At 35.4% G+C, this 72,089-nt stretch overlaps 3 protein-coding genes, 1 long non-coding RNA gene and 1 pseudogene across 4 annotated transcripts; 3 read left to right on the plus strand and 2 right to left on the minus strand.

Moving 5' to 3' along the window:
- Positions 1–19,865: 19,865 nt before the first annotated feature.
- On the minus strand, positions 19,866–20,295 carry LOC121768925. Its single transcript, XR_006043445.1, has 2 exons — positions 20,146–20,295; positions 19,866–20,031 (listed from the first exon to the last, which is right to left on the minus strand). It is a non-coding gene; the product is annotated as an uncharacterized LOC121768925 (long non-coding RNA).
- A 2,727-nt stretch (positions 20,296–23,022) lies between these two features.
- On the plus strand, positions 23,023–23,806 carry LOC121768917 (norbelladine synthase-like). Its single transcript, XM_042165529.1, has 2 exons — positions 23,023–23,259; positions 23,333–23,806. Exons 1-2 carry the CDS (start codon positions 23,076–23,078, stop codon positions 23,629–23,631), a joined length of 483 nt encoding a protein of 160 aa, XP_042021463.1. The 5' UTR covers positions 23,023–23,075; the 3' UTR covers positions 23,632–23,806.
- An 8,360-nt stretch (positions 23,807–32,166) lies between these two features.
- On the plus strand, positions 32,167–34,547 carry LOC121768918 ((+)-pulegone reductase-like). Its single transcript, XM_042165530.1, has 5 exons — positions 32,167–32,422; positions 32,823–33,000; positions 33,288–33,454; positions 33,589–33,671; positions 34,015–34,547. Exons 1-5 carry the CDS (start codon positions 32,198–32,200, stop codon positions 34,394–34,396), a joined length of 1,035 nt encoding a protein of 344 aa, XP_042021464.1. The 5' UTR covers positions 32,167–32,197; the 3' UTR covers positions 34,397–34,547.
- Positions 34,548–36,762: 2,215 nt separating this feature from the next.
- On the minus strand, positions 36,763–43,292 carry LOC121768914 (annotated as a pseudogene).
- Positions 43,293–47,244: 3,952 nt separating this feature from the next.
- Positions 47,245–47,748, plus strand: LOC121767014. Its single transcript, XM_042163231.1, has 2 exons — positions 47,245–47,422; positions 47,495–47,748. The coding sequence occupies exons 1-2, from the start codon at positions 47,245–47,247 to the stop codon at positions 47,746–47,748; spliced, it is 432 nt and encodes a 143-aa protein (XP_042019165.1).
- Positions 47,749–72,089: the final 24,341 nt, after the last annotated feature.

The raw sequence follows: 72,089 nt of genomic DNA on the forward strand, positions 1-72,089 counted from the left end.
GACATTGTCGCTACCTCCATTCTATCCATTGTCTTCCATCCAACTGCCCACGCCCAAGGGGCTTTGGCTCATTGTGCAGTTTTTGTTCCTTGCTCTTTTGAAGTTTCAATGGATATAAACATTGATTCATGCTACCAAGCATGAGCCTCTTCAGTCAGTTTTCACTGCAGCCTTGAGGCAAGACTGTTTCGACAGCAGGAGTAATGATACTGATATGAATCTTACTAATTTATGAGTTATTTAGATGCCATTAATTTTTATGCTAAGTTTATCACTTAGACATTTTTTTGTTTTCGCGTCTTTGTTTGACTAGGAGCCTAGTATTTATCTTTTAGAGATTTATTCAATTGCAATCTTTTATAGTCTTATAAGGCTTTGTTCCCTAGTTTTGCATTATTCAGAAATAAGGTTTGGTTCAGCTATTTTTTTGTGGCCTTTTCGAGGAGTATATATCTTTTATTATATTATTTGTTTATATTTCGTTCAACCTCTTCTTCATTGTTATCATATCAATTTTGCGATGTTCTATTAGAAATGGGCCACTCACCCCTTAAAAGGCCTTATAAGGGAGAGGGTTATCCATACTTATATACAGGAGCTAGGATCGTTACCAAGTCGATAAGGGACAAGATATTAGGAATTTTAACAGTTACTTTTTTGTGTTATAACTTGATATCTAGACAACAACTAAGAGGTCAACCATTATGCAACATGAATGCAGCATTAACTTCTTCAATCTGTGTATTCACAAGTTTCCCTTTCTACTTTCTTTTCCTTATTCAAGCCTTTAAAATAAATAACCTGAAATCTGTAGTGTAAATTATTTTGAAGTAAGCACAACCAATCCCTAAACCCTGAACTATTGAAAATTCGCATCCTTTCCACAGTAACCGGTTTATAAAACACAATTGAACTACATGCTCCCAGATTCCATCTAGTTCCAATTTTCTCTGCCTGGATGAGATATGGTGTGTGCATTTTCTGTTTATCCTGCTTCCTTTTTCCAGATGGTTCTGTTGTCAAATTATGTGTAAAATTGCCATATGTCTATTTTGGATTGCATTGTCGTTTACCTGTAGAGTTAATATTAACTATTCTTGGTAGGGTATGTTCTTTGTTGTGAATTTTGCTTAAGATTCTACACATTATTTAATGCATAATGGTTGGAATGATGGTTGACATTTGCATGGTCTGTTACAGAGTTGCTTCATCTAATAAACTCCTTTAGCTTTGGTGACCCATGTGAATCCTAAAAAGACACTTGCTAGCTGGAAATTCTTATGCCTCTGTTACTGCCTGATTCCTTTGACAGGTTGTAAATGACATTTTTGATTTGGCATCCTCTGGACGTGTAGCTTCTTGTGATGGAATAGTACATATATGGAATGGACAGACTGGAAGACTGATTTCCATGTTCTCTGAACGGTCTTTGGCATCCTCGACACAATTGGCAGAAAGATATGAAGATAACATGCTTCATTTTAATCCATTACCAAGTGGAATGCTAAGTAATGCTTTTCACGGGAATTCTTACACTACTATGGACTTTCTGGGGTTCAGTGATATACTTATTGTGGGTACTGGAAATTGATCTCTAAGGTACTTGAATAATTTGACCACAAATTCACGTTGTATCCACCACATTCTTATCTAATTGACTATTTTGGGCACATATTCATTGATGTCAATCAAGGTCAGAAACTTCATCTATGGAGGAGTGAATTTGTTGATTCTGGTTTTCCTCCCCTTATATCATCCATTTGCTCGTCTAGCTCTAATAGAATGTCTCTCGAGGAAAGTATGGCATTTCCGTCGTGGATTGCGGCTGCGTCCAGCACTGGGCAATGTAGGTTGTTTGACTTGAGAAGTGGAAAGATTATTTCTTCATGGCAGGCTCATGATGGATATGTGACAGAGGTATGGACTGGTATGAGTATCCAAATGCTTAAAAGATAATAGTGTTTTGACATGAGATTTTGAATTGTTGCAGTTGGCTGCAACTGCAGATTATCAGCTTGTTTCTAGTTCTCGAATATGGGATTTGAGAAGGTAATCCTTGAGCTTAAGTAATTGTGTTGCTTACAGTAAGATGTTGTTTGCTTAGGGGTATAGCTAATGTATGTTGATAGGAATTGGAGCCCGGAACAGAGAGTATTCAGAGAGCGACGGGGTTTCTGGTTTCTCTGTGTGGGGGGAAAACATAATCTCAATATGTAGAAATAAAATTGGCCTTTCTTCTTTACAAAGCCCGGCCGATGAAGTAAATCTCTCTCTCCCTCTCTCTCTGTGTGTCTCTGGTGATGGATTTGATTTGATTAGTATGTAATGCAACAGGATGGGCAGTATCGTGCGAGCCTTCAGCATGTGTACATGGCAGATGAGGAAGCAAAGAATGCATCGGTGCTGTCCGCAATTACTATTCTACCCTTTTCGCTCCTTTTTCTTCTAGGAACAGAAGACGGCTATTTGAAAATTTGTTGTTAGTACCATTTTCATATACGAAACACCCTGGCCTCGTATTTATTAGGAATTTCTGAGCCCACAAGCCTACTTTTATCGTGTACAAAATTGTAAAATAACAACTAAGAAAACTACATTTATTGTTATTCACTACTTGAGTTAAAGACAATTATTTTGAATGTTTTTGGGAATTTTGTTACGACTTTACAACGTGATTTCCATATCTTAGCTCGTAACACACAAATCCACCAATACTTCAGCGAATTCACATGCAATAAGCAACACAATAATGATCGAATAAGAGAAATGTATTGATCGAAGTTCAGTCGGAACGATTACAACAATAATGTGTAAGAAAGTAAGATAAACGCTCTAGATCCACGATCTAAGCACAACAACACTCATCATTCAACAACACATGAAATGGCTGTGACTTCTCTCTTTTATACTTTGCTCATCATGCATCTCGCGCGTCTTTTCCACGTCTTCTCCACGTCACCTCTACTTATCACGTGTTCACACCCTTTCCACGTCACTCCCACCACGTCACTCACACCCTTTACTTAAGATGTCGCATGCACCAATTATTGATCTAGCATGGCTTATTAACTCTTCACTACTTAAGTTGTTGCCTGCATGTATGGTAGCATATAGTATAGTCATGCATGCAACAAATTTCACTTAATTATATTGCGCTTTTATGTTTATGATTCTTACCTTCGACCAAAAATGAAGGAGAAACAAGAGAATTATTGCGCTTTTATGTTTATGATTCTTACCTTCGACCATCGTCGTTGGGGTTTTGCAAAAACTGAATTAGTTTATATTTCTTCCGTTTCAAGAAATATGACCTCTTTATTGAGCAGTACAGGTTTATGCAGCTTTATTTTGTTTATTAATTGGGGAGAGAGTAAAATACTCCCTCCGTTCCTCTGTAGTAGAGACATTTATTTTCGGCACGGGATTTAAGAAAAGTTGTGTTAGGTGAGGTAAGTAAATGAATAATAAAGTAGAAAAGGAAAGGGGTAGAGAGATGAAGAGAGAATAGAGTAAGAGAGAGTAAAGTAAGAGAGAAGAAAAGTTGTCGCTTTTTTGCCAAAAAAGGAAACGACTCAGCTACAATTTGACAACCCAAAAAGGAATACGACTCAGCTATAGAGGGACGGAGGGAGTACAATAGTAAATAAAGTAAAGATAAAAATGTTTCTATTTTTAGTAAGAGTAATCTTAATTGGGACAAAAAAAGTAAGTCACCTTCGAAATAGATTAGTAACTAGATTAATTTGTAGCTTCTCAAAAAAGAAGTGACTTGGACAAAAAGAAACGAAGTGGTTGGGTAGTTAAATGTTGGGAATTTTTGCGATTATTTTTTAACTGGGGTTGCTAAACAGAAAAGCTTATTACACGAAATTCGAAAACTTCTGGATAGGTATCCTACATCTGTACCGAATTCTTTCTGGTTAAAGAATCTCTTTCTAGTTGCTCTGGAACAATTAGGAACAAACTTCTTCATCATTAATATGTTTGCTCGCGGCGTCCGCGTTCGAAGGCTCCCCTCTCTTTCAAGATGATTCGCGGCATGTGAAGCTTTGGTAAGGTTGTTCGCTTTGCATCGAATTAAACAATATTATGCCTTGAAGAGGACTCGAACCTCCACGCTCTTTAGCACGAGATTTTGAGTCTCCTCCAATAAAATAAGAACAACCCCCATATTCAAACCCCTTTTCTTACCATTAATTAGCAAGGACTTGTGAAAATTGTAACAGGTGTCCCTGAGGCTATTCATGTAATAGGATCGCCACAAATATAACTATTGCACAGAAGTACATGTGTAGGACAATCCAACTTAACTCATTTTTATGGGCGGTGGAAATAATACTCTATAATGAAAGTAAGAACATGAGTTGTGTATTTTCTCATGGGCTTTGGCCACAACAGACGACACGCATGACAGCGAACACGACGACATGGCCCTTTCAATCTCACTCTCTCTAATTAATTAATGTGTCACACGGGGGCTATAAACTTATTTATAAGACGACATGGCCCTTTCAATCTCTCTCTATATCATTAATTAATGTCTTAAACGATGGGGCTATAAGCTTAGAAATGTAATCAAATACAAACTTTAAATATTGTAAAAACCCTAAATGGTGATCTGGACCGTTAGAAAATGTCAATAGATGAAAAAATAGTAGCAACAGAAAATGTCAACATAGTCTCAACGGTTGATGCTGTGTTGATATTGTGTTGACATTTTCTATTACTACTATTTTGTCATCAGTTGATATTTTTTAACGATCCAGAGACTGAGTAACCTACCCCGTAACCCTTAACCCTTTCAACCGAACAATTCGCTGAATTCATGAGACTGAGTATGTCTCAGAAAAATCCAAACCAGCAGCCTTCATCAGTTGAATCACTAGGCGAGGTGCGCCTGGCAGAAAAACTCAACGGGGATAACTATCCCTTATGGGCGAAACTGATGAGAAGGGGGATCCGTGGGAATTGTCTGGCATCTGACATAACTGGAGTTACAGATCCTCCCCCACCAACAGAACCAAACTACAACCGATGGCAACAGCGTGATGATTGCTGCTTCAACTGGATCATAAACAACATCGACGCCAGCCTCGTCAATGAGGTCTCCCAATACGAAACGGCCTACGACTTGTGGGATAGTATGGCCACAACGTATGGAAGCGGCGCCGACCAATTCTAGTTTCAGACCTGCACAGACAAGCATACAACATCAAACAAGAAGACTTATCACTGGAGAGTCTATTCCAAAAACTTAAAGATCTCTGGATTTCAATCGACACCAGGGATCCAAACCCGATGGACACTCCGTCCAGCAAAAATACAACCAGAACACATAGAGGCACAGATTGTACCAGTTCGTATGGGCATTAGATGACCACAAATACGACAAAATCAAGAGAGAGATCCTAAATATGGATCCAATTCCGACAGCAAGGAAGGCATACGGACTAGTCAGACGAGAGTCTGTCAACGAGAATTTACTCAACCCAGAAACCAAGGAATCTGGAATCGGAGTAGGCCTCACCGTATTCGACAGAAATCGAGCACCCACATCCTAACACCACCAACCACCGAGAAATCCTAGCTACCGAAAGGAAAAGACAAGAGCAAATTAGTATGCAGCCACTGTGGAGCTCATTCTACATGACAAGGAATGCGGCCGCAAACCAGGTCACTAGACCGGCCAACCCGTACGCTGACACACGGTCTAACATTGGTGTACACTAATCCAAGTAGGGTTTGCTGCCCTACGAGGATCCGAATTCGATTTAATAATAGTGGCAAGGCCACAACGGATAGGCACGACAAAACAAATCACGGCATGATAAACACAGATTTCATTCTCAACGATAAAGATTTAGGACGTTGTCCTTATTTTAAAAGAAAGCCCACCTCGACTGCTTAGAACTCAAGTACTTTCTTCCCTTTGCTATCACGCTTTGAGCGCGAGTTATCACCTTTAAATAATACTCCCTCCGTCCCGGGCTACTCGCTCATTTCCTTTTCGGCTCGGAGATTAAGGAATGAGTGTATAGGAAAGTAAAAAATGACGGCTGTAGGTGAAATTTTTTACTAAAAATGGAAAGAGTGCAAGTAACTTGGGACGCCCAAAAAGGAAATAAGTGCGAGTAGTGCGGGACGGAGGGAGTATGTATCACAAATCAGTCTCGATTAACGACTCAAAATCATGCATGTCCCCAAACGTTTCCCTTTTCCCATTGATTTGTTTTATATTAATAATCACAATCAAGACATGCTCTTCATATCAATTTATTCATACTACAACACCAGATCTATCATCAAAACATGGTCACTCATGAGTGTTCTTCACACAACACATATCACACGCACACACACGCACACACGCGCGGCACACACACACGCACAACACTTCTAATTCACCAATTGTTTCCCCTTTTCGCTCGATCTATATGCATGAGGGTTCAAGAACACCAATTAATCGGTTAGACGAAAAAAGATAGATCAAAAATACATTTTCTTGATAGAAACGAACGGTAGAACAATGTATTAGCCTTGATTCTTCAACAATTCTTGAGTTTCAACTTCAATTCTTTGCAAAGAATGAAGAATTCTTGGAGAAAAGTAGAAGAAAAATTGAGAGTGAGAGGGAGACTGGAGAGTGGAGTGAGGGAGAGAAGTAGGCGTGTATTTAGTGGGGGTTAGGGTTAGGTTTTCTCTCTTATTTATAGAGTGCAAGAATATATTCCCATAATTAATTAAATAAAGATTTGGGAAGATATGGGAGAGAGAAAGTGACGTTAATTCTGGTAGAGAAATAAGGGATTTCGAATTCTACGTTGTTTAATCAGCATATGAATTAACTTGGAATTTACTTGGAATATCACAAAGTAGAATAAAATATCACGGAGCAGAATAAAAATAAAAATTTCCACTATTAAAATAGGGAAGTAGGCGATTTTTATTCCTCTCCCACAAGGAATTAAATTAAAATCCTAATTTAAATAGGATATGGCAAGATCTCCTTAGATATGGTAAGATTTGCTAGGATATTTATATTTATTCATGCAAGGGAATAAATAAGGGATCAAATAATATTATAAAATAATTCCTTCTCCCATAAATAGGAGATTTTCGAAATCTCCATAGTATAAGCATAGGGGTCAAAAGTTTCATGGAGGAAATGGAGAATAATCGGACTTTGGATTTAATTTGGATGAATATCCCAAGCAAATAATTAAATCCAAGAAAATAGAATTCCTTTCCCATAAATCATAGTGGTCGAAAATTTCAAGAAAAATATGTATGATATTTATTGATGAACGAATTTAATCTCACTCGCCCTTAGGAAATAATTCACCACAATATATTTCACCCCGCATCATAATTCACACGGTCACGTCACATATTCAACGATATTGACCATACAACGGCCACGTCATTTCTTCAATAGTATTGACTATTCAACTGCCACGTCATATACTCAACGGATTTGACTATTCAAACCAAATCTCAACTCCAAATCGCAATTAGGTCACAAAGAATTCATGCAATTAATTCACTCATCATTTAATTCACATACTTCACGGCATTAAAAGCATTTAATGAAAAAATTTTATGGTTCGAAAATTAGGGTTCAGAGAGTGGGACGTTGCAAGATCTCACTTGCATATGTTCCGACGACGTTCGGATGATGAAATTTGATGATTTTTGTTTCAGTTTTCGTATATGTTGATAAGCATATTTTTTATCAACAAATACATAAAAAAATCTCAATATAATGCATATAAAATATCAATATATTGCATGTAAAATTTCAATATAATACATGTGAAATCTCAATAAAAATGTGTTGATATTTTGTCTACTATTTATTGAGAATCGTAAGATTTAATCTCATCCACTAATTTTAAAATCTAAGGGTGGAGATTTGGTCTTGATTTTGGATTATGATGCTATAAGCAATAGAAGAGGACCCCATCCCTATAATAAATATATGTATGTATGTGAATGTAAATACAAAATACGTGGTGTTACAACAATTGATCTATGTCAGTAGGTGAAATAATTCTGCGACACGTTCTACCATCACACTAATAAAAATATGAAACATCTATGTCAAAAATAATTCTGTTGGTGGATAACTTCGACCTGAGCTCGATTAGGATGGTTCTGTCTGGGGCGGTGCCGCTGGGGAAGAAGCAGGAAGTCGCAGACGGTTTTGGACAGGTGAAAAGTGAAAAATAACTTATATTCCTCACTTCATTTTTCATGTCCTTTAAATGATCATTTAATACCGGAAACACTAAATTCAATTTACTAAGTAAGATTAGTAATTACGGAGTATAAAGTACCTAGTGGAAATAGTAACTTAGAATTTGATTAAGGGAATAAAAGACATGAAACAAACATGGAATGGATAGATAAAATGAGTAGTATATGGAATGCATTTAATTGATCTTGAAATTTATCTGTGATTATTAATATTTTTAAATTTGTATTAAGTTGACGAACATAAAACTGTGAATAGTAATAGAATATTTGGTGATTTTTTTTATTGGAGGATTTAATTAGGAGTAATTACTGCAATCTATATATATATATTGTTAGGGTTTGTATGCTAGAAATTACCTTTCGAGTGATTGAATACTGTAAAACTCTAATTATTCTTTTCCAAGTAATGCAACAGATTATTTTTGTCAAAATGTTGTTATGTTTTACATTTAATGGATGTTTATTGCATATTTAAATGTATAAGCGAACATAAAAGTCTAAGTCTTTGTTTTAGTAGACCGGTTGTGGGCTGCGCTCAATTTAAGGTACGCGGTCAGTTCTGAACAAAGAAAAATAATAATTTCACAACCTAGATAGGGCTAGACTACCTATCGTGAAAGGTTGCAATGTGAGTCCGATTATTTCTAAGCCTTATTTAAATAAGATGACGTTGGTGTGGTATAGCACTGAATGGATCTAACAGCAAGACGAGTCTTTATGCTATCTACTGAAAGACGAGGTCTTGATAAATAATTTCTTAATCATGTACGTTGGCATTGAGCATACGATATTGAGTATCTACTACTTTGACTTACCAAAGGTGCGGGTTTTTCGTCACCCAACGATCCAGGTATATTGGGTAGTGGTGATCATTATCTAGCGGTGCTAGGATTGCTATTATGTTGAATCATGCGCGAGGAGAGTCTCGTTTGATAACATCCACAAGAGGAGCTCGAAACGAAGTTTTATTATTCGGAACCTAGCTAGTTGGAGTTTAATTACTCTATGAATAATAAATAAGAGTTTCTTGCTAAGTCCACTCTTGGAGATTAAAAATATGTTCATTAATTAATCCCATAGCAGACATTAATTAATTAATGGATGTTTCTATTTTAAGCGCGGGAAATGAATTAAACAAATTAAAGGAAACCCGGAATACTTGTAATTTTGGATTTGGAAAGGCAGTGCAATATAACTTCTGTAGTGGCTGCTCGTAATATTCCAATATAAGCTTGTTTTAAATTGTGGGTTCAATTTAATTAGTAAAAAGCTAATTGGATGAGGCCATGTCCAAATTCTTCCTTAGATCCCTGACTGGGCCCAATATGCGACTTAATATAAATAGGAGAATAAAGGAGACAGAAGACAACTTTTTCATTATTGTTTTTAGTCAAATTTTCGTCCCCCCTTATCCTAGAGGCAGTCGAAATTTTGCTCTCCTTCCATGAGCAGAATTCTGTCTGTCTTCTTTATTTAAGTCCTAGTATTCTGGTGAGATTTGCCCACACAAATATCAGTTTACAGTCCGGGACACCAGTCAGAAAATCCGAGGTCCAGTACTCAAGATCTTTACGTGGAGAAGACGCAAGCCATCTTCGACTCTCAAGAGAATCAACGAGGTAATTTGGCTAACTTCGTAGTAAGCATGTTTTAGGAATTATTTGTGCTAAAGCATGTTTAAATTCAAGTTATGAGCATGATACATGTGATAATTACGCGAATAGAATTTATCTAAATAATCTGCTAAATAGATCAGTTTATGTGATCCGTTACAAGCGCAACGCTTCCGCTGCCAACCCCTTCAATTGGTATCAGAGCCAGTCTTTGGCTCTGATTATTTGGATTTAAATTTCGCGAAATTCATGTATGCATGTATTAATTGATTGCGAAGCATGTTCTTGGTGACCGAGACCGCAAACCCTAGGCGACTCTCGCCCGAAGCTTCGACGAGGCGCTGGCGCGGTGCGGCGGTTCGACCGAGAACTTGCCGAGACACCGAGACGCCGAGCCCCAACCCTAGGCTGAAGGTCCGGCGCCACCCGACGGAAAGCCTGGCCGAGAGCGTCGCGCTTGTGCGCAAGACGCTGGCTCGGGCAGAGGGAGGAGCTGGAGCGAGATGGACCGAGACGGGCGGTCAGAGCTGGCCGAGAGCAGGTGCGTCACCGCGCGCGCTGCTGGCCGAGAGCTCGCGCCGCCCGACGGATCATCAGACCGAGACGGGCGCTCGCTGCAGGCCGAGAGGAGCCGCGCCACCGCGCACGCTCCTGGCCGAGATGCCTGCGACACCCGACGAGCCGTTGATCGAGACGCTGGCAGGCCACCTGCGCGCCGGTGGCTGTGACGCCGCGTGTGTCGTGGTCCGATGAAGAACTCGTCGGATCTTCGTCGTTCATCGCTCATGCACATCTTGATCGATGAGATAACGATGAAAGATTATTTTAATGATTATTTAATTCATTAATTAAAAGATATCATTAAAATATTACTTATTTAATGGAAATAAAATCTTTTTGGAAGATTTACCTAGATTTTAGGAATATTTTTATTATTATCTATATCTATGGAAATAAATAATATTATTTTATTCCTAGATGATATGGATGAGAATAATTTAATAGTTTCTTAATATTTTCCTAATATTTATATATCTAGAATCCTAATTAGGATAGATATGTATGAATACATTAAATAATATAATTTCTCTTCCTAATCTTGAACATGGAAATAATTTGTATTTAATATTTCATGTCTAATTAAGAATTAAATACTTTGTTTATTTTAGATATATCTTATAGAAGACATGAACAAGAATTAAATTCTAGAATAATTATTTTCCTAAGATGAGATAATAAAATACATTATAAGATTTAATTATCCAGTCAATTAAATACTAATAGAATTTAATTAAGCCTTTTTCCTCCTTAAGGCTAAGGATAATTGAATAAAAACCATAACCCAAAATATCTATGCTATAATTACGAACTCAACGTTTGTATATGGTCTCCATCAATTGGTCTGCAATTTATGAAGCTTTTTTCTAATATTATCGTCACCTGCTCTATGGGGACAATAATCCTAAGAAAATAGCGAGTTCGTAAGGGCGGACTTCTCAAATATAAATAGTATGAACTAGAATGTGGTTTCCAATATTATCGCCACCTTCTTTGTGAGGACAATAATCCTAAGAAACTACGAGATTCAGAAGTTCACACAGAATTTATGAGATAGCTTGATCTTGTTAGCAGCACATAAGCATTGTTATGTGAGTGTGTTGTAGGAATGAGATTCTGTAATGCTAAATTCGGTGGTCTTGTTTAGGCAACATTAGGCGGCCATGCTACTCTGTGTCTCTGGACTATGCGTCGATGATTGTGATCAGTAAAATTGTAAGATTTTAATGCGTATTGACCTCCTCTGGAGGGTACAAAATTTTAATTTTGCAGTTGTAAGATTTTGAAAAGTTTTATGGTTAATCTAATCAAACTTCTTACATAAGTTTATGACAAATAAGTTAAAACTCTGTTTTGCAATGCAAATCAAATCGTCAAAATGTCATTCTATCCTCTTTCTGCAATTCTTAAAGAAAGTAAACTCGAGGGCCAAAATTACATAGAATGGAAACAAAATTTGGACATCGTTCTTACAGCTGAAGAGTACAACTTTGTGCTCACAACCCCGCGACATCCAGTGCCGGCGGCTAACGCTGCGGTAGGAGTTAGAGATGCACACAAACGGTGGCATAAGGCGAATGAGATGACTAAGTGCTACATGTTCGCTTCTATGTCTTCAGTACTCAAGCATCCGCATAATGCCATAGAAACTGCCGCCGAGATCATGCAGAAACTCAAGAATCTTTTTGGTACTCAGAATCGAACGGCCAAGTCTCAAGCCTTTCGGAGTATCATGTCGAAGACAATGAAGGAAGGCTCCTCTGTGAGGGACCATGTCCTTGAGATGATGGGCAACCTCAACCAAATTGAGGTTTTGGGAGGGACGATCGATCTCTAGTCCCAGGTAACAATTATCCTTCAAAGTCTTCCCCCTAGCTTCCAGCAGTTCAAGCTCAATTTCGAGATGAACAAAAGGAATTACACCTTGGCACAACTGTTGACTGAACTTCAGTCGGCAGAGGACCTTATGGTTCAGGCTAAGGCTGCCATGATGACTTCGGCGCCTCGTTCCTCTGGCTTCAAGCCTAGCAAAGGAAAGGCAGGCACCGAACTCAGAATCGGGCAAAGTGGCTAAGGGAAAGAAGAAGAAGAGGGCTAACAAGAAGCCCACGGGGAAGTGTTTCAAGTGTGGAGAGAAGGGGCATTGGAAGCCAGACTGTCCTAAAAAGGGCAAGGCTACAGGTATGCACCAAGCTCTAGTAGTCGAGTCATGCTTGGCTTCGACATCTACATGCACTTGGGTTACTGACACAGGAGCAACTGATCATATTTGTTTTGATCCTGACTTAATGCAGGTGACAAGACGGCTACATGATCGTGAGATCGAAGTCCAGCTGGGCGACGCTACAAAAGTGGCGGCCGTTGCAGTGGGAGACATTTATTTGCATTTTAGTAGTGATAGATTTTTGATTTTGAAGAATGTTTTGTTGATACCTACTTTTAGAAGAAATTTAATTTCAGTTTCTAAATTAGTTTTTGATGGATATTCGATTTCTTTTAATGACAATTGCGTTATTAAGAAAGATGGTTCTTATATCTGTCTTGGTATCATGGAAAACGATCTGTACACAATCACATCTACACAATATAATAATCGCAAATTAGAACTCAATACAACATCGAAAATTTCAAAGAAACGAAAAGAACCTTCAAGTTCAATGAACGAAACATACTTATGGCACTTTAGACTTGGTCATGCCAATGAAAGGATGATCCATTCTCTTGTTCAACAAGATCTTATTAAAGGTCTAGAGGAGGAACCCTTTCATAAGTGTGAGTCATGCTTAGAAGGCAAGATGACCAAGAGGCCTTTTCAGGCTAAGGGCAATAGGGCCAAGGAAGTACTTGAGCTCGTTCATTCCGATGTATGTGGACCAATGTCTACTGAAGCAAGAGGTGGTTTTCGATACTTCATCACATTCATTGAAGACTTCTCAAAAATTGGATACGTCTAATTGATGACCCACAAGTCAGAGTCTTTTGACAAGTTCAAGGACTTTAAGGCTCAAGTGGAGAAGTATCATGGTAAGAGTATCAAATGCCTGCGATCTGATCGTGGAGGCGAATACCTCAGTGCTGAGTTTTTGGACTACTTATCGGAGTCTGGAATTCAATCCCAATTGACTGTGCCGGGCACGTCCCAGCAGAACGGTGTGGCTGAAAGAAGGAACATGACCTTGTTGAACATGGTCCGATCGATGATGAGTTATGCACTGCTACCTACTTCATTTTGGGGACATGCCTTGCTTTCTACAAGCCATATATTGGACAACTTACCGTCAAAATCCGTACCTACTACTCCTTATGAGTTGTGGACTGGGCGCAAGCCCAATCTAGCACATCTCAAGATTTGGGGTTGCCCGGCTCATGTATTGGAAAAGGATCCAACTAAGCTAGGATCAAGGACAGAGGTATGTTTGTTTATAAGATACCCCAAAGGAATGAAAGGTTATGAATTCTTTAGTCTCCGAGATAAGAAAGTTATTGTGAGTACTCACGCAACATTCTTAGAGGAAGACTATGTAATGAATCATAAATCCAGCAGTGAAGTGGCTCTTGAAGAGCTAACTTCTGTCACAAATTCCATTAACCAAGAACAAGTACCAAGTGTACAAACAATTCCCGAAACTTCAACTTCTACTCCAAGTATTGTAGTGCCGCGTCGCAGTGGGAGGGTCTCTAATGAGCCCGATAGATACATTGGTTTGGGGGAATCTATGGATCACTCCTCGGACAGCAATGTATTAGATCCCTGGAACTTTGCAGAGGCACTGGTGGATATCGATCATTGCGAATGGGTGAAAGCAATGGATTCGGAACTACAATCTATGATAGACAAAGTCGTCTACGATTTATCCGTCCTACCCGAAGGCTGTACTGCCATTGGGAGTAAATGGATATATAAACGTAAATGTGGAACCGATGGACGAGTTAAAGTCTTTAAGGCAAGACTAGTGGCTAAGGGGTATACCCAAAAGGAAGGTGTCGATTACGACGAGACCTTCTCCCATGTGTCCATGCTCAAATCGATCCGTATACTATTGTCTATAGCAGCTTATATAGATTGGGATGTATGGCAGATGGACGTTAAGACTGCGTTCTTGAACGGTAGTCTTGAGGAGACCATCTACATGGAACAACCCGAAGGATATGCAACAAAGGGCAAGGAACACATGGTTTGGAAGCTTAAGAAGGCTATTTATGGCCTTGAGCAAGCATCTAGATCGTGGAACCAGTGTTTCGATCAAACTGTTCGAAAGTTTGGATTCGAAAAGTGCCCAAATGAAAGCTTCGTTTATAAGAAGATTGAAAAGGGGAATGTGGTGTTCTTAGTTTTATATGTAGATGACATTCTTCTTATTAGAAACAATAAAAAGATGTTGTCATCAGTACGAACTTGGTTATCAAAGCAGTTCGAGATGAAGGATATGGAAGACGCGGGACACATCCTCGGGATCAAGGTTCTTCGGAATCGAGAAAAGAAGATGTTGTGCTTATCTCAAGAACCTTACATCAACACAATACTTAGTTGTTTTAGCATGCAGGACGCCAAGAAAGGTTTCTTACCTTTGAGACATGGCATCCATTTATCTCAAGAGATGTGCCCTAAAACGCCGTTTGAGATAGAAACAATGAGAAGGATTCCATATGCTTCGGCGGTTGGAAGTCTCATGTATGCTATGCTTTGTACAAGACCCAATATTTGCTTTGCCGTTGGCATGGTAGCAAGATATCAGTCCAATCCGGGCTAAGGACATTGGACTGCCGTAAAGAACATACTCAAGTACCTTAAACGGACTAAAGACTATGATCTAGTTTACAATGCAGTCGAGCTCTGTCCTTTGGGATATACTGACTCAGATTTTCAAGCTGATCAGGACTCGAGAAAATCTACTTCAGGATTTGTGTTCACCTTAGGAGATGGAGCCGTAATTTGGAAGAGTGTGAAGCAGAAATGCATCGCGGACTCAACCATAGAAGCCGAGTATGTGGCCGCTTCGGAGGCTGCAAAAGAGGCAGTATGGTTCAAGAACTTCCTTGTGGATTTAGGTGTGGTTTCGAATCTGCCCAAGAGCATCACTATTTATTGTGACAACTCTGGTGCTGTGGAAAACTCGAAAGAACCAAGAGCTCACAAAGCGAGCAAACACATGTTCTTGCATCCATTGGAGTTGGAATTTTCAAGAGTTCCCGACGAATCGCATCAATCCTTGCTTCTACCGTTTGATTTTTGATTCAAGAAGGTATAACTAAAATCTTTTCCTCATCTTCTCCATTGAAACCTTGTTCTTGATTCTCTCATGTATATAGTGAGTGTAGGAATCTTAGATCGCATAATTAATCTGTGGGAATTTGTGTTTGTATGAGAAAGTTTCGTTTTCTATTTAACCGACCAAATGGCCTCCTTTTGATGTGAATATGAAGTGTCTTCTGAGTTGTGTGAAAATTTCAGCCTCATTGGACATCGGATGAATTTTTGGTGAATTTTTCAATCGAACTGCACAGTGCTGCCAGAATTTTTGTGTTCCGACCAGAGAGTTGCATTATTGTTCTGACAGACCAAATGACGTGATTTAGTGTGAAATTTTAACTGGATGAACTTGAATGTGTCTACTATGTTGTGACCAAATTTTAGCTTCATATGAGGTCGGATGGATATTTGGTGATTTTTACAAACCAACCGCGCAGTTCTGCCAGATTTGTTGTTATGTGGAAATATCACTTGTTGCCAAGTTTGAGTGAATTATATGATGCATGTATGATTTAGGAATGTATCCTATGACGTGATTATGTGTGACACGTTGAGAAATATTATGGCATGTTTTCCTTATGTTGATGAATGTTGGGATGGGTAATTTAAGAGAATGATAAAAGGAACGATAGGACATGCATGATAATGTGAATTGATGGAAGGCTGATTTGTATTGTGGGTTGGCAAGGGTTTTTGTGTGTACGTGAGCACAAGGAACGAGGGTTGCCTTAAGTGGATATTGAATTGTTTAAGCAAACGAGGTGGGCTTTCTTTTTCAAATCTCTTTATTTTCCGAAAATATGTTGTGGTGTTATAAGGGTGGTTTAACTGTTATGTCATGCCATGATGTTTTGTTTATGAGATTGTTGCCTGATGCCTAGTTCGTCTGAGCTTACTCCGTTAGGCTATATGACTGTGTTGTGAAACGAATTCGGGTCTGAGTAGGGCCACAAACCCTATCAGGCGGTGTACACTGGTGGGATCGTGAGCCGTCCTTGCTAGTCGGCCGGTCTCATGGGCGAATAGTGTGGCCACACTTTCGTCGATCTGTGATATGATGATTGTGATTGATGGATCGATGAGAAAATGGGGAGAATAATTGTCTATCCAGACTTTGAAATATTTTTGTGTTCTCATGATATTTCTTAACTACACATAAAACTTGAGATCACTGGTATGGATGACATAAGTGTATAAAATGTTTTCGACATGAGCCCATTGAGTACAACAAGTACTCAGCCCTGCATATGTTTTCCCTATGTGCAGGTTGAGCGGGATGTTGCGGTGGATGTTGAGTCGGCCTAGGAAATGTTGGATGCGTTGTGTCTTCATACATCGGCGTCATCCTTGACTATCTTTGAAACCTTATTTCCGCTGCTATATTTTTGAACTATGCCTCAAGACCTTACTTTATTTCGTACTGTTTTGAGTATGTCAATTTCTGTTAGACTTTAATCCGTTGTTTACTTCATTACTCTAAAATGGTTTTTCGTAAACTAAAACAAATGTTTTCTTTTAGAAGTTAATTGGATTTTTGATGTTTATTTTCCCCGCTGCATCTTTGAAAAAATCGTTTGCTAAGTCTTTGCTAATTAATAATGAATTTTCGACATTAAGTTTCTTTAAACTAAAAACTTGCTGTTTAACAGTTGATGAGCTAAATTTTTTTTTCTTTTAAGCTAATTGAGTCTTTCTTATGAACTGTTATCCTTAAATGTTGCCCTTAATGTTTGTCCCTTGGTCACGATCGTCTCGTTTGTAGTACCCCTAGCATGGGCGGTCGTGACATATATATATATATATATATATATATACATATATATATATATATATATATATATATATAGAATTGTGATCATATCATAACCCCCAATTTATGTGATAACCCTATAACCAAATCTGGACCACACATATTTTCTAATCTTGTGGCTGAGATTCAAACTTAGATTTACTTCACCTCCGCCATTTTCATTACTCACCAACGAATTTTCCTGATTATTGTATTTTTGTTTCTCTTCCCCGTCGATCGCTGCCGCACAATCACCCTGAGCCTTGTTCACCTCCGCATCATTCTCCGATATCTTCTTCTCCACCACCTTCTTCAGCTCCGCCGTCACGTCGGCAATATAAAAGTACTTTTGCATCTGAAGAATCGGAATCCAATTCAACCTCCGGTGGTGAATCCGATTCGTACGCCGCCCTGTCCTCCAGCTGCGTCAGGTGGCCGCAGAGAGGAGTGGGGATTCCGGCGGTCAGCTCTGCCCGTGTCAGACAATTTGGCGTACATAGATAGCGGCGAGTTCGATACGGTGAAATCTGAAATGAAGCCGAGTTTGACGGCGTTGCAGTGGAGATGGCGGCCGAGGATGCGGGGGGATTGGGAATCGGCGCATGCTTTGGTGATGGAGGGGACGAGGAAGGCTGTGTCTGTGGTTAATTGGGAATGTTTCTGTAAATTATAAGTACGTAATCATTAACAAGCAATATTAATAAAATAAAAATAGTAGTTGGAGAAAAATTAGTCCTTATTTTTCATGACTTTCGAGGCCAGATTCAATTGTACCAATGATTAATTAGTAGTTTATGTAATAATTTTGCAATAATAGTAATAGTAGTACATAAAATGATAGTTTTGGCGGATAGAATGATAGTTTTGGCGGATAGAATGATACTTTGAGTTGATACAATGATACTTTTACTGATTTGTAGGTATGTACATAAAATGATAGTTTTGGCGGATAGAATGATAGTTTTGCCGGATAGAATGATACTCTGAATTGATAAAATGATACTTTTGGCTTATATATGTTAGGTTTACTGCATACAATGATAGTTTTGCCAGATAGAATGATACTCTAAGTTGATAAAATGATACTTTTGACTGATAAAAATGATAAAATGATACTTCTGACCTATAAAATGATACTCTCAAGCATGTCTGTACATTTGCTAATACGTAGTATTTTTTTAGTTTAGTTTGTTAAATTAGTTCAGCTAGATTCGATCTGCAACATTATGTATTTAATTGTGATTGACTGAGGCAGATCTGTGATGATGCAGGTTAATGATATATTGAGGTTGATCAAGACAGAGTTGAACGGTGGAAGATCTTCGAAACAAAAATCTCAAATTGCTGATATTTCAAGCATTTCATCGAACAGTTTTCGAACTTCAGCAATTAAACAATATTAAATTTTTACCATCGATCTTTGTTCCCAAACTTTAATCTTACAAACTACAGATGGAAATAGATGACTGGCTTCCAATCACATCTTCTTAATCACATCTCGGCGGCAGATATTCCATTCCATTTCTCTTGATTTGTAGGTATGTACATAAAATGATATTCCATCAGACTTAAATAATTGAAAAACCTCGACAGCAGATGGCAACGACCACCAAATATTACTCCTAAACTCATCTCATTTGTATTTCACCACCAAGATTTTCTTTATCTGGAAACTGAAAGCTATTAGCATCTGCTCCACTGATCTTGTATACATCCTTCGATATCATTAGTGGTTCAGTTTCTTCATCAGAATCACTATGGGCAATTACTTCCTGATTTATTCCTATTTACATTTTAATAATCCCACTTTGCTCAATCAAAATTCTGCGTTTTGAAAATGATAGTTTCAGAAGGTAAAATGATAGTTGCATTATATACAATGATGCTATCAGGGGATAAAATGCTTGTTTCAGAAAGTAAAATGATAAGCATTAACTATTTCACATGCCATTTTAATTATTCAAAATATTGATTAAATATGATACTGAAAATGGTGAGTTGTGTGGACTCACTAATTCAAACCTCCATAATTTCGCGTGCCAAAGTTTAATTGCATAGCAAAATATATGTAAACAAACTAACGAAATAGTAGTATATGTGTAATGCCGTATTATGCTTATTTATATTCATAGTAGTATTATGCTTCATTTTATCATTTGAAACTATCATTTTATCATTTCAAACTATCATTTTATCCACTGAAACTATCATTTTATCATTTTATGCAAAAGTATCATTTTATCATTTGAAACTATCATTTTATCATTTGAAACTATCATTTTATCTCCTGAAACTATCATTTTATTCCCTGAAACTATCATTTTATCAAGTGCAATTATCATTTTACCTTCTGAAACTATTATTTTATCCCATGAAACTATCATTTTATCCCCTAAAATAAAAAGAAAAAACGTATACTTCCATTACAAGAGCACAAATGAAGATGTACATATCAATGATTCAAGAAACAGACGACACTGACCACAGTTATCGATCCAACATGTCATAACTTTTACTCACAGTAGATAACTTTTGCTTCAGAGTAGATAGCACCCCCGCATCATCTGCCAATAAGTAAAATAGAACCATTCAGTGCTCATCTTGTTTCATTTCTGGCTATGAATATCCATTATAAACTCAACCCAAAATAAACGTTGCACAAAATGAAAATGAGGTACCTGCAATTCTGGCCAATTGATACTCACGGGGACGGTGCTCTCTGTTTCAACGGCCCCTTTTGCCGCTGCCATCCCAACTGCTACGCTCTGCATTATATCTAAACCAAAGCAAACCGAAGCTAACGTAGCACCAATTATCATTTTATCCCCTGAAACTATCATTTTATCAAGTGCAACTATCATTTTACCTTCTGAAACTATCAATTTATCCTCTGAAACTATCATTTTATCCTCTGAAACCATCATTTTATCAAGTGCAACTATCATTTTATCCCCTGAAACTTTCATTTTATCCCCTAAAATAAAAAGAAAAATACTTCTTGATGGTGCTGAGGCCCCTGGTACCCATAACCAATGAATCAAGCTTCATACCTTTTGAAACTATCATTTTATCCCATAAAACTATCATTTTATCCCCTGAAACCATCATTTTATCAAGTGCAACTATCATTTTACCTTCTGAAACTATCATTTTATCCCCTGAAACCATCATTTTATCAAGTGCAACTATCATTTTCCTTCTGAAACTATCATTTTATCCCCTGAAACCATCATTTTATCAAATGCAACTATCATTTTATGTCCATATATTACAATCATGATCTTTATAATTACAATTTATCAACCTGAAATATATATCAATGGCGTTCATGATGTCTGCTCACATGTACTAATAAGATATCTCACCTAATCTATAATATCTTAAAGGTGACTAACTTCCAAAACTATGATAATAATGCATAAATAAAGAATTAAGTATTTGTTTCAGAGGCGTTCTTGATTACGACCATGACGATAAGAATTTATTAAACTGAATAATTAGGTGATCAGAATAATTAATAAGATAAATGATCAAATTGATATAATGGGGGAAGTTGACCTTGTAGTAGTAGAATAGCGCCTCACCTTTTATTTGAAGTTGAACACGCCATCGGATAAGATAGATACCGAAACCACATGTTTTAAAAATGTGTGGTGGAGATTTAGTTATAGGGTTATCACATAAATATGGGTTATCATTATAATGCACCCCTATATATATATATATATATATATATATATATGTATGAGAATGTAAATACAAAATATGGGGTGTTACAGCAATTGATCTATGTCAGTAGGTGAAATAATTCTGCGACACGTTCTACCATTACACTAATAAAAATGTGAAACATCTATGTCAATAATAATTCTGTTGGTGGATAACTTCGACCTGAGCTCGATTAGGATGGTTCTGTCAGGGGCGGTGCCGCTGGGGAACGAGCAGGAAGTCGCAGACGGTTTTGGACAGGTGAAAAGTGAAAAATAACTTATATTCCTTACTTCATTTTTCATGTCCTTTAAATGATCATTTAATAGCGGAAACACTAAATTCAATTTAATTAGTCCCTATATTTGTGTAGAGATTATAAGGATTATACTACTAATTGATTTACTTTATTTTACTCTAAATTCAGTGTTAGGAAAATTAGTTGGGTAGGTGGAGGAATGTGAAGTTAAGTCTGGTTTACTTGTCATTACTCCCTATTGATGTATTGCATATATAACTAATGGATTTAAATCCTTATTATGGTACCACTTGCATCTAATACTTTGTCAATTTTGATTTATAATATAACTAAATGCACGGTTCCTAGAGAGAGATATTGCACCAAATTTTCAACAAATTCAACATTTATTTATTGAACAATAGAATGGCATAATTAATTTGATTTCATTTTTTTAACCCTTTTTTTTATAGTGATGCTCCCGTCTTTGTCGGGTAATTTCAATAAATTGTTTAATTAATTATAGAATGACTGCCAATCTCTGCAGTTGCTACCACGTAACATGCATGTTAAAAATTTGTACATGAAGTTATGTACTTAGCCATGTATGATAACAATAATATTATCATAATTTATATCTTTTTTTATTCTAGGTGGGATAGATAGACCACGAGGAATTCATGTTATTGGAAAAAAATAATAAATTCATGGGCTGACTAATAAACATAAATTTCCTAGCCTGTTTGTCCATACTATATTTTTTCGTAAGTAATATTTAGTTATATTATAATCCAAAATTGTCAAAGTATTAGATGCAAGTGGTACCATGATAAAGATTCGAATCGATTAGATATATATGCATCACATCAATGAGGAGTAATGACAAATTAATCCGACCTAACTTCACATTCCTTCACGTACCCAACTAATTTTCCTAACACTGAATTTAGAGTAAAACAAAGTAAATCAATTAGTAGTATAATTCTTATAATCTCAACATAAATATAGGGAGTAATTAAATTGAATTTAGTGTTTCTGGGAAGTTAGGTATATCAGTTATTTTTCACTTTTCACCTGTCCAAAAACCGCATGCGACACGCGGCTGAGCAGAGCCGCTTCCAGCTCCTTCCCCAGCGGCGCCGCCCCTAGCATAACCATCCTGATCGACCTTAAGTCGAAGTTATCCACCAGCGGAATTATTAGTAACATAGATGTTTCATATTTTTATTAGTGTGATGGTTGAATTTGTCGCAGAATTATTTCACCTATGAAACATAAATCAATTATGTCTTCAACTAGTCTTTTCAAGTGATGTTTCAAAACTAATAAAGATGATTTTTATATTTCTACGGCCGAGGGCTATATTAGTAAATTCTATGTAATTTAAGATTGAAATAGTGTTGCACATATTATTATCACTGAATTTTTCATGATAATAAAACAGTCATTTTCAGCCATAATTCAACGGGTCATTTCCCATTAAACGAGTCACACAGAAAATTTAACCAACAAATCAAACACTATATTGGGTCGTCAAATGCTCTATGAATGCCCCTATTTACCAATTCAACCACACCCTTATTTTATAAATAATAACCCTCTCAATCTCAACTCCTCTTTGTAGTGCATAGACATCACATCTGCCGCAACCGGAAATCGAAGATGTACGGAACAATGTCCGCTGAGATGACGGTTGATGTACCGGCATCCGAAGCATGGAAGCTCTACGGCACTCTACAGCTCCCCAAAGTGGCGGAGAAAGCCAACTCCGACTTTATCAGCCGGGTCGACGTCGTCCAAGGGGACGGCGGCGCCGGAACCATTCTCGAGGTCGTTTTCCGTCCAGGTACCATCCACATTCAGTTCAATCAACTTCCGCTAGATTTATGTAATTATTAATTAATTGATTAATTGAGCAGGGATGGGAGGGGGGATGAAGTCGTTCAAGGAGAAATTCGTGGTGGTGGATAACGAGAAGCGTGTGAAGGAGGCAGAGGTTGTGGAAGGTGGATTTCTGGATCTAGGGTTCACGCTGTATCGTATGAGATTCAATGTGATGGAGGTGGAGGGAAACGAGAAGCAGTGTATAACTCGATCTACGATCGAGTACGAGCTCAAAGAAGAAGCTGCAGCTAATGTTGAAATCGCTTCCATTAAACCATACATTGGCCTCATGCTGCTCTGTGCTAAGTATTTGGTCCGCAACAATGACAATTGATCAACTATAGCCGCAACAACGACAATTGATCTACTATTAACTTGGGACTGCGTGTTTTACTTTCATGTTAGCTAAATTAAATTTCTATCCTCCTACTATATATCTCTGTATTTCATTTTCTCTTTTTCCATGCTTTTAATAACAACAATCAATATGAATCTACATATTTTATCAACTCATAACTATGAAATCTTGAAAAAGCTGCCACAAGAAAATCCTACTCCCTACGTTAGCTATTAAAAGTCACACTTTATCCACCACGAATTTTTAAAAATGTTAATAGAAAGTGAATTGAAAATATTAACGAAATGGGAGTCATACTCTTTGATATCCTCGGTTTTTGCACTATTTTAGGGCCTTTATTTGGTCCATTTTGAGTATCAATGTTGCATTACATGTCCAATAATTACATATTTTATCTATTTTGGTATTTTGACGTGTTTTGTGAAAAATGTGCAAATTTGAGCCTAAAAAGATAGCTAAAACTCGAAGATGAAAATCTGGAGCATTCGACCAGCCCAGCGGACCGCTGGCGGCCAACGATTGTTGAACAAATAGCAGTCCGCTTCGAAAAAGTTGTGCTGAAAAGACTAGTTCAAGACATAATTGTAACACCCCAAATCAGGGTTTAGTCGGAAAATTCCTTTCTACACAAATTTGTCAATTTAGGCTGAAATTTTTATAATCTGTGCACAACACTGAATGTTATTTTATATAGAATTGGGGTTACACAAGTATCACGTCACTAAGATTGAGCAAGAAAATAGAATTAAATCGGAAATTATATAGAGTATACAATAGAAGGGAGAAATGGTCATTTTGCATAAAAGATGCTATGTATATTTTTATCTCCAAAACTCTTCGAGAGGCACGATTTTTTTAGGTTTGTAATTTTTTTTTACTACAATGAAGACAATTATACATGGAATCATTTAGAAAGAATATGAATGATCAAAATAGTGTCATTTGTCATTTACTATTCATAATTAATTAAATAATGTGGCTCTTGCTATAAAATCAAATATAGCTACTAGCCTACTATTCACCCCACTTTGGAGAATCAACCGATTAGTAATCAAAGGAGGAAGAAGAAGTTGCAATCTATGAAAATTTCATTTAATTTTTGTTGACGCTTTGAACCAGTTGAACCAACGTATGGTTATCAAGGTAGGGCTCTCTTTTATCCTATTTTTCGTTTATTTGAAACTTATTATAGGTTATGAGGTAAAAAATTTCTGACCTCGTTGGTTGTCAAATAAGGTGTGTGTTACGTTTTGAGTTTATCTATCAATCCTTGTCCGTAGACGTCGGAAACATAAGTTTTTCCATTGAACTAAATTGAGTTGAACCTATGTATGATTTTGGGTATGAACTGACTATCTTAGTGCTTTAATCCATGAATCTTAATTGGTCAAATTGTTGTTGAAAATGAATAATATATCTTATTTAGTGACTAAAATAAATTTATTAGAATTTATAATGGTCATTTGATATATTTTGGAAAATTGATTGGAATATTGAAGTGAAAGATGTTTTTTGAGTAAGGAATTGAATATGGTAATGACTAATAACTAAGTGTGATTATGTAAGTGGATTAACCATAGAAATGAGACTAGAATTGATGATTGAAGCATATTCTAACGATTGCAAATAATTGAGATTAAAGAAATTTAGTTGATAAGGTTAATGAGTTTTATTTATAAGATTTGGTAAAAGAAATATGATTTAGAATGACTATGGATGTTAAACTAAATTTTAGGATTTACTAAGTAAGATTAGTAATTACGGAGTATAAAGTAACTAGTGGAAATAGTAACTTAGAATTTGATTAAGGGAATAAAAGACATGAAACACACATGGAATGGATAGATAAAATGCGTAGTATATGGAATGCATTTAATTGATCTTGAAATTTATCTGTGATTATTAATATTTTTAAATTAGTATTAAGGTGACGAAAATAAAACTGTGAATAGTAATAGAATATTTGGTGATTTTTTTTATTGGAGGATTTAAATAGGAGTAATTACTGCAATCTATATATATATATACATATATATAATGGGGTGTGCTAGGGTCCTTACAGCATCTTAGTGCAAAACACAACACAAATCACAACCCTTGGATCATTAGATTGGATGATTGTGATTAGTTACATTATCATATTAAAAATCTACATTATTAGCCGAGGTATATTAGACTAGAAATTTACATTATTAGACTAAAACTGTACATTTTTAAACAAAATGCTACATTATTAGCCGAGGTACATTATTAGGCTAAAAATCTACATTATTAGATGACACGTGGCATTAATCTAACCGTTAGATCACAAAACCAATGGATTGCATGTGTTTTGTGTTTCACTTATACTTAGCATTTGGATATGAATACATCCCTATAATATATATATATATATATATAGGGTTTTGATCTATGCAAAACCATATTTAAATACAGAAACGCAGAATAATATCATGCGTAGGGCATTTTTAGGTCATGGTTAGTGTATTTTTAGGTCATACTAACCAAGTATGACCTAAAATGATCTTAACATGACATTAAACTCAAATCTTATAATATGACCTAAAAATGCTTAATTATGACCTTCCGTGTTTTTGGTTAATTATTGACCATTAGATCATCTAATCGTAGGGCTAAGATTTGGGCTGCATTTCTGGATTTAAACACATACTTATTTTGATCATCTCCCTAAATATATATATATATATATATATATATATATATATATATATATATATATGTAAATGTAAATACAAAATATGGGGTGTTACAACAATTGATCTATGTCAGTAGGTGAAATAATTCTGCGACACGTTCTACCATCACACTAATAAAAATGTGAAACATCTATGTCAATAATAATTCCGTTGGTGGATAACTTCGACCTGAGCTCGATTAGGATGGTTCTGTCAGGGGCGGTGCTGCTGGGGAACGAGCTGGAAGTCGCAGACGGTTTTGGACAGGTGAAAAGTGAAAAATAACTTATATTCCTTACTTCATTTTTCATGTCCTTTAAATGATCATTTAATACCGGAAACACTAAATTCAATTTAATTAGTCCCTATATTTGTGTAGAGATTATAAGAATTATACTACTAATTGATTAACTTTATTTTACTCTAAATTCAGTGTTAGGAAAATTGGTTGGGTAGGTGGAGGAATGTGAAGTTAAGTCGGATTAACTTGTCATTACTCCCTATTGATGTATTGCATATATAACTAATCGATTTGAATCCTTATTATGGTACCACTTGCATCTAATACTTTGTCAATTTTGATTTATAATATAACTAAATGCACGGTTCCTAGAGAGAGATATTGCACCGAATTTTCAACAAATTCAACATTTATTTATTGAACAATAGAATGGCATACTTAATTTGATTTCATTTTATTTAACCCTTTTTTTTATAGTGATGCTCCCGTCTTTGTCGGGTAATTTCAATAAATTGTTTAATTAATTATAGAATGACTGCCAATCTCTGCAGTTGCTACCACGTAACATGCATGTTAAAAATTTGTACACGAAGTTATGTACTTAGCCATGTATGATAATAATAATATTATTATCATAATTTATATCTTTTTTTATTCTAGGTGGGTAGATAGACCACGAGGAATTCAAAGATATTAGACAAAAATAATAAATTCATGGGCCGACTAATGAACATAAACTTCCTAGGCCGTTTGTCCATTATTATAGGTGGGTTAGATAGACCACAGGGAATTCATGTTATTGGAAAAAAATAATAAATTCATGGGCTGAATAATAAAAATAAATTTCCTAGCCTGTTTGTCCATACTATATTTTTTCGTAAGTAATATTTAGTTATATTATAATCCAAAATTGTCAAAGTATTAGATGCAAGTGGTACCATGATAAAGATTCGAATCGATTAGATATATATGCATCACATCAATGAGGAGTAATGACAAATTAATTCGACCTAACTTCACATTCCTCCACCTACCCAACTAATTTTCCTAACACTGAATTTAGAGTAAAACAAAGTAAATCAATTAGTAGTATAATTCTTATAATCTCAACACAAATATAGGGAGTAATTAAATTGAATTTAGTGTTTCTGGTATTAAATGATCATTTGAAGGACATGAAAAATGAAGTTAGGTATATCAGTTATTTTTCACTTTTCACCTGTCCAAAAACCGCATGCGACACGCGGCTGAGCAGAGCCGCTTCCAGCTCCTTCCCCAGCGGCGCCGCCCCTAGCATAACCATCCTGATCGACCTTAGGTCGAAGTTATCCACCAGCGGAATTATTAGTAACATAGATGTTTCATATTTTTATTAGTGTGATGGTTGAATTTGTCGCAGAATTATTTCACCTATGAAACATAAATCAATTATGTCTTCAACTAGTATTTTCAAGTGATGTTTCAAAACTAATAAAGATGATTTTTATATTTCTACGGCCGAGGGCTATATTTTGTTTATTTATGTGGCTAGCCAGGGCCATATGGGCTATATGTATATATATATATCTTTGGATTAGACCGGCCCGACCCGACCCAATATCTTGTTGGCCCATAATCTATATGATCAGATCAGTTAATTATATATGTAAAAGAAATTAATTAATTTTGTCACTTTATATATATACCTCTTTATGGCTTCATTCAGGTACGATTCTTCATTGTAGTTGAATGCATCATCAAACCCCAATATGTTCTTCAAAAGGTCAACCTTGAACAAAGTAATATATATAAATAAATTAACTCTAAAAAATATAAAGTAATTACAGCCCCAAAAAGAAAATTGCTGCTTCAGTATGAAGATAATTGCTGAGGTTATTTTTATTAATATTTTTTATTAAAGATAATGCTTATTGAATATTTTAAACCTTGAATTAGAGTTGACTTTTGACTGTATGGTTATTTATGTTAATTATTACTATTATGTTCCATATTCATTTAATCACCAACAAATTATGCAAATTCAAATTGAAAAAAGAAGTTGGTGAATGGATTTTTATAAATTAATTTAAAAGAGTAATTAAAAGACATTATGTTGTGATCCTGCGCTTCCAACGACATAACACCTAAATAGCTTAGCAAATTGGCCAACAAGCTAACCTACAACTCCTGATGCAGCCGATATAAAGACGAGTTCACCCTTTTTTGGAGAGCAAATCTCGTAAAATCCAACATATGCAGTGATACCGGCCATACCTTCACAAAATGATCGTCAAAAAATACAGTGATAGACGCAGAAAATTTCATTTAAAGATTATTACTTAAGTCTAATACTTTTGTTAGCGATGCGTGTATGATGTGGTTATGTGTTATTATTGTTAACATTTTAAAACACGTATTTCACAATTGATTTATTCTGATTTTGCTTCCGATTAAGATTTTGAGTTTAAAATGGTTTGATATAATTCTATAACCATAATTCAACCAATGAATTATTTAACTATAAAATTTAACATTATTTTGGTTGATGTCACATTTAATAGTTAAAATGCAAAATCAAATCGAATCAGTAATTTGGTTGCAAAATCAGAACAAATTAATAGTTTGATCGTTTACATGTGAATTTAATAGTTTGGTTGCAAAATAGAACAAAATAATAGTTTGATAATTTACATATGAATTGTAAAGTCTGTATGCAAAAACTATATTTTGATGAAAATTTATAAATTTATAGGCAAATTATCCTACAATAATATGCACTGACACGATACATACGGCGGCTAATTTGACAAACAAATTTACCAAGAATTCCAGTGTAATAGGAGAGAGGCACATCCATAGAAGGGATTTTTAATAAATGTGATGTATTATAAATTCAACCCTACTTATATTTTTCTTTTGTTTCTTGAACTTTGTTTATAGTTTGCCGTTTTTATATATTAAATTAAGTGAAAGATATGAATTAAAATCCCACTAGTCACGAATAAATATATTATTTTCATACGGTTAATTTTTACCGTGAATTATCTAAGTTTATACATTCAAAATATTATTCTCGATTCTCACATAAAATGTGATTTTCACATTAATCCATGAACACAGATAAAGTGATGTAATTATGTTATGACTACGAAAAAAAATACACTAGAACATTTAGTGTCTTAATACCTTCATAAATAACTTTATAGCGCCTAAATTAACACTTTATTAAGCCATAACGTGTAGTTTCTTCATAGCCTCCAATAAATATAGTATAAATTCTCAATTGATCCTTGATTAACACTCTCCTTTTCATTAGCCGTTGCATATCTGCTATTCTTTCTACATCGTTGGGTCGAAGACTTGAAGCACAACCAAATTAATCCGACCTAACTTCACATTCCTCCACCTACCCAACTAATTTTCCTAACACTAATTTTGTTAATAATTTATGTTAATAATCCCTCGACCCCAATCGCCGTTCATTCCTAGATCTGGTTATATGTCTTGGCCATATTAAAATACTAATTTTGTTAATAATTAATGGTTAATTAATCTCATTTTGACTTTATGAATGAGTTAAATATGGATTGACTTGATTAACATGTTAAATATGAATTGAACTATATAGGTTAGGACCAGAAGCGAGGACACTTAATTGATTATTATTGTATAGGACAAAATATGTTTTTTTAATATACGAGCCTAATTTTGGACTTTAAAATACAAGTACTCTACTAATTATTAATGTATAAGATAAAATATGTTTTTTAATATACGAGCCTAATTTTAGACTTTAAAATAAAAGTACTCTACCTAATTGACAAAATCTATTAATATATAGGACAAAATATGTTTTTTTAATATACGAGCCTAATTTTGGACTTTAAAATACAAGTACTCTACTAATTATTAATGTATAGGATAAAAATGTTTTTTTAATATAAGAGCCTAATTTTAGACTTTAAAATAAAAGTACTCTACCTAATTGACAAAATCTATTAATGTATAGGACAAAATATGTTTTTTTAATATACGAGCCTACTAATTATTAATGTATAGGATAAAAATATTTTTTTAATATTGGAGCCTAATTTTAGACTTTAAAATACAAGTACTCTATCTAATTGACAAAATTTATTAATGTATAGGACAAAATATGTTTTTTTAATATACAATGCCTAATTTTAGACTTTAAAATACAAGTACTCTACCTAATTGACAAAATCTTTAAACACTGGATCAAAATATCTTTTTAAATAAATATGCGAGACAAAATTTAAACTTTAGTCAAACTAAATAAATAATAAGTCTAATATTGTGTCGCATTTTTACGAAAAATTGAAAGTATTGAAAACAACTTTACAAATGTTGTGCGTGAATTAGTCAAATGTAGTGAACTTAATACCTAATGACCTATAAATACAATAAATTTTGCCAGCCATAACCTAAAGTCATAAAATAAAATACAAACTGAGACTCGTTCAGTTTCCCTTATATGGCCTGGTGGGCCCACGTAATTGGATCTTTTTTCAAGTGTTCAGTGTTGGAGAATTGCGGCTGGTTAGGGGCTTTAGGTGTTAATATTTGTTTTTTAATTAAATGGTTGCTGAAGAAAATACCTCCGCCTATTATAGAGTAGAAGGAATTTTTTTTTTAGTCCACGAACTTTGTCAATGTATCATTTTAGATCCGTGAACTTTAAAAATATCATTTGAAGTCTGTCAACTATGAGTTAATATCAATCGAAATATTTTTTTACTATTTTCAAGTTTTTTTAATGAAAATACCCTCAATACCGGGTACATATTTTTAATAAACTTATCACATACCCATATTTTTTTATACATATTTTTACTACTCCCTCCGTCCCTGAAATTTTGTCACATTTCATTTTCTGCACTCATTTTGAACAAATGATACTTCCTCCTTCCGCAAAATGTTGTCCATGTTTGATTCAGCACGTGTTTTGAGAAATGTAAAGAAAAGTGAGTGAAATAAGTTAGTGGAATGTAGGTCCCATATTTATATATTGAATTTATAAAAGAATGTGAGTGTAATGAGTTAGTGGAATATGAGAACCATTTACCAAAAAAGTAAAATAATAGCAAAGTGGACAACATTTCACGGACGAACCAAAATGGAAAAACTGGAAAACGTTTCATGGACGGAGGGAGTAATAAATAATTAATGAATAAATAAGATAGATAATAATGTAGATAAGACTCTCTTCTACGTTATTCTCTCTCTTACTTTATCATATGTCCACTTTAGCTATTTATTATCATTTACAAAAACCATATGAGTATGTGATAAGTTAATTAAAAATATGATTGAGGGTATTTTCATCCAAAAAACTTGAAAATAGTAAAAAAGTACTTCGATTGATATTAACTCACGATTGACGGACCTCAAGTTATATTTTTAAAGTTCACGGATCTAAAATAATATAAAAAAAAAGAAATCCCTCCATAGAAAATTAGAGCTCCCTATGATTCTCACCTAGCGGAGGCCACGCTACTACACACAACCCAAAACTTCTACTCCATTAGCCAAGAGCTTTTCTAGGGATTTTCAGATATAAAACAATGAAGCTGAACACCAGAATTCTACCAGAATCAACGGCAAAATGGGTGAGAAAATTAGCAACAAGCAAGTGATACTCAGCAACTATGTCAAAACATCTTTGAAAGAATCCGATATGTCGCTGAGAACTTCCAAAATTCAGCTCAAAATTCCCAGCGGTTGCGACGGCGCCGTTTTGGTGAAGAATCTCTACTTATCCATCGATCCTTTTATTCTTGCCCTCATGAAGAATCAGGAGCTCGAATTACCTTCTTTCACGCTGGATTCTGTAAGTATAGTTTTTTTAAGTGAAATTTTTCTTGTTGAAATTAATTTTTCTTCTGGTTGGAATAGAATTTGTTATACATGTCTTGATTTAAATTGGGGCCCTTAATTTTTTATTTTATTAAAAAAATAGACTTATAATACAATATTGTGTAGATGATCTCATTGGAATATAACAGTAGTATTTTTTTCGTTTGATGAATAGTTTGAGATTTCGGGGAGAAAAATATAAACTGTATCTTTCTATTGATAAAATGTTTGTTATGTCTTTTTGATGTTTCTGCAGAGGTCTTGTTTGATGAATAGTTTGAGATTTTGGGGAAAGAAATAAAAAATGTTATCTTTCCATTGATGCAATGTTGGTTGCATCTTTTTTGTGTTTGTTGACCTTTTTCTGGTGACAGCCTATTTATGGATTTGGAGTGTCGAAAGTACTGGATTCGTCTCATCCAAATTTCAAGACGGGCGAGCTAGTTTGGGGGTTTACTGGCTGGGAGGAGTATAGCCTTATTAAAGATCCAGACCAATTGTTTAAGGTTCAAGATAAAGATTTGCCTCTCTCTTATTATATAGGGATTCTTGGTGAGTTTCTTGAGCCCCTTGTGATTATCGACTTCAAATTTCACGCTTGATTCCTGCTTCCTAGTGCTATTTGTCTGATCTAGAACTAGTTGTTTGTGATTCTGCAGAATTATGTATGCAGTTAAACTGTTAACGAAAACGAGTTATTGATGAACTATATACGCTTGAATTAATAGATTGGGAAATGCTGGATTTGTAGCGTTTATCTTGATAGTTTCTGAAAAACAACAGTAGGAGATGTACTAACTTGAGACTGAAAATCAACGTGTTTCGCGTTATCATTTTAGGCATGCCTGGCATGACAGCTTATGTTGGTTTTTTCAAGTTTTGCTCTCCCAAAAAGGGGGAAACTGTGTATGTCTCTGCTGCATCCGGAGCTGTTGGTCAGCTCGTTGGTCAGTTTGCAAAGATCGCAGGGTGTTACGTTGTTGGGAGTGCGGGGAGCAAAGAAAAGGTCAGAATCTAATGGCTTATCGAAAACTTATTAGATTGTTGGCTAGATTGGTTGTCGATTTATGTGATATTTTTCTTCTGTGGCAAGTTTATGTTTCACATTTGATGAACAAGTGGGGTTTTGCATTGATGAAGGTCGATCTCTTGAAGAACAAATTCGGGTTTGACGAAGCATTCAACTACAAAGAAGAGCAAGACTATAATGCAGCGTTGAAGAGGTTCTATCATTGCTATAAAAATGTGTATACTTATTTAACATTGAAGAATAGTTAGTAATTTAACACACAATACACATATTTATGTTCTTATATAACAAAAGAATCCTTTTGTATTCAACACAAATTTCATAAAAACTAGCAAAAAACCTCGAAGTTTGGTAAATCAGCTAGAAAACCACCAAGTATGGATCAGTTCACAATCATCCCACGACTGTGGATAGCAAATCCAAATATATAATTTTTTGGGTTAGTTTTTTGAAAGAATTTGACCAAATTTTATAGTTTTTCCGGCAATTTATCGTTATGTAGATAATACTCACAAATTTGTGTTGTTGTTAATTAGGTACTTCCCCGATGGCATCGACATCTACTTTGACAACGTGGGAGGGAAGATGCTCGAAGCGGTGCTAAACAACATGAGACTCAACGGCCGTGTTGCGCTTTGTGGGATGATCTCCCAATACAACAGCCTTGAGCAGCCCGAAGGCATCCACAACTTGATTAACGCATTAGTAAAACGGGTCCGTATGGAAGGATTTTTCACTAGCGACCACTACCATCTCTACCCCAAGTTCCTGGAGATGGTTGTGCCTCTAATCAAGGAAGAGAAGATCACATACGTCGAAGACATAGCCGAAGGCATTGAAAGCGCGCCTGGGGCTCTCTTTGGCTTATACTCCGGTCGCAACGTAGGGAAGCTGTTGGTGGTGGTTGCTCGTGAGTAATTCTGTTTTTACCATCGGAAACAAGGAAGGACTTAAATAAGGTTATAATCATGAATTATAAATATATGATCATGAATTTGATGTATTGTTATTAATTTAAACAGGTAGCACCTCCAATCCTCCATTTCTTATTTATCTCTTCCCTTCACTATTCATGGCTCTCATTATTTCATTTTCTATTTAATATATTTATTATAAAACTTAGTCAAAATACGAGATTTCTGAATTTTAACTTCCATAGGCGTCTCTGGTAGGGATGTCAATCGGGTCGGCCCAGCGGGTTTCAGGCCAACCTTGCCCGAGTTATGGGTCACTCAGGTGCGGGCTAATCAAGTAGTGGTTTTTTTTAGGTTATAGAAGTTAAACCCTAACCCTAAAAACTCGGGTTTCGGGCTAGCCCAACGGGTTAATCGGTTTGCTATCGATAAATTTAACATGTGATCAATCAAATAATGTTGAAAATTAGTTTTATTTATAAAATGTAAAACATTTAATAATATTGAATTTGAGATATATGCTTAAATTCAAACATAAACACGATTAAATACTACTGAGATTTATGCAAAATAAAACATAAATATCAAGAAATTTCAAAGCATATTTTAGAATTTTAAATGTTTTTCTTAGTGAATTTGAAGTTTCTAATTTTTTTATCTATTATTATATTAATAATATTTAGTATATAATTTATATATTTAATATAAAATTGAAACTCATTTTTTTTAGTTATCTATATTAAAAAATAATCAATGAAGTGTTGAATTAGGAGTCAAACAAATCGGGCCAACCCTAATTTTATCCCCGGTGAAGCGAAGTTATATTGACTCTTTTGCCCCCGGTGAGGTCCGTGTTTTCCCTTTTCCTTCACCAAAAAGGCACCGTTGGGAATATTCCGTTTGATTTATGAGGTTTTCAGAATCAAATTTGATTCCTTTATCAAACCCTTCACGTAGTCTTTCGATACAATCTGCGTGTTTCCCTCCATTTTTCATTATGTGTTTTGTTTTGTTTATATTCTAAATTGAAGTGATCTTGACATATAATATCATGAAACTTTCCAAGTATTAGTTTTTCCCAAGAACATTAAAAATAGTCTAAAGTATCACAAACTTTACATTTTATTGTTATTTCACAACTCAGCACAAATATGATATTTTTAGAAAAAATCTTATTATACGTGGGCAACCGTGAAGTGTTTATAATATTTTAGATTTACGTTGAAAAGCTACGTTGAAAAACACAATGATTTAGTAAGTGCCAAGTAAGATAAAAAATGCTCGGAAGTTGGTTGGATATGGTGATTGACCTGCCATGGGAAATAGTAGTACTAACAAACAAATTAAGTGTAAAGTTTGTTATATTTTAGACCATTTTTTAAGTTATTGGGAAATACTAAATCTTGGCCTAATTTCGATGATTTTAGAGACCGATATCCCTTTATAAAACAATATGTGTTGGAAAAATATTGCTTCATGTTATGTGTTGAAAATTTGGAAGTGCAATAAATTGAAAGGAATAATTTTCTTTAACCAAGCGTGAAATACGTTTATTTTTAGATGTGTGGGGATGGTCTGAGGAGTACTATAAAATTGACCATGCTTGTGAAAAATAAATGTTGGATTTATAGCAGCAGACCTTGAATAACAAAATGACTGCGTAGGAGTAATACTATTATAATACTAGTACAATAAATATCAATAATTGATCAACCATTGGCGGCGGATTCAAAATATAATTTGGATAGGAAATTTGTGTTCTCAACTTATCTTAGAGTACTTTAATGAGAGATAAAATTTTAATTCATAATCATAATGTTAGTTTAAAAATACATAATACATCATTAAGGGACGTCGTTGAAGTCTTTTTGACACATGTTCCTCGATAAGAATGCAACATATAACGTTTAGAAGACTGCGATATTTTAGTTTAATTTAAGCTCATATAATGGTGGTTGAAAGATGATAAAACTATACTATTATACAAAATTTCAACATGGAAATATTAATATTAAAATATTATAATTCAAGAATAATAAATTATTGTGTATCTAACAACATCTCCTGCTGTGACTGAATGCAAAGTATGAGATCGAAATTTGAACTATTCAGTGGCATTACTTTCACTCAAATTCAAAAGTTCTATCCCTTTGACTAGTGTATTCAAGCGTCAATTTCTCTTGAATAGGTCATCGAGAATTTTTTTTAATGAATTAAACAATTTTAAGCAAAGAAAATTTCATTGTTGCCTTCGATTTATTCTTCAAAGAAGAAAAAAGAAGTTTCATCTCTTAGTTTCTAGTTTCTAACATGTATAAAAATGGTAATTCTTTATTGAAGCTAACACAAATTATTTTAGATATAAATTAATACACAAATCAATCCTCACCGTCCATTAAATCAAGATCGATAGGACCAAATTGATCAATCACGAGCCACAAGAACAACTTGCTTTCCCACTTTGCGACCAGAAAAGTGTCCAACCAAAGCAGCTGGCGCAGCCTCAATTCCTTCAACAATGAAGTAGTCGAAGACGACGAATCCTTGCATTCGGATTTTCTTTACGATCACATACATCAAGTTGTGTGTCGCGTCTGGCTCCTCCTAGTCATACTGCGAGATCATCCCGCAGGCGGTGATGCGACCGTGGGGTCTTGTCACGCCCGCATTTTCTAAGGATAGAAAACACGGTTGATCGCGACTAGGGGAGGATTAAAGAAGCGGGGAAGAAAAGGGAAAAACAACACAACTCGACCGTAGCTCGAAACAAATGGGAATAGCTCGAATAAAATCAGAGTATCTCAACAATCAACAACTCAAAAATGAACACTATCTCAACGATACAAGAACTCAAAAGAAAGACAACTACTTAGCGGAAGCATTTGAGAGAAGGAATATGCCACGTGTGAAGACATGACACATTCTACACACTTAAATTTCTTCAACGGTCTTGCTCAACACCCACCACACCCGTCACGCTCAACCTGCAATTTTTAAAAAGAAAAGCAGGGCTGAGTACTTGATGCACTCAGTGGACTTATGCCGAAAACATTTTATAAAAAGTATTTATCATGCCACCAATGAGTGACCTTGGGGTTTTAACTTTAGAAATCGCCCAAGACACTAAAATCTTTTCCATTGTAAAATTCGGTTGATCAACCATTTTCCCATAGCTATCTCCCATATCTGATCCATTGATGACAAGGAATGTGGCCACATTCCAAGTCACTAGACCGGCCGACCCAAAAGACGGCTCACGATCTCCATAGGTGTACACTAGCCTGAATAGGGACTCACTCCCTAGACAGACCCGAATTCGATTATCCATTGATGGCAAAAGCCACATCAGATAGGTTCCATAGAATAAAACAAAACACGGCATGACAAATATTCATATTATTTTCACATAAAAATACACTTAGGGCATTGCCCTTATTTAAAAAGTAAGCCCACCTCATGTTCTTAATCCGAAATTATTTCCTTTCCCTTGATACCACGTCTCGCTTGCAAGGAATCACCTTTAGCATTTAAATAACACATAAATCAACAAAACCAATCAAGCCAAAAATAAGATGCATGCATCCTAAGACTTCGATCATTTTCTCGATCACGATTACAAATTCCTCCCAATTATAAGCTTAGGAAATTCGATTAATTTCGGCCGCTCCTGCTCCAACAAAAGCAAAGAGATAACTCGACCCACAAGGATTTAATTAACTTCATTCCAACATCAAGTAATTATTTTAAAACAGTCCAACTTAAATAAAATTGACCCAAAAATAGTTACTAAATTAGTCCAACAATATAAACACTCCTAACCATATTAAAATCAAGATACTGACCGAATATACCAGTAGAATAAACATACAGCCTCACTTCCATTCTTAATCAAATACCCAAATTTTCTTTTAAAGAAATAAGATACATATATAAAATACTCCCATTCCAAAATTTTACGTGTACTGTATCCACCCTTCCACCACATTTCACATTAACCCAAAGACCAAATATTAAAGTAATAAAAATAATAAAACAAGGAAACAACTATTCTCTTTCTCCATCTACACGTACCGTACTCTCCCTACTTCTCAAATTCTTTCTTTTTACTCTCTGTCTCCCTCTAAATATCACTCTCTCTCTCTCCTCTTCTACAATTCACCATTACAGAAACGATCCCAACTCATCCCTCTCGTCCCCCTCCGTCGCCGCCGTCGATACTGTGCTGCCGCTGTCTCTGTCTCAGCACCATCGTCGCCATCACACTGCAATCCAGTCGCTACCTACCCAGCTCCTCCGTCGGCAGTGCCGTTTCTCACAACCGATAAGCTCTCGCTATCCCCTTCCCCAAATCTACTTTTATTAAGTTTTTAATTGTCTGACTTCAATTATTAATGTGTAGAAAAGGATTTCCAAGATCTAGAGATTAAAGAAACGAGAGGATAGTTTCTAATGGCCTTAAAGATCGAGACTTTATCAAGCACAAAACTTTATTAAGCACAAATCATTCACAAATTTAAAAAAAAAACGTTCGTGAACTACTATGAATGTTTGAATGTTAGTCTGCAGGGGATTTCCAAAATTAAGGAGTATACCTTTGTAATGAAGAGAACAATTTGAGATTGCGAAGGATGGTTATTTCACAGGCTGCTCGATTTTTCCTCTCAATTTTGTTGGAAGGGAAGAAAACTGCACTGGAATGGCGTTGAAAATTGGCTAAGATTGTGGGATGAGATATATATAAGTTCGGTGGAGATTTGATTTGTTGGAGAGATTTTAGGGGTGAGAGGGAAACGGTTTTAATCGTGGTTGAGGGGAAGGAGAATTCGAATTCTTTTATTTTTTATATGTATTTTTGATAAATTTGGATTTGTTTGATATTTATTTGCTTATCACGGAGGAGGAAAATCTCTACAGAATCTTTATTGAAAAAATTGGATTAAGGCAGATCTTGGTGACTAAGTCAACTAGGAAAATATTTAATTTGATTTGATTTAATTTGATTTTTTTTTTCTCTCTTTTTTTTCGGGGTGTTACAGGTCTAATGTTCGGGAGCACCGAATCGAGCATTTTGCCTCCTACATTTTCGAAATATATGTCGATCCATTCGGGGAAGTACCTAAATAGTTGTGATTAATATCATACACTTATTAGAGATAACAAAGTACGGGTCGGGGTTGTGCTCATTAGACCGAATGGGAAATTTTGATCATAAATATATGTTTTTTGTTTATTTATGTGACTAGCCAGGGCCATATGGGCTACATGTATATATATCTTTGGATTGGACCGGCCCGACCCGACCCAATATCTTGTTGGCCCATAATCTATATGGTCAGATCAGTTAATTATATATGTAAAAGAAATTAATTAATTTTGTCACTTTATATATATACCTCTTTATGGCTACATTCAGGTACGATCCTTCATTGTAGTTGAATGCATCATCAAACCCCAATATGTTCTTCAAAAGGTCAACCATGAACAAAGTAATATATATAAATAAATTAACTCTAAAAAATATAAAGCAATTACAGCCCCAAAAAGAAAATTGCTGCTTCAGGATTAAGATAATTGCTGAGGTTATTTTTATTAATATTTTTTATTAAAGATAATGCTTATTGAATATTTTAAAACTTGAATTAGAGTTGACTTTTGACTGTATGGTTATTTATGTTAATTATTACTATTATGTTCCATATTCATTTAATCACCAACAAATTATGCAAATTCAAATTGAAAAAAGAAGTTGGTGAATGGATTTTTATAAATTAATTTAAAAGAGTAATTAAAAGACATTATGTTGTGATCCTGCGCTTCCAACGACATAACACCTAAATAGCTTAGCAAATTGGCCAACAAGCTAACCTACAACTCCTGATGCAGCCGATATAAAGACGAGTTCACCCTTTTTTGGAGAGCAAATCTCGTAAAATCCAACATATGCAGTGATACCGGCCATACCTTCACAAAATGATCGTCAAAAAATGCAGTGATAGACGTAGAAAATTTCATTTAAAAGATTATTACTTAAGTCTAATACTTTTGTTAGCGATGCGTGTATGATGTGGTTATGTGTTATTATTGTTAACATTTTAAAACAAGTATTTCACAATTGATTTATTCTGATTTTGCTTCCGATTAAGATTTAGAGTTTAAAATGGTTTGATATAATTCTATAACCATAATTCAACCAATGAATTATTTAACTATAAAATTTAACATTATTTTGGTTGATGTCACATTTAATAGTTAAAATGCAAAATCAAATCGAATCAGTAGTTTGGTTGCAAAATCAGAACAAATTAATAGTACATGTGAATTTAATAGTTTGGTTGCAAAATTGAACAAATTAATAGTTTGATAATTTACATATGAATTGTAAAGTTTGTATGAAAAACTATATTTTGATGAAAATTTATAAATTTATAGGCAAATTATCCTACAATAATATGCACTGATACGATACATACGGCGGCTAATTTGAGAAACAAATTTACCAAGAATTCCAGTGTAATAGGAGAGAGGCACATCCATTGTCACGACCGCATTTTCTAAGGATAGAAAATACGGTTGATCGCGACTAGGGGAGGATGAAAGAAGCGGGAAAGAAAGGGGAAACTGTGGCACAACTGAAGCTTGAACCGAAATAACTCACATAGTATATATCAGAGTGCACGATACAAAGAGTGCAAACTCGACTTTTGCACTGCAGTGGAAGAGTCAAGAGCAGATAACGTCGTGTATGGAGACACGTCGCATCCGAGTACTATTCTATCGAAGGATCTTCATCGTCTATGCTCAACATCGCCCGTCGTCATCACTGCTCAACCTGCACATTTTTAAAACATATGCAGGGCTGAGTACTTGGTGTACTCAGTGGACACATGCCGAAATATATTTTCATAACAACTGATTTTGTCAAGCCACTCTTTGAGTGAACTCGGGGTTTTAGGAAAAGTCCGAGAACACTAAACATTTTTTTTTCCTTTTTCAAAAGCGATTTTTCGATCTATTTTCCTGGAACATATGCCGTATCTGACAAAACCGATTTCACTATCTCTTGTTCATTCATCAATCCATTCATCATTCATCGTTCCTTTCATCATTCATCATATCTTAACAATCAAGTGCCGGGGAAGTGGTTACCTCCCACGGTCACCCATCAATCAATTCCATTCAAGTGCCGGGGAAGTGGTTACCTCCCACGGTCACCCATCAATCCATTCCATTCAAGTGCCGGGGAAGTGGTTACCTCCCACGGTCACCCATCAATCCATTCCATTCAAGTGCCGGGGAAGTGGTTACCTCCCACAGTCACCCATCAATCCATTCCATTCATCGTTGCAGCGAGTAGGCATAGTTCCAAAATAAAATATGGCTTGACATAACCTTTTCAACTTTATTTTTTTTTCATAACACATTTTTGAAATGTAAATCATTTTTTTGTCATCAAAAGCCGAACATATAACTTTCAAACTCAACAAAAGCTACACTTCATAAGCACTCGTAAAGCAACACCTAACGACACACCAAACAAATAACACTTATCATAATACTTCACATTAAATAGCAAGCTCGCACTTAACATCATATCTTAATTAGAAAGCACATATAAATACTTTTCATAAAAACTGAAACATACTTTAAAGAGAAAGTCTTAAAAATACTCAGTTCGAAAGCCCACCTCGTTTGCTTAAACAATTCAATATCCACTTAAGGATAACCCTCGTTCCTTGTGCTCACGTACACACAATAACCCTTGCCAAACCACAATACAAATCAGCCTTCCATCAATTCACATTATCATGCATGTCCTATCGTTCCTTTTATCATTCTCTTAAATTACCCATCCCAACATTCATCAACATAAGGAAAACATGCCATAATATTTCTCAACGTGCCACATATAATCACGTCATAGGATACATTCCTGAAAAATACATGCATCATATAATTCACTCAACTTGGCAACAAGTGATATTTCCACATAACCACGAATCTGGCAGAATTGCGCAGTTGGTTTGTAAAATCACCAAACAGCCATCCGACTTCATATGAAGCTAAAATTTGGTCACAACACAGTAGACACATTCAAGTTCATCCAGTTAAAATTTCACACCGAAATCATATCATTTGTTCAGTCAAAACAACAATGCAACCCTCTGGTCGGAACATAAAAATTCTGGCAGTACTGCGCGGTTCGATTGAAAAATTTACCAAAACTTCATCCAATGTTCAATGAGGCCAAAATTTTCACAAAACATAGAAGACACTTCAAATTACATACACTCAAAAATTCACGTCAAGATAAGGCCATTTGTTCGGTCAAATAGAAAACGAAACTTTCTGGGCGAGAATACAAGTTTCTGGCAGAATTACGCAGTCAACTTCAAAAATTTGTTAAATATTCATCTTTGGTCAAATAGGTCTGAAATTCACACAAAACACAGATAACACCTTCAAGTTTACTCAGTTAAAATTTCGTGTCAAAATTCGATCTTTTGATTGGTGAAACACACGTCGGAATCCACTGTCCGAACACCACAGTTTTCAGGCTTCAAAATTTCGAGATCAGGGTTTCTTCCTCATTCATCCAAACACAAATTTTCATGCTTCCAACACACAATCATGCTTCAAAAGGTTCTCACAATCATGTTCTCATATATTCACACATCATTCACCAATGATTCATTCAAACTTCACACATATTCATTCAAAATCGCATATTCACAATTGTTCTCATACAAACACAAATTTCCACCGATTAATTATGCGATCTAAGATTCCTACACTCACTATATGCATGAAGGAATCAAGAACAAGGTTTCAATGGAGAAGATGAGGAAAAGATTCAATTATACCTTCTTGAATCGAAAACCAAGCGGTAGAAGCAAAGATTGATGCGATTCGTCGGGAACTCTTGAAAATCAAACTCCAATGGATGCAAGAACAAGGATTTGAAGAAATTTTGGAGAGGATGAAGAGGGGGCGAAAATCTTGATGGTAGCTCTTTGTTGGTGAAGTAAAAGAATTTGGAGTGGATGGAAGTTATATATATAGAGACAAAAGAGAAACAAAAGCATGGAATGAAAATTACATTTTTCACAAAAGACAAAAACTCCCATCTTGTCATTTCGAAACGACGACTAATAAATGCGGCCATCGTTTGGAAAACGTGAAATTTCGTTTGGAGTTGAACCGTGTTTGTAGAACGCGAACCGTCGTTTGGAAAATGTGAAATTTCGTTTGGAGTTGAACCGTCATTCGTAAAAGGCGAACCGTCGTTTGGAAAACGTGCTTGATGTGATGCGGTTCTTGTCAAACTTTTCGTCATAATTTGATGTCGAAAGTGGATTTGACACGTGGTCTATCCTTTCGTGTAGGTATCGGGAGTAAAAAAATGTGGTGATCGAGCAAGACCCGGAGGACGGAAGACGGCTGTCCCGGGGCTGCCCGGCACTCGGCACGGCTGCCCGGCGCGAGTCCGTCCCGATACGACTCTTGTGATGTCCGAAATCGTGTTCTTATTTTATTCTAGCATCGAACTCGTTGTAAAAACGCTTTTGGACTTTTATTTGTAGAAAGAACCTCTCAACTAGCTATTAGTTCTTCAATGCTAAAAGAACTTCATTCAGCTGCCGACATGATACTTACTTTAAACATATCACTCAATCACAACGCGAGGTAAAAGAGATTAGATACGAATAACAACACTAAAGAGTCAATTTTCCACAAGTTAGAAAAAAAAAGTGGGTGTTACATCCATAGAAGGGATTTATAATAAATGTGATGTATATTAAATTCAACCCTACTTATATTTTTCTTTTGTTTCTTGAACTTTGTTTATAGCTTGGCGTTTTTATATATTAAATTAAGTGAAAGATATGCATTAAAACCCCACTAGTCACGAATAAATATATTATTTTCATACGGTTAATTTTTACCGTGAATTATCCAAGTTTATACATTCAAAATATTATTCTCGATTCTCACGTAAAATGTGGTTTTCACATTAATCCATGAACACAGATAAAGTGATGTAATTATGTTATGACTATGAAAAAAAATACACTAGAACATTTAGTGTCTTAATACCTTCATAAATAACTTTATAGCGCCTAAATTAACACTTTATTAAGCCATAACGTGTAGTTTCTTCATAGCCTCCAATAAATATAGTATAAATTTTCAATTGATCCTTGATTAACACTCTCCTTTTCATTAGCCGTTGCATATCTGCTATTCTTTCTACATCGTTGGGTCGAAGACTTGAAGCACAACGACAGAAGCTTGATTCTGGCCGTATTCATGGGCCGGCGGTGGGGTCGGTCGGCCCCCCTCGACCCCAATCGCCTTTCATTCCTAGATCTGGTTATATGTCTTGGCCATATTAAAATACTAATTTTGTTAATAATTAATGGTTAATTAATCTCATTTTGACTTGATGAATGAGTTAAATATGGATTGACTTGATTAACATGTTAAATATGAATTGAAATATATAGGTTAGGACCAGAAGCGAAGACACTTAATTGATTATTATTCTATAGGACAAAATATGTTTTTTTTAATATACGAGCCTAATTTTGGACTTTAAAATACAAGTACTCTACTAATTATTAATGTATAGGATAAAAATGTTTTTTTTAATATAGGAGCCTAATTTTAGACTTTAAAATACAAGTACTCTATCTAATTGACAAAATTTATTAATGTATAGGACAAAATATGTTTTTTTAATATACAAGCCTAATTTTAGACTTTAAAATACAAGTACTCTACCTAATGGACAAAATCTTTAAACTGTGGATCAAAATATCTTTTTAAATAAATATGCGAGACAAAATTTAAACTTTAGTCAACCTAAATAAATAATAAGTCTAATATTGTGTCGCATTTTTACGAAAAATTGAAAGTATTAAAAACAACTTTACAAATGTTGTGCGTGAATTAGTCAAATGTAGTGAACTTAATACCTAATGACCTATAAATACAATAAATTTTGCCAGCCATAATCTAAAGTCATAAAAGAAAATACAAACTGAGACTCGTTCAGTTTCCCTTATATGGCCTGGTGGGCCCACGTAATTGGATCTTTTTTCAAGTGTTCAGTGTTGGAGAATTGCGGCTGGTTAGGGGCTTTAGGTGTTAATATTTGTTTTTTAATTAAATGGTTGCTGAAGAAAATACCCCCGCCTATTATTGAGAAGAAGAAATATTTTTTTTAGTCCACGAACTTTGTCAATGTATCATTTTAGATCCGTGAACTTTAAAAATATCATTTGAAGTCTGTCAAGTATGAGTTAATATCAATCGAAGTATTTTTTTTACTATTTTCAAGTTTTTTGGATGAAAATACCCTCAATACCGGGTACATATTTTTAATAAACTTATCACATACCCATATTTTTTATACATATTTTTACTACTCCCTCCGTCCCTGAAATTTTGTCACATTTCATTTTCTGCACTCGTTTTGAACAAATGATACTTCCTCCGTCCGCAAAATGTTGTCCATGTTTGACTCGGCACTTGTTTTGAGAAATGTAAAGAAAAGTGAGTGAAAGAAGTTAGTGGCATGTAGGTCCCATATTTATATATTGAATTTATAATAGAATGTGAGTGTAATGAATAATTAGTGAATATGAGAACCATTTACCAAAAAAGTAAAATAATAGCAAAGTGGACAACATCACGGACAGGCCAAAATGGAAAAACTGGAAAACATTTCACGGACGGAGGGAGTAATAAATAATTAATGAAGAAAGGGTAAAGTAAGATAGAGAATAATGTAGATAAGACTCTCTTCTACGTTATTCTCTCTCTTACTTTATCATATGTCCACTTTAGCTATTTATCATCATTTACAAAAACCATATGAGTATGTGATAGGTTAATTAAAAATATGATTGAGGGTATTTTCATCCAAAAAACTTGAAAATAGTAAAAAAGTGATATTAACTCACAGTTGACAAACCTCATATTATATTTTTAAAGTTCACGGATCTAAAATAATATAAAAAAAAGATGTCCCTCCATAGAATATTAGAGCTCCCTATGATTCTCACCTAGCAGAGGCGCCGCTACTACACACAACCCAAAACTTCTACTCCATTAGCCAAGAGCTTTTCTAGGGATTTTCAGATATAAAACAATGAAGCTGAACACCAGAATTCCACCAGAATTAACGGTAAAATGGATGAGGAAATTAGCAACAAGCAAGTGATACTTAGCAACTATGTCAAAACATCTGTGAAAGAATCCGATATGTCGCTGAGAACTTCCAAAATTCAGATCAAAATTCCCAGCGGTTGCGATGGCACCGTTTTGGTGAAGAATCTCTACTTATCCATCGATCCTTTTATTCTTCACTTTGAAGCAGGGAAATATGACAGTGTCGGAATATGACCGCGCACTTTGCGAGATGACTCGTTATGCACCTGAGTTGGTGGACACGGATGAGAAGATGGCCGCGAAGTTTGCTCTGGCCTTAGGACTGAGATAAGAGTGGCCGTGGCTAGCTGACAAGGAGTTCCTTACGCCGAGCTTTTGAGTTGCGCCTTGGACGTAGAAGAGGCACTTCCTAAGAATGAGAGAGTGACAAATCCTACACCACCCACACAACAACAAAATTATCGGGACAAGAGGAAGTGGGAAGGAAACCGAGCCCAGTATGACAACAATAGACACCATCATACTTTCCGCCAGCCTCAGAATTTTGGCCGACAGGTTGTGCCACAACAAAGAGGAAATCAGCCAAGGACACCTTACTGCAATCGGTGCTCCAAGTTCCACGTTGGGGAGTGTAGAGTCGGAGGTACCCGATGCTTTGCTTGTGGTGGGAATGGCCACATGTCCCGAGAGTGCCCGAACAACAACAAGGGTGGAACGAGGAACGGGCAGGGACAGAGACCACCGCAGCAACCACAACCGATCCGGCAAGTCGCCCCACAACCAGCAAGGGCGTATGCACTGAAAGGGAATCCAATGCAGGAGCAACAGGCCAATAAGGGCAAAGATAACTTGGCAGGTACGGGAAAGATCCAACAACTTCCTATTATTGTGCTGTTTGATACGGGTGCTTCGCACTCTTTTATATCAGTGTCATGTGTGAATGCCCTAGAACTTCCTACTGTTAAGCTTGAACCGATTTTGAACGTGTCTTCACCTGTTGGAGGTCTGATTGACATTGCACGAACTTGCTCGAACGTAGAGTTTGTGTTAGGAGAATTAGGAGTAGTAGCTCGACTTTTGCAGGTTATGCCGTTGGAGAACGTAGACATAATTTTGGGAATGGATTGGCTGACCGAGAACCACGTAACGATTCACTGTAAGGAGAGGCAGATTTCTTTTTGAGTTCCTGGCGACGAGCCGACCATCTTGCATGGGATTTCCTTGAACCGGCGAACCTCCATAATCTCTGCTTTACAAGCAACCACGATGATAAGAAAAGGGCGTTCGGCGTATCTTGTGTACTTAAACGGAGAAGAAAAGAAGGAATTGAAAGTGGAAGACGAGGCAGTAGTGCGAGACTTTCCCGATGTGTTCCCTGAAAACTTACTTGGACCACCGCCCGACAGACAAGTGGAGTTTACGATTGACTTGGAACCCGGATCTGCGCCAGTATCGAAGGCACCATACCGAATGGCCCCTAAAGAGTTGGCTGAATTGAAGATTCAGTTGCAAGAACTGCTAGACTTGGTATTTATTCGGCCTAGTGTATCACCGTGGGGAGCGCTTGTTCTGTTCGTAAAGAAGAAGGATGGAACGATGAGGATGTGCATTGACTATCGCGAACTCAACAAGTTGACATTGAAGAATAAGTACCTACTGCCAAGAATCGACGACTTATTTGACCAACTTCGAGGAGCGGGCGTATTTTCAAAAATGGGTTTGAGGTCGGGGTATCATCAACTAAAGGTCCGACGAGAGGATGTGACTAAGACTGTTTTCGCACTCGTTATGGCCATTATGAGTTCGTCGTGATGCCATTTGGACTTACTAACGCCCCGACAGTCTTTATGGACTTGATGAACCGAGTTTTCCACGAGTATCTCGACAAGTTTGTTTTAGTCTTCATTGATGATGTGTTGGTATACTCGAAGAACGAGGAAGAGCATGGATGGCACCTGCAAACCTTGTGGAGACGTTACGAAAAGAGAAGCTTTATGCCAAGTTCAGTAAGTGTGAGTTTTGGTTGACTCGAGTGAACTTTCTTGGCCACATCGTGACGGCTAATGGGATTCAAGTAGACCCCACAAAGGTCGAGGCTGTACAGAATTTGAAGTCGCCGAAAACGCCGAGTGAAATCCGTAGTTTCTTAGGATTGGCGGGATACTACCGACGTTTCATAGAGGGATTCTCTAAGATTGCGAGACCGATGACACAACTGTTAAAGAAAGGAATCAAGGTGGTATGGACGCCGGAATGCGAGGTGAGTTTCCAACTGTTAAAAGAGAAATTGACTACAACACCTGTCCTAGCGGTACCAGAATCCGACAAGGACTTCGCCGTCTATACTGACGCGTCGAAAGTAGGACGAGGATGCGTGTTGATGCAGGATGGGAAAGTGATAGCATATGCTTCCCGATAGTTGAGACCGAACGAACTGAAATTTCCGACTCATGATCTGGAGTTAGCAGCTGTAGTGCACGCGCTAAAGATTTGGAGACACCATCTCTATGGAGTGAGATGTGAGATTTATACGGATCATAAGAGTCTCAAGTACTTCTTTGAGCAGAAGGAGCTAAACATGCGACAGCGACGTTGGTTAGAGATTGTAAAAAGACTATGATTGTGGTATTCACTATCATCCGGGCAAAGCGAACGTAGTGGCAGATGCTTTGAGTAGGAAGAACCAGCCTCAATTGGCTTTGTTACTAACTCAAGAAGAAACGTTGATACGTGAGTTCGAGAGGATGCACTTGGAAGTAGTAAAAGCTCCCGTGACAGTAGGAGGAAGAATAGCGACGCTAGTGATCGAGCCAGACTTACGAACCAAGATCATAGAAGCGCAGCGACATGATGAGAAATTGGAAGAGACACGTGTGAAAGTGAGAACCGAGAAACATGACCATTTTCGTGAAGAGGCGGACAATGCTTTGACGTTCGATGGACGTTTGTGTGTGCCGAACGACGAGGCACTAAAGGACGAGATTTGAGTGAAGCACACGACACACCTTATACAGCTCACCCTGGAAGCACAAAGATGTATCAAGACATGAAGCAACGTTTTTGGTGGAACGGAATGAAAGGAGACGTAGCATCGTTTGTGGAGCGATGCCTAGCTTGTCAACAAGTGAAAGCCTTACACCAAAGGCCGTATGGGAAACTACAACCGCTCGAGATTCCCGAATGGAAGTGGGAACACATAGCCATGGACTTCGTGACGGGTTTGCCAAAGTCACAAAAGGGCAACACTGCGATTTGGGTGATCATCGACCGACTTACTAAAAGCGCGCACTTCTTACCGATTAGGATTACCTATGGATCGGACAAGTTAGCTAAGATCTACGTGAGCGAGATTGTACGTCTGCATGGAGTGCCAAAGACCATTGTATCTGATCGCGATACGAAGTTCACGTCGAAATTTTGGATGAGTTTGCAACGGGAACTAGGCACGAAGTTAAACTTTAGCACGGCTTATCACCCGCAATCCGACGGACAATCGGAGAGGACGACCGACGATCCAAACGCTTGAGAACATGCTGCGAGCCGTTGTCCTAGATCGAGGAGAAAGTTGGGAAACTGTTCTACTGTTGGTCGAATTCGCCTACAACAATAGCTATCAAGCGACGATCGATATCGCGCCGTATGAAGCCTTGTATGGTAGGAAGTGTTGATCCCCGCTCTAATGGGATGAAGTTGGCGAGAGGAAGATGTTAAGACCCGACGCCATCAAAGAAATGACTGAAATCATGCATCAAATCTGTGCGAGAATCAAGGAAGCGCAAGATAGGCAGAAGTCGTATGCTGACGTGCGTCGAACAGAAATCAAATTCAATGTTGGTGACAAAGTATTTTTGAAAGTATCCCCGACGAGAGGAGTTGTGAGATTTGGAGTGAAGGGCAAGTTGAAACCGCGTTTTATAGGGCCGTACGAGATTATCGATGAAGTAGGTCCCCTAGCATACCGTTTAGCGTTACCTCCCAGTTTTGGGAATGTGCACAACGTGTTCCATGTGTCGCAGCTACGCAAGTACGTATTCGACCCCAAGCACGTGATTCATCAAGAGGAAGTGATCCTGACCCCCGACATGAGCTACGAAGAGAGACCCGAAGCAATCCTAGATCGAAAGGTACAAGAGTTGCGAAACAAGTCGATAGCATCCGTGAAAGTGTTGTGGAAACACCATGGCTCCGAGGAAGCCACGTGGGAACTAGAAGATAGAATGAAAGAAAAGTACCCCGAGTTGTTTATGTGAGACGATCAAATTTCGGGACGAAATTTCTGTTAAGAGGGGGTAGGATGTAGCATCCCAAAAATTTTGTGACTTTTATTTTTTTTAATGCGGATGTCAAGTGAAAACTTCTTTTATGAAATTTATTGGTTTCTATGTGATTGAGTTGATTATGTGAAATAATTGCCATGAGTGATGTGGAATGAAGTGTTGTATATTTTTATATTTTTCAATGTGGGGAATTAATTAAGTGAGATCATGCATTTTTATTCTGGCCAATTTAATGGGATATTTTCGGCCCCTTCAATTATTGGAATTAATATTCTCTTCTTGGATTTAGTTAATTGTTTTGGGATATTTATCCAAATTAAATCCAAACCAAATTATCCCTAAATTGTGTTACATGAAATTCGAACCCTAGCCTACTTCTTTCGGGAGTTTTCGAAAAATCCCCTATTCAATAGGAGGATGAATTATTTCTTTTGATTTAATTGGTGTCTTATTGATTCCCTTCTTTTATTTTAAATCCAATTAAATCATAACAAATTTTATTTCCACACCCTAATTAAATTGATATTTGAAATATTTCATTGTGGCAATTAAAGCCAAATTTTCGCCCCTTCCCTATTTGTGGAGAAATTGTATTTGTTTCCTATTGTTGTGGAATCCTTTTATTTTTTTTATTCAAATAAATGCCAAATTAATACCTATGCCTAATAAATTGGGGATGTGAATATTTTCCTTCTATTTTGTCTCCATCCCACACGCCCCATATGCTTCTATTTTCCTTGTGGAAATTTATTTATTTGTTACCTATTTTATGGGAGTCTTTTCCTATAAAAAAATTACCAAATTTAAATCCTATTCACATTTTATTGAGGATTTAAATATTATTCCTTCCATGCCTTCAAAATACACGCCCCCTCCCTTATTTTTCCTACTTGGAGATTTAAATTATTTTGTTCCCTTAATTGTGAAATACCCACTATTTTATTTCCTAAGTTGTGAATATATTTCTCTCCAAGTAAGTATTGCTATTTTTCCTTGCTAATTAAATCAGCAAATTTCGAAATCCTCCCACATTCACACGCCTATTTTTATTTCCTCCATATTGTGGGATTTTATTTTATTCCTTCCACAATTTAATTATTTTAATTGGGTGTGAATTAAACCTAGTACATAAAATAGACTAAACCCTAACCCTAGCCACTATTTTCACACGCCTCCCTCTCTCTCATTCTCTCCTCACACGCCTCTCTCCTCCCTCTCTTCATTCTCTCCAAAAATCCTCCATTCATCCTTGTTCTTGCATCAATTGGAGTTGAAACTTCAAGTTTCACCGAAGAATCGCATCAATCTTTGTTTCTACCTTTCGTTTTGATCAAGAAAGGTATATTTGATTCACTTTTCCTCATCCCTTCCATTGGAACCTTGATTTTGATTCATTCATGCATATAGTGAGTGTAGAGATCGTAGATCTAAGTTTTAATCGGGGGGGAATTGTTTGATTGCACGAGAAAAGATGTGTGTATGCGTTTATGGTTGTATATGAATGAATTTGCGGATGATTTGTGGTAAATGCTATGTGAATATATGAGAATATGATTATGAAATCTTTTTGAATCATGATTATGTGTTAGAAGCATGAATATATGTGTTTAGATGAATATTTGAGAAACCCTAATTCGAAATTGTGAAGCATGAAAACTGTGGTGTTCGGGCAGTAGGTTCCGACGTGTGTTTGACCAAACAAACGTTCGTATTTTGGTGCAAATTTTTAACTGAGTACATTTCAAGATTTTTTCTGTGTTGTGTGAAAATTTCAGCCGTTTTGGACGAAAAATGAATTTTTAATGAATTTTTGAAGTTGACTGCGCAGTTCTGCCAGAATTTGTATTCTCGTCTAGTAAGTTTCGTTTTTGATTTGACCGAGCTAAAGATGTGAGTTTGATGTGAAATTTTAACTGTCTGATATTTGATGTGTCTACTTTATTTTGGTAAAATTTCAGCCCCAACGGAGGTCGGATTAATTTTTAATAATTTTTACAATGATTGCGCTGTTCTGCCAGATTTCTATCTTACAAAAATAATCTTTGTTGTTAAGTCTTGAAGGATATACATGATGCATATGTGTTAAGGAACTCATTCTATGATGAAGTGATGTGTTGTTTGTTGATGTATGCTATGGTGTGTTTCCTTGTATTGATAAACGTTTGGGATGGTAAAAATTAAAGATACGATGAAAGGAACGTTAGCGCATGCATGATAATGGTTGTGATGAAGGGCTGATTTTATTGTGTTGTTGATAAGGGTTGTCGTGCGTACGTGAGCACAAGGAGCGAGAGTTACATTGAATTGTGTTTTGTGATATCTAAGCAAGCGAGGTGGGCTTTCTTTAACTGAAAACTCTTTTATTTTTCTAAAGTATGATTGTGGAGCTATAAGGGTGGTTTAAAGTGTTATGTCATGCCATGGACAGTTTTGATGTTGAGATTGTGTGCCTGATGCCTAGTTCGTCTGAGTTTACTCCGTTAGGCTATATGGCTTTGTGTGAAACGAATTCGGGTCTGAGTAAGGCCGCAAACCCTATCAGGCTGTGTACACTGGGGGATCGGGAGCCGTCTTAGCTAGTCGGCCGGTCTCGTGGGCGAATAGTGTGGCCACACTTTCGTCGCACTGTGGATGATGATGTGATTGTTGGTTTGTGATGAGAAAGTGGGGAGATTGTTTGACTGGCCAGTCTATGAAAATGTTTTGGTGATACTCGTGATATTTTCTTTTAAATAAACGTAAAACTCGAGTTCACTATGGTATGGATGACATACCTTATATAAAATACTTTGGCACGTGTTCACTGAGTATATCAAATACTCAGCCCTGCATATGTTTTCCTTATGTGCAGGTTGAACGGGATGTGGCAATGGATGTTGAGTCGGCATAGGAAAATTGGATGCGTTGTGTCTTCATACATAGGCGTCATCCTATGACTCTCTTTTGATAACACTTTTCCGCTGCTATTTATTGAAACTGATGTCATAAGAATTTACTTTACGTCGTATGTTTTTGCCTGTGTAAAACACTTAGATATTTTGAATTCCGCTGCTTACTTTAAAACTAAAACGTTTTGTGGTCTAAACATTTATTCTTTTGGAAATTAATTGACTTTTGCCTTAAACGTCCATTTTTTTTTGCGTCCCCCATTTCTTCCCCGCTTCTTAGTCCCTCCCTTAGTCGCGATTTCCCCGTCCTTGCTATCCTTAGTAAGGGCGGCCGTGACATAAAGAATATTCAGACTTGTATTTTTCTACTTTTAAAAGTGGAATATTCATAAATGGAACTAAATGTAATGTTTGATAGAGTTAAAAAGGGCTCACACCCTAGAATGAAAGGAGTGATGAATTGCACAACTTTCGAAACTCTAATAACATTAAAAGGTATTTCGGCCCATGAATTTATTATTTTTGTCTAATATCTTTGAATTCCTAGTGGTTTATCTAACCCACCTAGAATAAAAAAGGATATAAATTATGATAATATTATTATTATCATACATGGTTAAGTACATAACTTCGTGTACAAATTTTTAACAAGCATGTTACGTGGAAGCAACTGCAGAGATTGGCAGTCATTCTATAATTAATTAAACAATTTATTGAAATTACCCGACAAAGACGGGAGCATCACTATAAAAAAAAGGTTAAATAAAATGAAATCAAATTAAGTATGCCATTCTATTGTTCAATAAATAAATGTTGAATTTGTTGAAAATTCGGTGCAATATCTCTCTCTAGGAACCGTGCATTTAGTTATATTATAAATCAAAATTGACAAAGCATTAGATGTAAGTGGTACCATAATAAGGATTCAAATCGATTAGTTATATATGCAATACATCAATAGGGAGTAATGACAAGTTAATCCGACTTAACTTCACATTCCTCCACCTACCCAACCAATTTTCCTAACACTGAATTTAGAGTAAAATAAAGTTAATCAGTTAGTAGTATAATTCTTATAATCTCTACACAAATATAGGGACTAATTAAATTGAATTTAGTGTTTCCGGTAAAGGACATGAAAAATGAAGTAAGGAATATAAGTTATTTTTCACTTTTCACCTGTCCAAAACCGTCTGTGACTTCCAGCTCGTTCCCCAGCAGCACCGCCCCTGACAGAACCATCCTAATCGAGTTCAGGTCGAAGTTATCCACCAACGGAATTATTATTGACATAGATGTTTCACATTTTTATTAGTGTGATGGTAGAACGTGTCGCAGAATTATTTCACCTACTGACATAGATCAATTGTTGTAACACCCCATATTTTGTATTTACATTCACATATATATATATATATATATATATATATATATATATATATAGAGGAGAGATGATCAAAATAAGTATGTGTTTAAATCCAGAAATGCAGCCCAAATCTTAGCCCTAGGATTAGATGATCTAATGGTTAATAATTAACCAAAATCACGGAAGGTCATAATTAAGCATTTTTAGGTCATATTATAAGATTTGAGTTTAATGTCATGTTAAGATCATTTTAGGTCATACTTGGTTAGTATGACCTAAAAATACACTAACCATGACCTAAAAATGCCCTACGCATGATATTATTCTGCGTTTCTGTATTTAAATATGGTTTTGCATAGATCAAAGCCCTATATAGAGATATATATATTATATGGATGTATTCATATCCAAATGCTAAGTATAAGTGAAACACAAAACACATGCAATCCATTGGTTTTGTGATCTAACGGTTAGATTAATGCCACGTGTCATCTAATAATGTAGATTTTTAGCCTAATAATGTACCTCGGCTAATAATGTAGCATTTTGTTTAAAAATGTACAGTTTTAGTCTAATAATGTAAATTTCTAGTCTAATGTACCTCGGCTAATAATGTAGATTTTTAGTATAATAATGTAACTAATCACAATCATCCAATCTAATGATCCAAGGGTTGTGATTTGTGTTGTGTTTTACACTAAGTTGCTATAAGGACCCTAGCACACCCCATTATATATAGGTATATATATATATAGATTGCAGTAATTACTCCTATTTAAATCCTCCAATAAAAAAAAATCACCAAATATTCTATTACTATTCACAGTTTTATGTTCGTAAACTTAATACTAATTTAAAAATATTAATAATCACAGATAAATTTCAAGATCAATTAAATGCATTCCATATACTACTCATTTTATCTATCCATTCCGTGTGTGATTCATGTCTTTTATTCCCTTAATCAAATTCTAAGTTACTATTTCCGCTAGTTACTTTATATTCCGTAATTACTAATCTTACTTAGTAAATCCTCAAATTTAGTTTAACATCCATAGTCATTCTAAAGCATATTTGTTTTACCAAATCTTATAAATAAAACTCATTAACCTTATCAACTAAATTTCTTTAATCTCAATTATTTGCAATCGTTAGAATATGCTTCAATCATCAATTCTAGTCTCATTTCTATGGTTAATCCACTCACATAATCACACTTGGTTATTAGTCATTACCATATTCAATTCCTTACTCAAAAAAACATCTTTCACTTCAATATTCCAATCAATTTTCCAAAATATATCAAATGATCATTATAAATTCTAATAAATTTATTTTAGTCACTAAATAAGATATATTATTCATTTTCAACAACAATTTGACCAATTAAGATATATTATTCATTTTCAATAAGATATATCAAATGCACTGAGATAGTCAGTTCATACCCAAAATCATACATAGGTTCAACCGTTCAACTCAATTTAGTTCAATGGAAAAACTTATGTTTCCGACGTCTACGGACAAGGATTGATAGATTAACTCAAAACGTAACACACACCTTATTTGACAACCAATGAGGTCAGAAAATTTTTACCTCATAACCTATCATAAGTTTCAAATAAAAGAAAAATAGGATAAAAGAGAGCCCTACCTTGATAACCATACGTTGGTTCGACTAGTTAAAAGCGTCAACACAAATTAAGTGAAACTTTCATAGATTGCAACTTCTTCTTCCTCCTTTGATTACTAATCGGTTGATTCCCCAAAGTGGGGTGAATAGTAGGCTAGTAGCTATATTTGATTTTATAGCAAGAGCCACATTATTTAATTAATTATGAATAGTAAATGACAAATGACACTATTTTGATAATTCATATTCTTTCTAGATGATTCCATGTATAATTGTCTTTATTGTAGTAAAAAAAAAATTACAAACCTAAAACAATCGTGCCTCTCGAAGAGTTTTGGAGATAAAAATATACATAGCATCTTTTATACAAAATGACCATTTCTCCCTTTTATTGTATAAGCTATATAATTTCCGATTTAATTCTATTTTCTTGCCCCATCTTACTAACGTGATACTTGTGTAACCCCAATTCTATATAAAATAACATTCAGTGTTGTGCACAAATTATAAATATTTCAGCCTAAATTGAAAAATTTGTGTAGAAAGGAATTTTCCAACTAAACCCTGATTTGGGGTGTTACAATTATGTCTTGAACTAGTCATTTCAGCACAACTTTTTCGAGCGGACTGCTATTTGTTCAACAATCGTTGGCCGCCAGCGGTCCGCTGGGCGGGTCGAATGCTCCAGATTTTCATCTTCGAGTTTTAGCTATCTTTTTAGGCTCAAATTTGCACATTTCTCACAAAACACGTCAAAATACCAAAATAGATAAAATATGTAATTATTGGACATGTAATACAACATTGATACTCAAAATGGACCAAATAAAGGCCCTAAAATAGTGCAAAAACCGAGCATATCAAAGAGTATGACTCCCATTTCGTTAATATTTTCAATTCACTTTCTATTAACATTTTTAAAAATTCATGGTGGATAAAGTTTGACTTTTAATAGCTAACGTAGGGAGTAGGATTTTCTTGTGGCAGCTTTTTCAAGATTTCATAGTTATGAGTTGATAAAATATGTAGATTCATATTGATTGTTGTTATTAAAAGCATGGAAAAAGAGAAAATGAAATACAGAGATATATAGTAGGAGGATAGAAATTTATTTTGGCAAACATGAAAGTAAAACACGCAGTCCCAAGTTAATAGTAGATCAATTGTCATTGTTGCGGCTATAGTTGATCAATTGTCATTGTTGCGGAGCAAATACTTAGCACAGAGAAGCATGAGGCCAATGTATGGTTTAATGGAAGCGATTTCAACATTAGCTGCAGCTTCTTCTTTGAGCTCGTACTCGATCGTAGATCGAGTTATACACTGCTTCTCGTTTCCCTCCACCTCTATCACATTGAATCTCATACGATACAGCGTGAACCCTAGACCCATAAATCCACCTTCCACAACCTCTGCCTCCTTCACACACTTCTCGTTATCCACCACCACGAATTTCTCCTTGAACGACTTCATTCCCCCTCCCATCCTAGTTTTTAGTTTTAGCTTAGTTTAGTTAACTTTCGTTCCAGTTCTTAGCTAGCTTTGTTTAGAATTTTAGTGAAGCGTAAGTGATTCAGTGCGACAGAGGCATCAGTTCTGTCCGGCGCTGTTTCCAGTTTCCGACCGAGAATCGCTCGGCCTTTACTCGCTTTATGTTCTTTCAATTTCGTAGCTAGTTTTCGCTTTATATTTCGCTTTGGACGAGATCTATTCTGGAATCAAAGTTCTTTTGTTTTCGGATCTTCAAGTTCACTGTCACAGTTTAATTTCTCGCCTTTAAATATTGTTCCAAGTGCCTAGTTATAATGAATGTTAAAATGATTTACTGTTTCGTGGTTTAATCAAGTAGTTAGTTTAAATTCTGCCTAGCATAAATCCAGTAGTTAAAACAAACTCCCAAGTTAAAGCGTGGCCGCAGCCAAACCCCTGTTCACTAAACACACACTCGCATCACATTTTTCTCTGTGGGATCGACCCCGATTCTTGCCGCTTTACTGTTAAAGTAGTGCGAGTCTTTGGGAGTTATAAATATTTTCTTTACGTGAGTCGGTTTGAGGATTGACTTGATCAAGTAGTAACGACAATTTGCTAACTGATCCACCGGGTTCGGTTATCTTCCATATAACCTTGATTAATCCGATCCGTCGTTCCGAGCCTCACCAAAGAACAAAGTAATAGTTTGATCGTTTACATGTGAATTTAATAGTTTGGTTGCAAAATAGAACAAATTAATAGTTTGATAATTTACATGTGAATTGTAAAGTCTGTATGCAAAAACTATAATTTGATGAAAATTTATAAATATATAGGCAAATTATTCTATAATAATATGCACTGACACAAAAATTTATAGGCAAATTCTGATTTGGGTTGTTACAATTATGTCTTGAACTAGTCTTTTCAGCACAACTTTCTCGAAGCAGACCGCGGCTTGTTCAAATTATTCTATAATAATATGCACTGACCGCTGGGCGGGTTGAATGCTCCAGATTTTCATCTTCGACTTTTAGCTATCTTTTTTTGCTCAAATTTACGCATTTTTCACAAAACACGTCAAAATACCAAGAGGAGACTGCTGTAGAGCTTCCACGCTTCGGTTGCCGGTACGTCAACCGTCATCTCAGCGAACATTGTTCCGTACATCTTGGATTTCTGATTGTGGCGGATGAGATGTCTATGCACTACAAAGATCAGTTGAGATTGAGAGGGTTATTATTTATAAAATAAGGGTGTGGTTGAATTGGTAAATAGGGGCATTCATAGTGCATTTACTGGCCCAATGTAGAATTTGATTTGTTGGTTAAATTTTCTCTGTGACTCGTTTAATGGGCAAGGGCCCGTTGAATTAAGGCTGGAAATGACTGTTTTATTATCATGAAAAATTCAGTGATATTAATATATGCAACACTATTTCAATCTTAAATTACATAGAATTTACTAATAGAGCCCACAACGGTAAGAAATATAAAAATCATCTTTATTAGCTTTGAAACATCACTTGAAATGACTAGTTCAAGACAAAATTGATCTATGTCAGTAGGTGAAATAATTATGCGACCAAATTCAACCATCACACTAATACAAATATGAAACATCTACGTCACTAATAATTCCATTGGTGGATAACTTCGACCTGAGCTCGATTAGGATGGTTATGCCAGGGGCGGCGCCGCTAGGAAGGAGCTGGAAGCGGCTCTGCTCAGCCGTGTGTGGCGCATGTGGTTTTTTGGACAGGTGAAAAGTGAAAAATAACTAATATACTTAACTTCAATTTTCATGTCCTTCAAATGATTATTTAATACCAGAAACACTAAATTCAATTCAATTACTCCCTATATTTGTGTTGAGATTATAAGAATCATACTACTTATTGAAGTTAGGTCAGAATCTCTACACAAATATAGGGAGTAATTAAATTGAATTTAGTGTTCTGGTATTAAATGATCATTTAAAGGACATGAAAAATGAAGTTAGTTATATAAGTTTATTTTTCACTTTTCACCTGTCCAAAACCGTCTGCGACTATCCACCAGCGGAATTATTATTGACATAGATGTTTCATATTTTTATTAGTGTGATGTGATGGTAGAACGTGTCGCAGAATTATTTCACCTACGGACATAGATCAATTATTGTAACACCCATATTTAGTATTTACATTCACATACACACACACCTATATATATATATATATATATATTAGGAGGTTATTGCCAGGGGCGGCGCCGCAGGAAGGAGCTGGAAGCGGCTCTGCTCAGCCGGTTTCGAATGTTGGTTTTTTGCGACAGGTGAAAAGGAAAAATAAACGTTAATATACTTAACTTCAATTGTCATGTCCTTCAATGATTATTTAATACCAGATACATAAATTCAATTCAATACTCCCTATATGGTGTGAGATTATTAAGAATCATACTACTTATGAAGTTAGGTCAGAATCTCTACACAAATGTAGGGAGAATTAAAATGAATTTAGTGTTCTGATTAAATGATCATTTAAAGGACATGAAAAATGAATGTTAGTTATATAAGTTATTTTTCACTTTTCACCTGTCCAAACCGTCTGACGACTATCCACCAGCGGAATTATTATGAACATAGATGTTTCATATTTTTATAGTGTGATGTGATGGTTTAGAACGTGTCGCAAGAATTATTTCACCTAAGGACATCTGATCAATTATTGTAACACCCCATATTTAGTATTACATTCACATTACACACACCCCCCCCCCACACATATTATCTATATATATATATATATAAGGATGGTTATGCCAGGGGCGGCGCCGCTAGGAAGGAGCTGGAAGCGGCTCTGCTCAGCCGTGTGTCGCATGTGGTTTTTGGACAGGTGAAAAGTGAAAAATAACTAATATACTTAACTTCAATTTTCATGTCCTTCAAATGATTATTTAATACCAGATACACTAAATTCAATTCAATTACTCCCTATATTTGTGTTGAGATTATAAGAATCATACTACTTATTGAAGTTAGGTCAGAATCTCTACACAAATGTAGGGAGTAATTAAATTGAATTTAGTGTTTCTGGTATTAAATGATCATTTAAAGGACATGAAAAATGAAGTTAGTTATATAAGTTATTTTTCACTTTTCACCTGTCCAAAACCGTCTGCGACTATCCACCAGCGGAATTATTATTGACATAGATGTTTCATATTTTTATTAGTGTGATGTGATGGTAGAACGTGTCGCAGAATTATTTCACCTACGGACATAGATCAATTATTGTAACACCCCATATTTAGTATTTACATTCACATACACACACACCTATATATATATATATATATATATATAGGGTAGTGTTAAACTCCTTTTCTCCCCTTAGATTTAAGTTCCTTCTTAATCTGGACCGTTAGATCTCATTCATCAACGGTCCAGATGATCTGCATTATTACACTATAATGGTGCATTATTAGTCTGTGTGCATTATTCAACTGAAAATCTGTATTATTACATTATAACGGTGCATTATTAGTCGGTGTGCATTATTCAACTGAAAATCTGCATTATTAATGACACGTGGCATCAATCTAACCGTCGAATGACAAAATCGTGGGGCTGAGATCAAGAAGGAAATAAGAGAAAATATGGAAAAAAGATTTGAATACAATCCTATATATATATATATATATATATATATAGAGTTGTGATCAATGTCAAACCAATTTTAAAGACCGAACTAGAGACCAAATTAGGGCCATTAGATCTAGTTCTTTGATGAGATGTACTGCTGTGTAAATTTTTTTCGGTCTTCATTACAAGCCCATTTTTTTCATTGTATTAGGTTTATTACTTCACTACGTACATAATACCTTGAAACTACAACATGTTTTTACTTGCTTTCAGTAGGTTTTGAAATGATTCAACATATGCTTCATTTGAAGTCATTGACATAGACTTTTACTTTATTCACTTTAAAAAATGCAATTTATTCAAGTGGGTTTATTACTTCATTTATAAACGTTATTACTTCATTTATAAACGTTATTACTTCATTGGATAAGTTTTTACTTCATTCCAGTAGGACTTCAAATGCTTCTACATATACTTCGTTCAAATAATTTATTACATCATTTCATGTGTTTATTACACCATATCAGCGCTGTTGCGGTGCTGATAGACATTGTGAAGAGAAAGAATGGTATGCGACGGCGAAACCGTATTTACGTACTGGAATGAAGTAATAATCCTATTGGAATGAAGTAAAAACATACTTGAATGAAGTAATATATTCTGGAATGAAGTTAAATCTTCCTAACATGTTAGTATGACTTATTTGCCTTCGGATGAATTAAAATAGGCTCGTGATGAAGGCAAAAATAATTTATAAATTTGTGTATCTCCTTCATGAAACACTAGATCTTAAAACCCTAATTTAGTATGGTTCTGCGGTTCGGTCTTTAAGACTGGATTTGTGAATAATGGGACTCTATCCTTATATATATATATATATATATATATATATATATATATATATATATATATATATATATATATTGGGGAGCATTAGGGTCCTATTGCCCCCATAGTGTCTATTTCCTTCTTAATATCAACCATTAGATTAGTATGATGGACGGACTAGATGAAGCCTCACAAAATCATCCCGTGTTGCATTATTAGGTTCATTCTGTGCATTATATGGGTAAAATTGTAAAACAACCATGAATTAAAACGGAAGGAGCGAGATTTTCATAGACCTTCCATCTACTCACTCTCCCTCTCACTCCAACCGTCTCACTCCTCAAACCCACGATTCAACATCGTCTCCCCCAATTCCCACTCATTTCCAAACCCTAGCCGCCACTACCAGCCACCAAAATCAAGCCCAAAAGTGATTTTCGTCGTTTTTTTCAAGCCTTCGACGCAGTTTCACTGTCGAAAACGTACTCCCTTGGCGCGCGACTTCCGGTTCAAGTAGACATCAAGGTAGGGTTTTTATGCTTCAATTTGTTATTAATAGCCGATTATCACCGACGACACCACTGTTAAGCGGCGATTATCACCGACGACACACCACCTAATCGTAGATTCATTGTTTTCTACCAAATAGTTTCAAGTTTTTCGCACTTGTTTTGGTCAATTTTTCGTAAATCGTAAAATTGTGTTCATTTGTGCTAGGGTTCTGTTCATTATTGAAGTTTGTAGTTAATAACTGGTTTACAATTGTGTATTGGGCGATTTTAGAGAGAAGATTGTATCCCGATTTGATTTTTGGTTTGTGTCACAGATCCAGTATGACGAAACGAGGAAGGCCCTTCAGAAGCCAACCAACCCAGACTGCAGGTAATTTTTGGGCGATTTTGGACAGCCTGTAATTAAGTGTATCTTGTATTTATTCGTGCATTGTTTGATGCAATGTGTACATTATTGTATGAATTGTTGTGCATTATGTTTTTGTTTGAAACTATATAAATCAGTTTGATAAAAAGCCTGTAAATGAGTGAATGTTGTTATCATCTGTGCATTATTTGATCCTATTTGTTCAGTACTGTAGGGAGTTGTTAACAAAATTTGTTATTGGTTTAATATTCGTTTGTGCATTACTTGGTATACATTATGGATTTTGGTTTAGTGAATGTTATATTATGTCGTGCATTAGTTGTTGAAATGTATACATTATTGTATGTAGTTCTGTGCATTATTTTTTAGATTGAAGCTACGTCCATCTGATTAAGTCAGATGCTATATGTACATTATTATTTTCATTTGTGCATTATTTATTGCTATATGTACATTATTGTAGGGACTGGTGTACATTATGATTTTAGTTTTAATTCAGGTGCATTATTTGATTATCTTTGTACATTATACAATTAGTGTTGTGCATTAATGCGATACATTAATGCACAAATGCGATACATTAATTCATTGGTGCATTATTTGATTACATTTGTACATTATACAGTTAGTGTTGTGCATTAATGCGATACATTACTGATTTTTGGACAGCAGCGAAGCAGCCAAGGTTGGATATTGACGAAGTAGTGGATGATGTTCTTCCACTTGCAATTGCCCAAAAGTTCAGGGAGAGATTGGCTGAACAGCAAGGGGCCTAGGCTAGTACGTCTCATGAAGACGCAGAGAAGAGGAAGTCGAGGGGAAAGAGAGTCGACCACCTCTACTGTCGACAGACCCCCACCGAGTTCATTACCTGTATAAAAAGCATAACTCCACGGAAGAAGGAAGCCGTGAATGAACTGGATTGATTATACGGATAATCATTGGAAACGCTATTTATATTACTTTTAACACTATGTTTTTTTTTGGATAACTCATTGTGGTTGAGAAAAAAACGACTTGTTGCCATGTCTGTTTTGATCCATACATAGTATGCGGAACTTCTTGCTAACAGAAGCATATTTTGGTACTAGTGTCTGATGTCGTAAACACAACATATATAATGGATGTAATCAACCGAGTAATGGCAATGTACTGCTTAATAATGTAAAAAAGAGAGAATAACGTAAGAGAGAGAATAACGTAGAAGAGAGTCTTATCTACATTATTCTCTATCTTACTTTACCCTTTCTTCATTTATTATTTATTACTCCCTCCGTCCGTGAAACGTTTTCCAGTTTTTCCATTTTGGTCCGTCCGTGAAATGTTGTCCACTTTGCTATTATTTTACTTTTTTGGTAAATGGTTCTCATATTCCACTAACTCATTACACTCACATTCTTTTATAAATTCAATATATAAATATGGGACCTACATTCCACTAACTTCTTTCACTCAATTTTCTTTACATTTCTCAAAACACGTGCCGAGTCAAACATGGACAACATTTTGCGGACGGAGGAAGTATCATTTGTTCAAAACGAGTGCAGAAAATGAAATGTGACAAAATTTCAGGGACGGAGGGAGTAGTAAAAATATGTATAAAAAAATATGGGTATGTAATAAGTTTGTTAAAAATATGTACCCGGTATTGAGGGTATTTTCATCCAAAAAACTTGAAAATAGTAAAAAAATATTTCGATTGATATTAACTCATGGTTGACTGACTTCAAATGATATTTTTAAAGTTCACGGATCTAAAATGATACATTGACAAAGTTCGTGGACTAAAAAAAATATTCCTTCTACTCTATAATAGGCGGGGGTATTTTCTTCAGCAACCATTTAATTAAAAAACAAATATTAACACCTAAAGCCCCTAACCAGCAGCTATTTTCCAACACTGAACACTTGAAAAAAGATCCAATTACGTGGGCTCACCAGGCCATATAAGGGAAACTGAACGAGTCTCAGTTTGTATTTTCTTTTATGACTTTAGGTTATGGCTGGCAAAATTTATTGTATTTATAGGTCATTAGGTATTAAGTTCACTACATTTGACTAATTCACTCACAACATTTGTAAAGTTGTTTTCAATACTTTCAATTTTTCGTAAAAATGCGACACAATATTAGACTTATTATTTATTTAGTTTGACTAAAGTTTAAATTTTGTCTCGCATATTTATTTAAAAAGATATTTTGATCCACTCTTTAAAGATTTTGTCCATTAGGTAGAGTACTTGTATTTTAAAGTCTAAAATTAGGCTCCTATATTAAAAAAACATTTTTATCCTATACATTAATAATTAGTAGAGTACTTGTATTTTAAAGTCCAAAATTAGGCTCGTATATTAAAAAAACATATTTTGTCCTATACATTAATAGATTTTGTCAATTAGGTAGAGTACTTTTATTTTAAAGTCTAAAATTAGGCTCGTATATTAAAAAACATATTTTATCTTATACATTAATAATTAGTAGTGTACTTGTATTTTAAAGTCCAAAATTAGGCTCGTATATTAAAAAACATATTTTGTCCTATACAATAATAATCAATTAAGTGTCTTCGCTTCAGGTCCTAACCTATATATTTCAATTCATATTTAACATGTTAATCAAGTCAATCCATATTTAACTCATTCATCAAGTCAAAATGAGATTAATTAACCATTAGTTATTAACAAAATTAGTATTTTAATATGGCCAAGACATATAACCATATCTAGGAATGAACGGCGATTGGGGTCGAGGGGGGCCGACCGACCCCACCGCCGGCCCATGAATACCGCCAGAATCAAGCTTATGTCGTAGTGCTTCAAGTCTTCGACCCAATGATGTAGAAAGAATAACAGATATGCAACGGCTAATGAAAAGGAGAGTGTTAATCAAGGATCAATTGAGAATTTATACTATATTTATTGGAGGCTATGAAGAAACTACACGTTTTGGCTTAATAAAATGTTTATTTAGGCGCTATAAAGTTATTTATGAAGGTATTAAGACACTAAATGTTCTAGTGTATTTTTTTTTCATAGTCATAACATAATTACATCACTTTATTTGTGTTCATGGATTAATGTGAAAATCACATTTTATTTGAGAATCGAGAATAATATTTTGAATGTATAAACTTGGATAATTCACGGTAAAAATGAACCGTATGAAAATAATATATTTATTCGTGACTAGTGGGATTTTAAAGCACATCTTTCACTTAATTTAATATATAAAAACGCCAAACTATAAACAAAGTTCAAGAAACAAAAGAAAAATATAAGTAGGGTTGAATTTAATTTACATCACATTTATTATAAATCCCTTCTGTGGATGTGCCTCTCTCCTATTACACTGGAATTCTTGGTAAATTTGTTTGTCAAATTAGCCGCCGTATGTACCGTGTCAGTGCATATTATTGTAGGATAATTTGCCTATAAATTTATAATATTTAATCAAAATATAGTTTTTGCATACAGACTTTACAATTCATATGTAAATTATCAAACTATTAATTTGTTCTATTTCGCAACCAAACTATTAAATTCACATGTAAACGATCAAACTATTAATTTGTTCTGATTTTGCAACCAAACTATTGATTCGATTTGATTTTGCATTTTAACTATTAAATGTGACATCAACCAAAATAATGTTAAATTTTATAGTTAAATAATTCATTGGTTGAATTATGGTTATAGAATTATATCAAACCATTTTAAACTCAAAATCTTAATCGGAAGCAAAATCAGAATAAATCAATTGTGAATTACGTGTTTTAAAATGTTAACAATAATAACACATAACCACATCATACACGCATCGCTAACAAAAGTATTAGACCTTAGTAATAATCTTTAAATGAAATTTTCTGCGTCTATCACTGCATATTTTGACGATCATTTTGTGAATGTATGGCCGGTATCACTGCATATGTTGGATTTTACGAGATTTGCTCTCCAAAAAAGGTTGAACTCGTCTTTATATCGGCTGCATCAGGAGTTGTAGGTTAGCTTGTTGGCCAATTTGCTAAGCTATTTAGGTGTTATGTCGTTGGAAGCGCAGGATCACAACATAATGTCTTTTAATTATTCTTTTAAATTAATTTATAAAAATCCGTTCACCAACTTCTTTTTTCAATTTGAATTTGCATAATTTGTTGGTGATTAAATGAATATGGAATATAATAGTAATAATTAACATAAATAACCATACAGTCAAAAGTCAACTCTAATTCAAGGTTTAAAATATTCAATAATCATTATCTTTAATAAAAAATATTAATAAAAATAACCTCAGCAATTATCTTCATACTAAAGTTGCAATTTTCTTTTTGGGGCTGTAATTACTTTATATTTTTTAGAGTTAATTTATTTATATATATTACTTTGTTCAAGGTTGACCTTTTGAAGAACATATTGGGGTTTGATGATGCATTCAACTACAATGAAGAATCGTACCTGAATGAAGCCATAAAGAGGTATATATATAAAGTGACAAAATTAATTAATTTCTTTTACATATATAATTAACTGATCTGACCATATAGATTATGGGCCAACAAGATATTGGGTCGGGTCGGGCCGGTCCAATCCAAAGATATATATATACATATAGCCCATATGGCCCTGGCTAGCCACATAAATAAACAAAAAACATATATTTATGATCAAAATTTCTCTTTCGGTCTAATGAGCACAACCCCGACCCGTACTTTGTTATCTCTAATAAGTGTATGAAATTAATCACAACTATTTAGGTACTTCCCCGAATGGATCGACATATATTTCGAAACTGTAGGAGGCAAAATGCTCGATGCGGTGCTACCGAACATTAGACCCCACGGTCGCATCACCGCCTGCGGGACGATTCACAGTAGGACGAGGAGGAGCCAGACGCGACAGACAACTTGATGTATGTGATCGTAAAGAAAATCCGAATTTTGTGAATTAAAATAAATTGGAAACTTCAAATTCACTAAGAAAAACATTTAAAATAATTTGGATCAATTATTGTTTTATTTATTTTGTTGTGAAAATGATAATTAAAATAGTGGGAGCCTCTCTTAAGAAATAATTAAATTCTAAGTGTTTAATAAGAGCGTCATGGCTCGTTTTATTAAACTAGGATGAATTTAACTCCAAGGCACTGTTTAAATTGTTTTAATAGTTTTAAAGAATATTCAGACTTGTATTTTTCTACTTTTAAAAGTGGGAGCTAAGTATTGTCTCATAGAATATTCATAAATGGAACTAAATGTAATGTTTGATAGAGTTAAAAAGGTCTCACATCCTAGAATGAAAGGAGTGATGAATTGCACAACTTTCGAAACTCTAATAACATTAAAAGGTATTTCCAAGTTAACTATTAAAATTAGAATTACTTTTGGAATATGTATAAGTGCACTTGAGAAAGGCACATAAAATTATTCCACTGGATCAAAGGGCCTAGTTATATTTTGATCAAATAATCGTGCTCCTTAGCAAGAATTAAGGTTATAAATTGCAAGTATATTTTCGTTTTTATGTACTCTAGCAAACTATGTTGGTAGATTCTTTTATAAGAATTATAGTTTTGAGTACACAGTGGCCAAAGCCTGCTTTGAGTATAAGTGGAGAAAATGTGTGTGAATGTGTAGCACAAGGCCAATAAAGCGATTGGTATACTCGAAAGCATTCTTTGAGGATAAGTGGGAGATTATTGGGGTTTGTATACTAAAAGATGCTTCGAGCGTACATGCCTTTGTACAGTCAGCTTGTGCATGTATACGAGAAACGCCACGTCCACTTGTTTACCTATTTATGAGAATAAATAATATAATATAATGGTTTATTATTGAAATATGATAAACAAGTCTAAGGCTTTTTACTAAGAAGGTCAACTAGGGATATTCAATGAATCTCCTCATGAGTTTTCTAGTAGGGGACTTGGCCAGATCTAGTAAGAAGAAAAACGTATTCACAACCTAGATAGGCTTTGGCTACTTATTGGTATGGTTGCGGTGTTTGTGATAATTCTCTTTTACCTAAGACGAGATTAGTAACACCGGTGTGGTAAAGCACTGAAAGGATCTAATACGAATTGTATTCTTTATTGCTATCTACAGTAAGAATATATTTCAGAAAGTTTATTATTTTCTAGTCTATGGAATTAATATCAATATTGTTTATTCAGTCATACGCCACTTTGACTTATCAATATGTGAGAATTTGTACGTAATTTATTCAGTCATATGCCACTTTGACTTATCAATATGTGAGAATTTGTTCATGATATCTAGGGTGGTAGTAATTGAATAACATGAAGGTATTGGAATATTATTTCATAGAATTCGCGGGCCCAGTGTGGTATGATTAAATCCCCAAGAGGTGTTTGAAAAATGAATTTATTACTCAGAAATCTGCGTAGTTGGAATTTATTCCACGAATAATAAATAAAGTTTCAAACTAGAAAACTCTTTGGAGAATAAATTTAATTCAAGTCATATAGCAGACAAAAGAATTAAATTGATTGATTAAGATAATCTTAAACGCGGAAAATATTATAAAATAAAATGGACCCAAGTTATTTGTAATTTGGTGATTTAGATGGGAGTGCAATATTATTCTTTAGTGGAACAAAATAATATTCCATTGATAATATATTAAATCATGGGTCATTTAATTTAATTAGTTATTTATCTAATGGGTGAGCCCAACATATATTTCATTCCATGGACCACCATCCTAGCCCAATAAGTCTAAGTCTATAAATAGTGAAGAGATGGGCAAACCCTAGCAAACCATAGACCACAAGACAACACACTCATCCTAAACCCTAGCCGCCAAGTCGGCGGTCTCTCTCTCTCCCTCTTGGTCTCGAATTTCATGCCTAGCACGTGGGAGAATTAGGGTTTTGATCTTTGTTCTTGATCTATCCTAATTCCTAAGATTAGATTGAGGTAATCTCGTGTTTGTGATTGGTTTTCCCTAGATCTCATATCACTTTTATTTGGTTATTCAAAATCCACCCACACGGATGAGTAATCAAGGACAAGGGAATAGTATGGAAGATTCGTGGTCGATAAACCAAAGATATCCGGGTGGTGAAGCGAACAACATCAATCCAATGATAGATCAAGAGGTAACATAATTATCTACACGTCAAATTGCATGATTATGTGTTTATTTGATGTGTAATCTATAGATCTATGTTTATTGCATGAAATTGGAATTGAATGCATAGTCACCTAAATAGATCCGTTTTGAGGACCCGTTTGGGTTCCATGTCTTCCGCTGCGGATGCGCCAACAATAAATTATGGTTTTCGTCTTTGTTCTTGATCTATCCTAATTCATAGGATTAGATCGAGGCAATCTCGTGTTTAGTATTTGGTTTTCCTAGATCTCTTCAAAGCTATTTGTTGATTATCCAAGATCCGCCCACACGGACGGATGATCAAGGACAAGGGAATATGATAAGGCAAATTTCATGCATCGGTTATGGGGTTAAATTCAATAATTTTCGGGGCCTAAGGCATTTTTTAAGCCAGGTATGTGGAAAAATCGCCAGATCTAGGAAGTGGAGGAGATAATTGCCTGGTGAAGGAATTCAGCAGAACAGTGAGCAGAAAAGGAATTAATTTCCAGACGGAGGAGATCACCAGACGGAGGGCAAAGTGGAGAATTCAAAAGGAGATTCTAGAAGATCGACTCCTCATCTATAAATAGAAAGCACGCGACACACATGGGAGGATCATCACTCACATCACATTTTCGCTCTTCGCTCACTTTCACACACAATCCACACACAATTGGGGAATATGCGATTCATGGGGGTTCATCGGGGTTTTTAGTTGTTAGTTGTTGTGTACCACCGTCCTCGTGAAGGGCGAAGAAACAATTTACCGCTTTTTAGTTAATTTCTGTGTGGAATTCATCCGAGACTTCGCTGTTCGAAGCTCGGCTCTCTTTTACTTTTGTGAAGCGTAATTCTCGTGGTTATGAAAGTTCTAATTTCTGTTATTGCTATGTTTGATTCTGAGGTTGATGTTGATTTCTGAGTTTGGAGTTGATTTACTTGTTGTTGATGCTTTTCGCACTTGATATGATGGTTTGGAGTTGAATATTAGTTTAATTGTTGTTGATCGGAGTAGATTTGTAGAATCGGAGTTAATGGAGTTGGATTTGATCGTTGTTGGGTTCAGATTGCTTGGATCCGGAGTGGATTAAGCGTTCGACTTATGGATCTGGAGCAGAGTGGTTGGATTCTGCATGGTTTTTGATGTTTGGTTTATGTTCTTCTGTTTGCTTCGTCTAGTAGATGTAGATCTGTTCATTTTCCTGTTAATCGCTATTTCTGACGTTCGAATCATCATGCTCTGTTTTGATCTGGGTTTATGCTCTGTTTTCTCCATGTTTATGCTTGAATCGTTTGAAGGTTTGAAGGCCGTTGTTGGTTAAATTCCAGAGTTAGTTATTTGCAGCTTTTCATTCATACCTTGCTGTTTTGGGAAAATGGTCCCCACTGCAGGTTTGATCTCTGTTTTGCCAGTTTAAGCAGTATGTTTGCAAGGTCGAGG

Source organism: Salvia splendens, chromosome 15, assembly GCF_004379255.2.
Source record: "Salvia splendens isolate huo1 chromosome 15, SspV2, whole genome shotgun sequence".
Taxonomy (NCBI): Eukaryota; Viridiplantae; Streptophyta; class Magnoliopsida; order Lamiales; family Lamiaceae; genus Salvia; species Salvia splendens.

Bases quoted from the DNA above. Each gene is read 5' to 3' on its own strand.
- LOC121768917 (XM_042165529.1), top strand. From the start codon at position 23,076: ATGTACGGAACAATGTCCGCTGAGATGACGGTTGATGTACCGGCATCC. The intron at 23,260-23,332 runs GTACCATCCACA...TTAATTGAGCAG, and splicing joins CGAGGTCGTTTTCCGTCCAG to GGATGGGAGGGGGGATGAAG.
- LOC121768918 (XM_042165530.1), top strand. From the start codon at position 32,198: ATGGGTGAGAAAATTAGCAACAAGCAAGTGATACTCAGCAACTATGTC. The intron at 33,001-33,287 runs GTGAGTTTCTTG...TTATCATTTTAG, and splicing joins TTATTATATAGGGATTCTTG to GCATGCCTGGCATGACAGCT. The intron at 33,455-33,588 runs GTCAGAATCTAA...GCATTGATGAAG, and splicing joins GTGCGGGGAGCAAAGAAAAG to GTCGATCTCTTGAAGAACAA.
- LOC121767014 (XM_042163231.1), top strand. From the start codon at position 47,245: ATGTCCCGAGAGTGCCCGAACAACAACAAGGGTGGAACGAGGAACGGG. The intron at 47,423-47,494 runs GTACGGGAAAGA...CTTTTATATCAG, and splicing joins GGGCAAAGATAACTTGGCAG to TGTCATGTGTGAATGCCCTA.